The sequence below is a fragment of the Hyla sarda genome, chromosome 8, assembly GCF_029499605.1.
Source record: "Hyla sarda isolate aHylSar1 chromosome 8, aHylSar1.hap1, whole genome shotgun sequence".
Lineage (NCBI taxonomy): Eukaryota > Metazoa > Chordata > Amphibia > Anura > Hylidae > Hyla > Hyla sarda.
Genome location: NC_079196.1, coordinates 202,764,439 through 202,836,527, shown reverse-complemented (window position 1 = coordinate 202,836,527; position 72,089 = coordinate 202,764,439). Strand labels below are relative to the sequence as shown.

At 43.8% G+C, this 72,089-nt stretch overlaps 1 protein-coding gene across 5 annotated transcripts; it reads left to right on the top strand.

The window, feature by feature from the left end:
* Nucleotides 1-19,737: 19,737 nt before the first annotated feature.
* SCNN1G (sodium channel epithelial 1 subunit gamma) lies at nucleotides 19,738-59,841 on the top strand. Of its 5 annotated transcripts, none has more exons than XM_056533960.1 (13): nucleotides 19,738-20,004; nucleotides 33,621-33,950; nucleotides 44,459-44,759; nucleotides 46,858-47,051; nucleotides 49,568-49,671; nucleotides 49,766-49,929; nucleotides 51,311-51,409; nucleotides 51,496-51,613; nucleotides 52,235-52,313; nucleotides 52,983-53,040; nucleotides 54,367-54,428; nucleotides 56,551-56,626; nucleotides 57,768-59,841. In XM_056533960.1, the coding sequence occupies exons 2-13, from the start codon at nucleotides 33,628-33,630 to the stop codon at nucleotides 58,146-58,148; spliced, it is 1,959 nt and encodes a 652-aa protein (XP_056389935.1). In that variant the 5' UTR covers nucleotides 19,738-20,004; nucleotides 33,621-33,627; the 3' UTR covers nucleotides 58,149-59,841. The 5 variants fall into 5 exon arrangements, with proteins under 5 accessions (XP_056389935.1, XP_056389937.1, XP_056389934.1 ...); XM_056533962.1 differs by lacking the exon at nucleotides 19,738-20,004 and adding an exon at nucleotides 23,873-23,981; XM_056533959.1 differs by lacking the exon at nucleotides 19,738-20,004 and adding an exon at nucleotides 28,860-29,084.
* The last annotated feature ends 12,248 nt before the right edge of the window (nucleotides 59,842-72,089 follow it).

Sequence of the window (72,089 nt, the reverse complement as noted above, 5' to 3'; positions counted from 1 at the left end):
CCTCTCAACTGGCGAGAAGGTTTTACAAAAGAAGTCACAGGTTAAAGTCTTGCCCTTGGAATTTTTCTGGGTAAGAACGGCACCTGATCCTACGGACAAAGCGTCAACCCCCAAAGCAAAGGATCTCTCCGGATCAGGTCTTGAGAGCACAGGAGCTGAAGCCAAACACAGACTTTAGGCGAGAGAAAACCTCTTCGGCCTCAGGAGGCCATGAGTTGAGGTTAGAGTTCTTTTGGTGAGAGCTACAATTGGTGCGACCAAGAAAGAGAAATATGGGATGAACTGACGATAATAGTTGGCAAATCCCAGAAAACGTTGAATAGCCCGAAGGCCAGCAGGTTGAGGCCAATCCAAAACCGGAGACAAGTTTTCTGGATCCATTTGTAGACCTTGATGAGAGACAATGTAATCGAGAAATGGGAGACTAGATTTCTCAAAAAGGCATTCCTCCAGTTTGGCGTAGAGATTATTCCTCCAGAGGCGTTGAAGAACCATACGAACATGTGAACGATGCTCCTCTAAGTTGGAAGAGAAGATCAAGATGTGATCAAGATAAACGACAACACAGGTATTGAGAAGATCTCGGATGATATCATTGACGAATTCCTGAAAAACGGCTGGAGCATTGCAAAGGCCAAAAGGCATCACAAGATGCTCAAAATGTCCATCTTGGGTATTAAAGGGATACTCCGGTGGTTAATTTTTTTGATTATATGGCATCTTCTTTGTAAGTTTTGTTTTTTTACAAAATAGAGGTTCTTCTAAAAAAAATTAGCATATTGTGCTAAAGTTCATTATTTTCCATAATGTAATGAAAAAAATTAAACTTTCATATATTTTAGATTCATTGCACACCAACTGAAATATTTCAGGTCTTTTTTTGTTTTAAAACAGATGATTTTGGCATACAGCTCATGAAAACCCAAAATTCCTATCTCAAAAAATTAGCATATTTCATCCGACCAATAAAAGTGTTTTTAATACAAAAAAAGTCAACCTTCAAATAATTATGTTCAGTTATGCACTCAATACTTGGTCGGGAATCCTTTTGCAGAAATGACTGCTTCAATGCGGCGTGGCATGGAGGCAATCAGCCTGTGGCACTGCTGAGGTGTTATGGAGGCCCAAGAGGCTTCGATAGCGGCCTTAAGCTCATCCAGAGTGTTGGGTCTTGCGTCTCTCAACTTTCTCTTCACAATATCCCACAGATTCTCTATGGGGTTCAGTTCGGGAGAGTTGGCAGGCCAATTGAGCACAGTAATGCCATGGTCAGTAAACCATTTACCAGTGGTTTTGGCACTGTGAGCAGGTGCCAGGTCGTGCTGAAAAATGAAATCTTCATCTCCATGAAGCTTTTCAGCAGATGGAAGTATGAAGTGCTCCAAAATCTCCTGATAGCAGCTGCATTGACTCTGTCCTTGATAAAACACAGAGGACCAACACCAGCAGCTGACATGGCATGTTCAAAAGTGTCAGCTGACATGTTTCTGGTTCAAAAGTGGCTTGACCTGGGGAATGCGGCACCTGTAGCCCATTTCCTGCACACGCCTGGGCACGGTGGCTCTGGATGTTTCTACTCCAGACTCAGTCCACTGCTTCCGCAGGTCCCCCAAGGTCTGGAATCGGTCCTTCTCCACAATCTTCCTCAGGGTCCGGTCACCTCTTCTCGTTGTGGAGCGTTTTCTGCCACATTTTTTCCTTCCCACAGACTTCCCATTGAGGTGCCTTGATACAGCTCTCTGGGAACAGACTATTTGTTCAGAAATTTCTTTCTGGGTCTTACCCTCTTGCTTGAGGGTGTCAATGATGGCCTTCTGGACAGCAGTCAGGTCGGTAGTCTTACCCATGATTGCGGTTTTGAGTAATGAACCAGGTTGGGAGTTTTTAAAAGCCTCAGGAATCTTTTGCAGGTGTTTAGAGTTAATTAGTTGATTCCGATGATTAGGTTAATAGCTCGTTTAGAGAACCTTTTCATGATATGCTAATTTTTTGAGATAGGAATTTTGGGTTTTCATGAGCTGTATGCCAAAATCATCAGTATTAAAAGAATAAAAGGCCTGAAATATTTCAGTTGGTGTGCAATGAATCTAATATATATGAAAGTTTAATTTTTATCATTACATTATGGAAAATAATGAACTTTAGCACAATATGCTAATTTTTTTTAGAACAACCTGTACATGTGCTATATGTTTTGGCAGCATGTGTGTGTTTTTCTTACCTGTTTGTTGGGCAGGAAGTTCTGTAGTTCAGAGGGTTTTCTTTTACTGTTGTCCACAGTCGGCCATGTTCTGAGTCTGAGGTGGACAAAATGTCAGAGCTTTTTTTTTTCTCTCTCTGTCTGCATGAGAGAAATAAGCCACACCCCCTCATCTCATCCATCTGAGTACACAGCTCCTCCCCTCCCCCGCTCTGTATTATAAGGACAGAGGTCTGCACAGGAGAAGGCCCCGACATATGATCATTTCAACATATGATGGCCTCTCAGAGCCCATCGTATGTTGAAGGCAGCATCGACATATGATGCTGCTGTGTGTCGGGGCCATCGTACAAACAGCTATCTGATAGCGCTGACAACTTCAGCAACTGACAGATAGTTGTTTAATGTGCCCCGTGTGTCCCGTTCTACCTCCTGTTACTCACATGCTGTCCTGCTAACTCATACAGGCTTCCAATGTGAGCTCCATGTAAGCCCCGCCCCCCCAGTGCAGCCATAGCCAATAGCCTGCAGCATCTTGCTGCAGGCATCCAATGAGCTGCTGGCTGCCCTCCCCTTCCTTTCCTATAGAGCTGTAGTCGGCAGGATGGTAATGGAGGACATTCTGTCCCCCCTGAAGGTATTTAAAGAACTGTACAGTACTGTATGCGATGTCACACATCACATACAATACATATACACACACACAATACACCCCATACATCAATGTTTCCCTATCAGTGTGCCTCCAGCTGTTGCAAAACTATAACTCCCAGCATGCCCAGACAGTCAATGGCTGTACATGCATGCTGGGAGTTGTAGTTGTGCAACAGCTGGAGGCACCCTGGTTTGTTAAACACTCCACATACAATGGTCATTCCAGAACCAATTAGCAGTTTCCCATAGAGATATGTATTCAACATACAATGGTTCCGAGGCCCCAGAACCAATTACCATTTTTACATAGACATATGTACTCGACATATGATGGTTTCAACATATGATGGTTCTCCTGGAACCAATTAATATCATATGTTGAGGGACCACTGTATATATATATCTATCCTTGTCACGTAATGCACCAAGACTCACCCGGGTCAGGCTCTCTCTCCCTCTTCTCTCTCCACTCAGTATATTTATGCCTATAAAGAAATGGAGAAGATGTTATAAAGAAGACTCTGTACTATACAGGAACCACAGGGTCCATAATGGCCGATTCACATTACAGAGAAAAGACAACTAGAAGATATAAATGATGACAATAACTTACCAGATGTAATTCAGCACACATCCTAAAAAGAATGTCGCAAAAACTGCCGCAAGTACGATCAGCGCCAACTGAAGTTTAGTCAGCGCCATTCTCTCTCCTCCTCTCTCCTCGCCTTCTACAACCCTCAAAGGACTCAGCCGGCCGGTCAGCCTGTATATACCCGGCTTAGGACCATGTGTCGCCCTACCTACTTACCTGCTACTTGGTTATCCGATACCGTTTTTCCTTAACTTCTCCTCTTCCTCGCAGCAATCCGGTCTGAGGAAGGTCATTATTGACCGAAACGTCACATATATTTTTTGGATTGCAAGAATAAAAATTACCCCTATTTTCACCGCAAGTGGAGTTCTATGTTATTATTTCTCTGAATATTGCATGGGTTGGGACCCTAACTGTGCACCCACGCTTTGACAGAGAGTGCCATATCTTCTATCAATATACCTCTAACATACATGTCATGTGTCTTGGGAGCAGGGCTGGACCGAATGGGACCCTCTAACATACATGTTGTCACGGCCCGCTCCGTGTCCCGGTATCCTGCACGGGGCCGTCTGCGCCTCTCCCCTCGCTCCTGTGTGCCCGTGCCCCGGCATTCTTCTCCCCGCCACTTACCTTCTTCCTCCGTCTCTCCAGCTGGGCAGCATCCTCGTCCCGCTCGCACGGGAGCCGCGTCCGTGGGCTTCTCTCGGCGCGTCTCCCGTGCTTCCTCCTGCAGTGCTGGTGCGCGCGCGTCTCTCCCCCAGGGCGCGCGCGCGCCACTCTGTGAGATTTAAAGAGACAGTACCCTTTCTATTTGTCACTTGTTGGTCCCACCTTATTTAAGCACCTCACTTCCCTTGTTCCCTGCCGGATCTTTGTGCTATTGCCCTAGAGAAAGCGTACCACTACTTTGACTACCTGTGCTACCTGACCTTTAAGCTACATCCCCCACTTCGTACCTTGCCGCCTGCCCTTGACCTTCTGTTACGTTCCTGACCACGCACCCAGTCTCCAGCCTCTGACCTTAGCCCTACCTTCAGCCCGACAGCTTGCCCGCTCCCAACCTCCCAGTTACCCCTCTCTGTGCCAAGTACCACCTCGGCCGCCCGCGTGGTCGAGTCGTACCAGCGGAAGCGACCTGGACGTCGCCTGCCGCAGCAAGTCCATCCTGCTTCGCGGCGGGCTCTGGTGAAGACCAGCGGCGTCTTAGATTCCGCTCCCTGGTGCGGCTCTCTACATCTGCCACGCGGTGCTCAGCGGATCCACCTCCAGTCTTCTCCGGTGAGTGTCACAGCAAGATCCGGCCATGGATCCCGCCAAGGTGCCTCTTCCCAGCATCGCGGATCTCTCTACTGTGGTGGCTCAGCAGTCCCAGCAGTTGGCACAGCAGGCTCAACAACTGAACCAATTATCCGCCATGATGGAGCAGCTCCTCACCATGCAGCAGCAGCAGCTTCAGCAGCCGCAGCCACGGCAACCCGTTCCCGAGCCTGCTCCTGGACCTGAGCCTCCAGCTTCTGCTCTCGGTCCCAAGTTGCGACTCTCCCTGCCCAACAAGTTTGAGGGTGACTCCAAGGCGTGCAGGGGTTTTGTGTCCCAATGCTCCATGCATATAGAATTAATGGCAGATCAGTTCCGTTCGGAACGGGCCAAGGTGGCCTTCGTCCTCAGTCTTCTTTCTGGAAGAGCCTTGGCCTGGGCCACCCCTCTTTGGGACAAAGGCGACCCTATTACATCGGACCTGCAAACCTTTCTTACCGAGTTCCGGAGCGCCTTCGAGGAACCTGCCCGAGCCTCTTCCGCCGAGTCTGCCCTCTTGAACCTTTGTCAGGGAGATTCGTCAGTCGGTGATTACGCCATCCAGTTTCGCACCCTAGCGTCTGAACTGGACTGGAATGAACCGGCACTGTGTGCCACCTTCAAGAAGGGCCTGTCTAGTAGGGTCAAGGATGCCCTGGCCACTCGTGACCCCCCCTCTTCTCTTCAGGATTTAATCCATTTGGCTACCCGCATCGATGTCCGTTTTGCGGAGAGGCAAGGGGAACTCCGCCAGGAGCGTCAGCAGCCAAGACCACGTCGCTTCCCTAGGCTGGCTCCGGTATTACAACACCCACCGGAGGCCCCCTCATCTTCTGTTGTTGACGAGCCCATGCAAGTGGACCGGGCCCGTCTTACCCCTCAGGAAAGAACCCGTCGCAGGGAGGAGAATCTTTGCCTTTACTGTGCCAGCCCAGAACACTTCTTGAATCGTTGCCCTCTCCGTCCTCCTCGCCAGGGAAACGCTCACACCTAGGAGACGTAGGAGAGGCGACCCTAGGTGAGAGGAACTCCTCTCCCCGCTTGAATATCCCAGTTCAGATCACTTCTTCGGGTAATACCTTTTCTGTTTCCGCTCTTGTGGACTCTGGTTCTGCCGGCAATTTTCTTTCCGCTCACCTAGTTTCTAAGTACCGCCTTCCTGTCTCTCGGCTCACTAAACCCTTGTACATATCTTCCATCAGTGGGGAGTGCCTTAATACCGCAGTGCTTGAGGTGACTGCTCCACTCGAGATGCAGATTGGGGTCTTTCATAAGGAAAGGATCGTCTTCTACGTTCTACCTCACTGCACTTCTGATGCTCTCCTGGGTCTTCCTTGGTTGCAGCTTCATGCCCCACTCTTGGACTGGCGCTCCGGAGAGGTTACTCGTTGGGGTCCGGATTGCCACAACCGTTGCCTGAAATCGGTTCAACCTAGATTCCCTCCTCCCACTTCTGTCTTACCTGGCCTTCCTGTCCACTATCGTGAATTTGCCGACGTTTTTTCTGAGCAGCAAGCGGAGTGTCTACCTCCTCACCGTCCCTATGACTGCCCTATCGACCTCCTGCCAGGCACCTCTCCTCCTCGGGGTAGGATTTATCCACTGTCCGCGCCCGAGACCAAGGCCATGTCGGATTATATCCGGGAGAACTTACAGAGGGGATTCATCCGAAAATCTTCCTCCCCTGCGGGAGCCGGCTTCTTCTTTGTGGAAAAGAAGGACGGTTCGCTACGCCCCTGTATTGATTATCGAGGGTTGAATAAGATCACTATTAAGAATCGGTATCCTCTTCCACTAATTTCCGAGCTCTTTGATCGCTTACGCGGAGCTAAGATCTTCTCGAAGTTGGATCTTCGAGGTGCCTATAACTTGATTAGGATCAGAAAGGGGGACGAATGGAAGACTGCATTCAATACCCGAGATGGACACTATGAATATCTTGTTATGCCTTTCGGCCTGTGTAACGCACCAGCAGTTTTTCAGGAATTCGTCAACGACATTTTCCGGGATCTCCTGTACTCCTGTGTTGTCGTCTATCTCGACGACATTCTCATCTTCTCCCCCAGTTTAGAGGTTCACCGGACCCAAGTACGCCAAGTTCTTCGTCGCCTGAGAAGCAACCATCTTTATGCCAAACTCGAAAAGTGCCTCTTTGAGAAGACCAGCCTCCCATTTCTTGGTTATGTCATCTCTAGCCAAGGGCTTCGCATGGACCCAAATAAATTGTCCGCTGTTCTGAACTGGCCTCAGCCTTCTGGATTAAAAGCTATTCAGCGCTTTTTGGGCTTTGCCAACTATTATCGGCAGTTCATCTCACATTACTCTACGCTAGTAGCACCCCTTGTGGCTTTGACTAAAAAGGGAGCGGACCCCAAGTCTTGGCCTCCCCCTGCCGTGGAAGCCTTCTCCCAACTCAAGTCTGCCTTTGCTTCTGCTCCGGTCTTGACACGCCCCGACCCAGACAAATCTTTTTCCCTGGAGGTGGACGCCTCCTCCGTGGGAGCTGGAGCAGTCTTAATGCAGCAATCCACCAAGGGCAAAATGTCCACCTGCGCTTTCTTTTCTAAGACCTTTTCTCCAGCAGAAAGAAATTATACCATCGGGGACAAGGAGCTCTTGGCTATTAAATTAGCTCTGGAGGAGTGGCGTCATTGGTTGGAGGGGACAGTCCTCCCTATTGCCATTTATACTGATCACAAGAATCTCCTTTACCTGCAAACCGCGCAACGGCTGAACCCCCGACAGGCCAGGTGGTCTCTGTTCTTCTCTCGTTTTAACTTCCAGATCCACTTCCGTCCAGCCCATAAGAATATCAGAGCTGATGCTCTCTCCAGGGCCTCTGATGTTACGGGACTAGACTCGCAGCCTCAGCACATCATTCCTCCTGACCGCCTCATTCCTTCAGCACCGGCTTCCCTTCTTCAGGTACCTCCTGGGAAGACCTTTGTACCTCCTCACCTGAGAACCAAGATCTTGAACTGGGGCCACTCCTCCTTCCTAGCAGGACATTCGGGGATCCAGAACTCCATCTCCCTCATTTCCCGTCACTACTGGTGGCCCAGCCTACCCCGCGATGTCTCCGATTTTGTTCGTGCTTGTGTCATCTGTGCCCGGAATAAAACTTCTCGCCAGAGACCGGCTGGCTTACTGCAACCACTTCCCATTCCGGAATCTCCTTGGGACCATATTGCCATGGATTTTATCACGGACTTGCCACCGTCCTCCAATTGCACTGTAATCTGGGTTGTAGTGGACAGATTCTCTAAAATGGCCCACTTTATCCCGCTCCCCAGTCTACCATCCGCAACCCAACTAGCAAGTTTGTTTTTCCGTCACATCTTCCGGCTCCATGGTCTCCCTCTCCATATTGTGTCTGACAGGGGGGTGCAATTTGTCTCAAAGTTCTGGCGTGCTCTGTGTAATCGCCTCAAAGTCAAGCTGGATTTCTCCTCTGCGTACCACCCTCAAACCAATGGTCAAGCAGAAAGAGTGAACCAGACCCTTGGTACCTATCTTCGTCACTTCGTCTCTGCACGACAAGATGATTGGTCCTCTCTTCTACCCTGGGCCGAATTTTCTTATAATCACCATGACTCTGGTTCTTCTGGCAACTCCCCGTTCTTCATTGTCTATGGACACCATCCCCGCCCTCCTCTCCCACTGCCCATCTCCTCCGAGGTCCCTGCGGCTGATTCCCTGGTTCGAGATTTCCAGGCCATTTGGAAAGACACCCAACGTTCATTAACCCATGCTTCCTCCCGTATGAAACTCCAGGCTGACAAGAAGAGAAGACCTCCACCAATTTTCCATCCCGGTGACAAGGTGTGGCTTTCCGCCAAGCATGTTCGCCTTAAACAGCCCAGTTATAAACTAGGACCCCGTTTTCTAGGCCCATTCAAGGTTCTTCGTCAAATTAACCCGGTGGCCTACAAGCTGCTCCTGCCTCGTTCCCTTCGCATCCCTAACACCTTCCATGTCTCCCTCCTCAAACCATTGGTCTTGAATCGATTTTCCACCAAGTCTTGTATTCCATCTCCAATCTCTGGTGCCTCCGACATTTTTGAAGTGCAACAAATTCTTGCCTCCAAACTCTCCAGAGGTAGACGGTTCTTTTTGGTTGACTGGAAGGGATTTGGTCCTGAGGAGAGGTCGTGGGAACCCGAGGAGAATATCCTGGACAAGAACTTAATCCAGAAGTTCCTGCAACTCAAAAGGAAGAGGGGGCCAAAGGGGGGGGGTACTGTCACGGCCCGCTCCGTGTCCCGGTATCCTGCACGGGGCCGTCTGCGCCTCTCCCCTCGCTCCTGTGTGCCCGTGCCCCGGCATTCTTCTCCCCGCCACTTACCTTCTTCCTCCGTCTCTCCAGCTGGGCAGCATCCTCGTCCCGCTCGCACGGGAGCCGCGTCCGTGGGCTTCTCTCGGCGCGTCTCCCGTGCTTCCTCCTGCAGTGCTGGTGCGCGCGCGTCTCTCCCCCAGGGCGCGCGCGCGCCACTCTGTGAGATTTAAAGAGACAGTACCCTTTCTATTTGTCACTTGTTGGTCCCACCTTATTTAAGCACCTCACTTCCCTTGTTCCCTGCCGGATCTTTGTGCTATTGCCCTAGAGAAAGCGTACCACTACTTTGACTACCTGTGCTACCTGACCTTTAAGCTACATCCCCCACTTCGTACCTTGCCGCCTGCCCTTGACCTTCTGTTACGTTCCTGACCACGCACCCAGTCTCCAGCCTCTGACCTTAGCCCTACCTTCAGCCCGACAGCTTGCCCGCTCCCAACCTCCCAGTTACCCCTCTCTGTGCCAAGTACCACCTCGGCCGCCCGCGTGGTCGAGTCGTACCAGCGGAAGCGACCTGGACGTCGCCTGCCGCAGCAAGTCCATCCTGCTTCGCGGCGGGCTCTGGTGAAGACCAGCGGCGTCTTAGATTCCGCTCCCTGGTGCGGCTCTCTACATCTGCCACGCGGTGCTCAGCGGATCCACCTCCAGTCTTCTCCGGTGAGTGTCACACATGTTATGTGTCCTGGGGGGCCGGGCTGGATCGTGTGTGACCCTCTAACATACATGTCATGTGTCCTGGGGGCAGGGCTGGACCGTGTGTGACCCTCTAACATTCATGTTATGTGTCCTGGGGGGCAGGGCTGTGTGTGACCCTCTAACATACATGTCATGTGTCCTGTGGGCAGGGCTGGACCATGTGTGACCCTCTAACATACATGTCATGTGTCCTGGGGGCAGGGCTGTGTGTGACCCTCTAACATACATGTCATGTGTCCTGGGGGCAGGGCTGCACTATGTGTGACCCTCTAACATACATGTCATGTGTCCTGGGGGCAGGGCTGCACTATGTGTGACCCTCTAACATACAGTACAGACCAAAAGTTTGGACACACCTTCTCATTCAGAGTTTTCTTTATTTTCATGACTATGAATATTGTAGATTCACACTGAAGGCATCAAAACTATGAATTAACACATGTGGAATTATAGACATAACAAAAAAGTGTGAAACAACTGAAAATATGTCATATTCTAGGTTCTATCCACCTTTTACTTTGATTACTGCTTTGCACACTCTTGGCATTCTCTTGTTGAGCTGCAAGAGGTAGTCACCTGAAATGGTTTTCACTTGTGTGATGGTGTGGAGGAGGAGGTGTGCTGGTGTGGAGGAGGAGGAGGTGTGATGGTGCTTTGCTGGTGACACTGTTGGGGATTTATTAAAAATGGAAGGCATACTGAACCAGCATGTCTACCACAGCATCTTGCAGCGGCTGCTATTCCATCCGGTTTGCGTTTAGTTAGACCATCATTTATTTTTCAACAGCACAATGACCCCAAACACCTCCAGGCTGTGTAAGGGCTATTTGACCAAGAAGGAGAGTGATGGGGTGCTGGGCCAGATGACCTGGCCTCCACAATCACCGGACCTGAACCCAATAAAGGCAAAAGGGCCAACAAGTGCTAAGCATCTCTGGGAACTCCTTCAAGACTGTTGGAAAACCATTTCAGGTGACTACCTCTTGAAGCTCATCAAGAGAATGCCAAGAATGTGCAAAGCAGTAATCAAAGCAAAAGGTGGTTAGAACCTATAATATGACATATTTTCAAACTTTTTTGTTATGTCTATAATTCCACATGTGTTAATTCACAGTTTTGATGCCTTCAGTGTGAATCTACAATATTCATAGTCATGAAAATAAAGAAAACTCTGAATGAGAAGGTGTCCAAACTTTTGGTCTGTACTGTAAATGTCATGTGTCCTAGGGGCAGGGCTGCACCATGTGTGACCCTCTAACATACATGTCATGTGCAGGTAGCTAAATATATTGTACAGGTAGGTAGGCATATAAGAAGGGTAAGTATATAGTGCAAGTAGGTAAACATATTGGGGACATTTATCAATGTGGGTGTAAAGTAGTAAAGATTTTACCCCTGTTTGCTTGGTGTATTGTTTGCATAGTGGCTCAAAATTTACCAAAAGGTGCACAGGACTTAATACATTTTGCACAATTATAGAAACCAGTGAGCAGCAGGGATTGGTTTAAGCTTTGTGTTCTGACATCTGACACTTTTGTACGTGTCCTATTTGGTGGTGTAGGTTTGCACAAAAAAAACTTTAAATTTAATTTGCACAACTTAAATACAGCTTCACTGCAAAAAGTGGTGTACGGTGCACCAAACAGTAGACAACTTTGTAAGTACCGAAAATTGTGCAAAAAATGCAATTGCTCTAAATTTGCAGGGACATGTAGAACATTGAAGTGGTGTACAGCCAATGATCAATGTCCCCCATTGTGCAATTAGGTATATATAGGGCACTTATGTAAATATATAGGAAAGGTAGGTATATAGTACAGGTGGGTAGGTATGTAGGGCAGGTAGACATATATTGCAGGTAGTTATTTGGTGCCGGTAGGAAGGCATATAGTGCAGGTAGGTATTTGGTGCAGGTAGGTAGATATTGTGCAGGTAGGTAGGCATATAGGGCAGGTAAGTACATAGTGCAGGTAAATTGATATATTGTGCAATTAGGTATGTAGAGAAGGTAGATAGGTATCTAGTGCAGGTAGGTAAATAGTGCAAGTAGGTAGGTATATAGGGCATATATGTTGATGTAAAGGGAAAGTAGGTATATAGTGCAGTTAGGTAGGTAGGTATATAGAGCTGGTAGATATAAAGAGCAGGTAGGTAGGTATACAGGGCAGGCTTGGTAAGTATAAAGTGTAGGCAGGCAATACCCCCTCCCCTCCTTAACCCCTTAACGACGCAGGATGTAAATGTACGTCCTGGTGAGTTGGTACTTAACCCCTTAAGGACTCAGGGTTTTTCCGTTTTTTCACTTTCGTTTTTTCCTCCTTACCTTTAAAAAATCATAACCCTTTCAATTTTCCACCTAAAAATCCATATTATGGCTTATTTTTTGCGTCGCCAATTCTACTTTGCAGTGACATTAGTCATTTTACCCAAAAATGCACGGCGAAACAGAAAACAAAATCATTGTGCGACAAAATCGAAAAAAAAACGCCATTTTGTAACTTTTGGGGGCTTCCGTTTCTACGCAGTGCATATTTCGGTAAAAATTACACCTTATCATTATTCTGTAGGTCCATACGGTTAAAATGATCCCCTACTTATATAGGTTTGATTTTGTCGCACTTCTGGAAAAAATCATAACTACATGCAAGAAAATGTATACGTTTAAAAATGTCATCTTCTGACCCCTATAACTTTTTTATTTTTCCACGTACGGGGCGGTATGAGGACTCATTTTTTGCGCCGTGATCTGAAGTTTTTATTGGTATGATTTTTGTTTTGATCTGACTTTTTGATCACTTTTTATTCATTTTTTAATGTTATAAAAAGTTACCAAAATACGCTTTTTTGGACTTTGGAATTTTTTTGCGCGTACGCCATTGACCGTACGGCTTAATTAATGATATATTTTTATAGTTCGGACATTTACGCACGCGGCAATACCACATATGTTTATTTTTATTCTTTTTTACACTGTTTTATTTTTCTTATGGGAAAAGGGGGGTGATTCAAACTTTTATTAGGGAAGGGGTTAAATGACCTTTATTAACACTTTTTTAAAACTTTTTTTTGCAGTGTTATAGGTCCCATAGGGACCTATAACACTGCACACACTGATCTCTTATACTGATCATTATTATCCCATAGGGACCTATAACACTGCACACACTGATCTCTCATCCTGATCACAGGCGTGTATTAACACGCCTGTGATCAGCATTATCGACGCTTGACTGCTCCTGCCTGGATCTCAGGCACGGAGCAGTCATTCGTCGATCGGACACCGAGGAGGCAGGTAAGAGCCCTCCCGGTGTCCGATCAGCTGTTCGGGACGCCGCGATTTCACCGCGGCGGTCCCGAACAGCCCGACTGAGCAGCCGGGATACTTTCAGTTTCACTTTAGAAGCGGCGGTCAGCTTTGACCGCCGCTTCTAAAGGGTTAATACCGCACATCGCCGCGATCGGCGATGTGTGGTATTAGCCGCGGGTCCCGGCCGTTGATTAGCGCCGGGACCCACGCGATATGATGCGGGATCGCGGCGCGATCCCGCTTCATATCACGGGAGCCGGCGCAGGACGTAAATATACGTCCTGCGTCGTTAAGGGGTTAATGCACCAGGACGTACATTTTACGTCCTATGCATAACCGTGAGCATGGACCCGCCCATAATGGCAGACATCCGCAATCGCGCGGATGTCCGCCATTAACCCCTCAGATGCCGTGATCAATACAGATCACGGCATCTGCAGCATCACGGTACTTTGAATGGATGATCGGATCGCCCACAGCGCTGCCGTGGCAATCCGATAATCCAGCATGGCAGCCAGAGGTCCCCTCACCTGCCTCCGCTTCCTTCCACGGGTCTTCTGCTCTGGTCTGAGATCGAGCAGACCAGAGCAGAAGATGACCGATAATACTGGTCAGTGCTGTGTCCTATGCATAGCACTGAACAGTATTAGCAATTGAATGATTGCTATAAAAAGTCTCCTATGGGGACTGTGAAAGTGTTAAAATAAAAGTAAAAAAAGTTTTTAAAAAAGTTTAAAAAAAAATTTGAAACCCCCCTCCCCCAATAAAAACGGAAATTGTCCCATTTTCCCTATTTCACCCCCAAAAAGTGTAAAAAAATATTTTATACACATATTTGGTATCACCGAGTGCGTAAATATCCCAATTATTTAAATAAAATGTTAATGATACCGTACGGTGAATGGCGTAAACGTAAAAAAAAAAGTCCAAAATAGCTGCTTTTTAATAACATTTTATTCCAAACATTTTTTATAAAAAAAAAGGATTAAAAGTTTTATATAAGCAAATATGGTATCAATAAAGAGTACAGATCACGGCGCAAAAAATGAGCCCTCATACCACCGCTTATACGGAAAAAATGAAAATGTTATAGGTCTTCAAAATAGGGGGATTTTAAACTAATTTGGTTAAACAGTTTGCTATTTTTTTTAAAGCGCAACAGTAATAGAAAAGTATGTTATCATGGGTATCATCGTATTGACCCAGAGAATAAAGAACACATGCCATTTTTACCGTAACTTGTGCAGCGTGAAAACAAAACCTTCCAAAATTTGCAAAGTTGCGGTTTTATTTTTAATTTCCCCACACAAATAGTATTTTTTTGGTTGCGCCATACATTTAATGGTAAAGTGAGTGATGGCATTACAACGGACAACTGGTCGCGCAAAAAATAAGCCCTCATACTAGTCTGTGGATGAAAATATAAAAGAGTTATGATTTTTCAAAGGCGTAGAGGGAAAAAACGAAAACCTAAAAATAAAATTGTCCTTAACCCCTTGGGGACTGAGCCCATTATGACCCTAAGGACGGGAGCGTTTTTTGCAAATCTGACCACTGTCACTTTAAGCATTAATAACTCTGGGATGCTTTTACTTATAAATTTGATTCTGAGATTGTTTTTTCATGATATATTCTACTTTATGGTAGTGGTAAATACACTGAGGACAAGCAGGGCTCTGTGCACTGAGGACAAGCAGGGCTCTGTACACTGAGGACAAGCAGGGCTCTGTACACTGAGGACAAGCAGGGCTCTGTACACTGAGGACAAGCAGGGCTCTGTGCACTGAGGACAAGCAGGGCTCTGTGCACTGAGGACAAGCAGGGCTCTGTACACTGAGGACAAGCAGGGCTCTGTACACTGAAAACAAGCAGGGCTCTGTTCACTGAGGACAAGCAGGGCTCTGTACACTGAGGACAAGCAGGGCTCTGTACACTGAGGACAAGCAGGGCTCTGTACACTGAGGACAAGCAGGGTTTTGTACACTGAGGACAAGCAGGGCTCTGTACACCGAGGACAAGCAGGGCTATGTGCACTGAGGACAAGCAGGGCTCTGTGCACTGAGGACAAGCAGGGCTCTGTGCACTGAGGTCAAGCAGGGCTCTGTGCACTGAGGACAAGCAGGGCTCTGTACACTGAGGACAAACAGGGCTCTGTACACTGAGGACAAGCAGGGCTCTGTACACTGAAGACAAGCAGGGCTCTGTACACTGAGGACAAGCAGGGCTCTGTACACTGAGGACAAGCAGGGCTCTGTATGCTGAGGACAAGCAGGGCTCTGTACACTGAGGACAAGCAGGGCTCTGTATGCTGAGGACAAGCAGGGCTCTATACACTGAGGACAAGCAGAGTTTTGTACACTGAGGACAAGCAGGGCTCTGTACATTGAGGACAAGCAGGGCTCTGTATACTGAGGACAAGCAGGGCTCTGTACACTGAGGACAAGCAGGGCTCTGTACACTGAGGACAAGCAGGGATCTGTCGCTTTGTCAAACATCAGGATGATTGACAAGCCAGGAGCCTGGACAGAGCCCAATTTGCTCCACCCACACCTGTATTTGGTCTCCTCATAGAGACACACAGGCAATAGCTGCAGAGTCATTTTATTACCCAAAAATATTCAAATAGTCAACCACAGTGCTTGTGATTTTGCTATTTAAATGCCGCAATCTCTTTTGATTATCGGTATACCCCTAGAGAGAAATTGTTGCTATCAAAAAAACAGGGGGGAAGTGATAAAAAAAGACCAGAATCAGACATGATTCATAACCAATTTTAACTGTCAATGGGACATGATGAGAAGTGTAATACAAAAACACTGGAATGTGTTGCAGGTTGACCCAATTGTGTCAAAATACATTCCTGATCGGGGCCAAATGACAGCAAAAAGGGCCAGAAATTTAAAAGATCACTTAGTGAAGAGCCATTACGTGGCAAAAACAAAAAATCCATTTGGGTTTGGACCACCCCAGACATGATTTTTTCCTTGTGGAGACTGTAAGGGTTGTGAAAATATGGTGAGAGCTAAAACCTTTAATTCCATGGATGGTAGCAGAACCTTTGAAATTCAGCAATATTTAACATGTTCAAGCACACATGTGGTGTATCACTCCACATATGGATGCAAAAAGATATACGTGGGCCTTACATCAAGGGAGCTTAAAATCCGTACTAGGGAACATGTTAGAGAAATAGTGGCAGCTAACAATATTGAAGAGATGTCCTTAAAACTTTACCTCGTCATTTTAAACAGGTCCATAAATGTGATCCCAAGTCATTGAGAATTAAAAAAAAAATACAAAGCGGCATCAGAGGGGGCAATGTGAAGCAAATTTTGGCAAGAAAGGAGTGCCGTTGGATCGTTACCTTAGGTACGATGGCCCCAGAGGGCCTAAATGAACAATTGAGCTTCACACCATTTTTGTAATTATGCATCCATTTTGATTTTTTACTTGTTCTTTCTTTTGAATATGTTTTTTTAGATTTAGTAGCTGTTCTCGTTAGATATTCTAGTAAAAATCAGCGCTGAAATGTTCCGGAAGAACTATTGGCACCAATGCCCTAATTTCGATGTGCAAGAAAAAGAAATAAGATCTACACTGAAACAAGAGTTTAATATAATTTAGGAGGGAACAACAAATAAACCAATGCAATTGTCCCTTATTCACTGCATGGGTATTGGTAATCTCTTACTGTTTTCACATTGTCACTTGGTGGTCACTTTTCTCCTTTTTTCCTTTTTATTGTATTTTTTCGTTGTATCACCATTTTAAGTTTTTTCTCCACTATATGGCACTAAAGAAAAAGAATGAATATAATTATTATGTGAAAAAAGTTATATGCACTTTAAGAATAATTATGTAATATGCTAATTTTGTTCATTTACATGAGGTTTATGGCATTCACAATGTCTCAAATACATTCATGGAAAGAGATGCAGGAAAAAAACGGAATGATAGCGCAATCCACTCAGATGTTGGTTTAAATAATAATCTTCTTTATTAAAGCTAAATCACAACGCGTTTTGTGGCTTACACATGCCTCTTCCTCAGGTAAAAACAGGCTTGCCTGTTTTTAACTGAGGAAGAGGCATGTGTAAGCCTCGAAACGCGTTGTGATTTGGCTTTAATAAAGAAGATTATTATTTAAATCAACATCTGAGTGGATTGTGCTATCATTCCGTTTTTTTTCCCTGCATCTCTTTCCATTATAACCATCGGCCTGGAATCTCTCCACACTGACCCCGGAAAAGTGGCACCACTTCCTTGGATACCTACGGACACAGTAGTTTTGCTAGTTTTTGTTCCTACATGAACACACCTAGAATCCAGCAATACCATCCCATGGGAAGCTCTGCCTCTTTCTGTTTTATAGTATATTCAAATACATTCATGGTATATACCATGTCTTAAATGGTTTTCACATAATACACTGTTTTATAGGTTTTTTCTTTTTTAAATGTGGGTTCATAAGTGAAAGGGTTAAAGGCTGGTATTTTTTGAAAAATAATCCCCTTGTCTTAGTTCCTTTTCTTTATTTACCTTTATAATATAAGTATTTTACTAAAAAAAAAAACATATGCCGTTAGGTATAGAGCAAGTATTAACTCTATATATATATATATATATATATATATATATATATATATATATATATATATGATTTGCCAACATAACAATACATTATTGAGTGGCTTGCATTACTTACCAGCATCTGTTTGAACGCGCATGCGCAGTAATATAGGTATGAAGTGTGTTTACACTCTAAACGCCCTGACGTTTCCACGTCACAGAGCACGTCACTAAGACACGCCTGTGACATGCAAACGCAGTGTTAGGGCAAAGCAGCCTGAGCACGGCAAGGGACTATGGGCATTCACATCACCGGATATCCGGAATCGCAAGTAGCGTTCCCGTTACCGGATATCCGGAATCGCAAGTAGCATTCCGGAACATGTGGCTGGAGAATATGTATATAAGGGAACAGTTAACAAAGGTAAAGCAAGCCCCCTGAGGAAGGAGCGAAACAGTGACTGTAGGGGTCCAGTGACATACAGGCGTTCTACCACGATCTGTGATATCCTGTATTAGCCGCGGGTCCTGGCCGTTGATGGCCACAGGGACCGCCCCGATAGGTGTGTATTCGCCGTATAAGACGCACCAACTTCCCCCCCCCCCCCCACCCCCAGTTTTGGGGAAGAAAAAGTGTGTCTTATACGGCGAAAAATACGGTAAGTGTATTGTCAGTATAGAGGGAATCTAAAGGAAGCACCTCGTGCTCCTTCCAAAATTGGGGTCGAGATCCTGGGTCAGGTGGGGAAAGGCTACATTATCCCCACTGCTTCAGTTGAAATAGCTATGCCAGATCTATTCTTTATATGGATATTGACACGCCTTATATGTAGATGATGTTTTGACACGCCTTATATGTAGATGATGTTTTGACACGCCTTATATGTAGATGATGTTTTGACACGCCTTATATGTAGATGATGTTTTGACATGCCTTATATGTAGATGATGTTTTGACATGCCTTATATGTAGATGATGTTTTGACATGCCTTATATGTAGATGATGTTTTTACACGCCTTATATGTAGATGATGTTTTGACACGCCTTATATGTAGATGATGTTTTGACACGCCTTATATGTAGATGATGTTTTGACACGCCTTATATGTAGATGATGTTTTGACACGCCTTATATGTAGATGATGTTTTACAGCTATTGTGTAATGATCTATCCATCATTTATGTTTTCGAGTGGACAAGCCATAGTACACTAGAGCTATCTGTCTGTACTAGAGTTTTAGTTATGGGATCAGGCTGACTTAAAAATAAAAAAAGTTATACTCACCTGCCTTGTCTCCCACCACTGCTTTCTTGATGGTGATCAATTCATAGATATGAATAGGTCATTCTCATATTACCAGTACCGCTCTGACCTGTGGAGGCCTGGACTCTACAAGACCTCTGAAGGTGTCCTCTGGTATCTTGGTCAGGCAATCACTGGCCAAGAATAGACCATAAGGAGGGCTGTGCATGCAAGACATCCCAGAAATATTGAGGGGCGGATACATTTTCAGAGAGGAATGGTTCAAAATTCTTCCTCAAAATTGTGCAAACATTGCTGCTTCAGAAAATATTTGGTGGGAGTGCTGCCAAAGGGGATACATAGATTATTAAAGTCATGAGTTCCCTTTTTCTCCCTGCACTGTGGATGTTTACCCAATGTGCCCAATTAAAGATGTGGCACTGCTGTTTGTGTGTTAATAATTTAGATTGTGTTTGTTTATAATTGGGATTTTGAAAACAGTCAGAATATATTTTATTAGTAATGAATGTAGAAATCTAGGTGATGGAACTAAAATGTATATCAGGTGTCATTAGAAAAGATGTGACAGAGACACAAAAAGTTTTGATCAGACAGGATCTCAGCACTGATTAGTAGAAGGAGTGGGGAGAGGTGCCTGACTTCACTCCCTTACAGAGAACGCTGCTGCGGGAGAGTGAAGTGCATGACCCTGCACTTCTCCCCACTCCTTCTACTGATCACTGGGGGTCTCAGCACTAAAACTCCAGCTGATGAAAACTCTGTGGCATGTCAATAGTTTATTTTTATTTTTATGACAGACATTTTAATTTGTTCATTCTTCTATTAGCCACTAGAAGGCGCCGCAGGACTAAGATCAGCACTGTCCTATACATATGAGTGATATGTACTCAGGATACAAGAAACAGCAGTGATTGCAGAGATGGGATCAGCAGGTAGGCAGTACTAGCACCTGGAGCTGCCAAGAAAGAAGCCCAGTGATGCACAGCCGGAGCACATGGAAAATTCCCAGCACTGAGGATTAAATAAACCAAGCAGCCTCCACATCCCCTGTGCCTCCCGAAACACTAAGATCCTGGATTATACAGGTGAGACACATATAATGTATTCTCTATATACCACTGAGACAATGGATTATACAGGTGAGACACATATAATGTATTCTCTATATACCACTGACACTGGGACTATGGATTATACAGGTGAGACACATATAATGTATTCTCTATATACCACTGACACTGGGACTATGGATTATACAGGTGAGACACATATAATGTATTCTCTATATACCACTGACACTAAGACTATGGATTATACAGGTGAGACACATATAATGTATTCTCTATATACCACTGACACTGACACTATGGATTATACAGGTGAGACACATATAATGTATTCTCTATATACCACTGACACTGGGACTATGGATTATACAGGTGAGACACATATAATGTATTCTCTATATACCACTGACACTGACACTATGGATTATACAGGTGAGACACATATAATGTATTCTCTATATACCACTGACACTGACACTATGGATTATACAGGTGAGACACATATAATGTATTCTCTATATACCACTGACACTATGGATTATACAGATGAGACACATATAATGTATTCTCTATATACCACTGACACTGACACTATGGATTATACAGGTGAGACACATATAATGTATTCTCTATATACCACTGACACTGGGACTATGGATTATACAGGTGAGACACATATAATGTATTCTCTATATACCACTGACCCTGGGACTATGGATTATACAGGTGAGACACATATAATGTATTCTCTATGTACCACTGACACTGGGACTATGGATTATACAGGTGAGACACATATAATGTATTCTCTATATACCACTAACCCTGAGATCCCGGATTATACAGGTGAGACACATATAATGTATTCTCTATATACCACTTACACTGGGACTATGGATTATACAGGTGAGACACATATAATGTATTCTCTATATACCACTGACACTGAGACTATGGATTATACAGGTGAGACACATATAATGTATTCTCTATATACCACTGACACTGAGACTATGGATTATACAGGTGAGACACATATAATGTATTCTCTATATACCACTGACACAGAGACTATGGATTATACAGGTGAGACACATATAATGTATTCTCTATATACCACTGACACTGAGACTATGGATTATACAGGTGAGACACATATAATGTATTCTCTATATACCACTGACTCTGGGACTATGGATTATACAGGTGAGACACATATAATGTATTCTCTATATACCACTGACACTATGGATTATACAGGTGAGACACATATAATGTATTCTCTATATACCACTGACACTATGGCTTATACAGGTGAGACACATATAATGTATTCTCTATATACCACTGACACTGGGACTATGGATTATACAGGTGAGACACACATATAATGTATTCTCTATATACCACTGACACTGGGACTATGGATTATACAGGTGAGACACATATAATGTATTCTCTATATACCACTGACACTGACACTATGGATTATACAGGTGAGACACATATAATGTATTCTCTATATACCACTGACACTATGGATTATACAGATGAGACACATATAATGTATTCTCTATATACCACTGACACTGACACTATGGATTATACAGGTGAGATACATATAATGTATTCTCTATATACCACTGACACTGGGACTATGGATTATACAGGTGAGACACATATAATGTATTCTCTATATACCACTCACACTGACACTATGGATTATACAGGTGAGACACATATAATGTATTCTCTATATACCACTGACACTGGGACTATGGATTATACAGATGAGACACATATAATGTATTCTCTATATACCACTAACACTGGGACTATAGATTATACAGGTGAGACACATATAATGTATTCTCTATATACCACTGACACAGAGACTATGGATTATACAGGTGAGACACATATAATGTATTCTCTATATACCACTGACACTGACACTATGGATTATACAGGTGAGACACATATAATGGATTCTCTATATACCACTGACACTGGGACTATGGATTATACAGGTGAGACACATATAATGTATTCTCTATATACCACTGACACTGACACTATGGATTATACAGGTGAGACACATATAATGTATTCTCTATATACCACTGACACTGACACTATGGATTATACAGGTGAGACACATATAATGGATTCTCTATATACCACTGACACTGGGACTATGGATTATACAGGTGAGACACATATAATGTATTCTCTATATACCACTGACACTGACACTATGGATTATACAGGTGAGACACATATAATGTATTCTCTATATACCACTGACACTATGGATTATACAGGTGAGACACATATAATGTATTCTCTATATACCACTGACACTATGGATTATACAGGTGAGACACATATAATGTATTCTCTATATACCACTGACACTGGGACTATGGATTATACAGGTGAGACACATATAATATATTCTCTATATACCACTGACACTATGGATTATACAGATGAGACACATATAATGTATTCTCTATATACCACTGACACTGGGACTATGGATTATACAGGTGAGACACATATAATGTATTCTCTATATACCACTGACACTGGGACTATGGATTATACAGGTGAGACACATATAATGTATTCTCTATATACCACTGACACAGGGACTATGGATTATACAGGGGAGACACATATAATGTATTCTCTATATACCACTGACACTGGGACTATGGATTATACAGGTGAGACACATATAATGTATTCTCTATATACCACTGACACTGAGACTATGGATTATACAGGTGAGACACATATAATGTATTCTCTATATACCACTGACACTATGGCTTATACAGGTGAGACACATATAATGTATTCTCTATATACCACTGACACAGGGACTATGGATTATACAGGTGAGACACATATAATGTATTCTCTATATACCACTGACACTGACACTATGGATTATACAGGTGAGACACATATAATGTATTCTCTATATACCACTGACACTGAGACTATGGATTATACAGGTGAGACACATATAATGTATTCTCTATATACCACTGACACTGAGACTATGGATTATACAGGTGAGACACATATAATGTATTCTCTATATACCACTGACACTGAGACTATGGATTATACAGGTGAGACACATATAATGTATTCTCTATATACCACTGACACTGGGACTATGGATAATATCTATCTAGACAAAAACCAAAAATGATTTGCAGCACTATTTTCCAATCCCTTGATAAAGAAGCTGAAACATCGCTGCCTTGATACATGACACAAGAAATGTCGCACGTTTGTTTAGGAATCTGGAGCGCTGCACCATTCATTTTTGTGGATATCGATCTATTCAATCTATCTGTTTCATATTTATGTTTCTATCTATCTCATATCTATCATATATATATATATATATACATATATATATACATATATATATATATATATATACATATATATATATATATATATATATATATATATATATATCCTGTCTATCTATCTCATATCTATCTATCTCATCTCTCTATCTTTCTGTCTATCTCATATATATCTATCTACCGTATCTATCTTATATCTATGGGGAAGATTTATCAAAACCTGTGCAGAAGTAAAGTTGTCCAGTTGCCCATAGCAACCAATCAGATCGCTCCTTTAATTTTTCACAGGCCTTCCTAAAAATGAAAGAAGCGAGCTGATTGGTTGCTATAGGCAACTGGGCAAGTTTTACTTTGCACAGGTTTTGATAAATCTCCCCCTATGTATATATCATCTCCCAGGGAGCACTTGGTAGGTGTTCACACTGGTGGGGCTCTCTGTGGCGGCCATTGTTGCTGTGTTGCTTTGTCTGTGGGGTGGTGCGGCCCGGAGCTTGTGGCTTGGTCGGGCAGCAGTGGGGCTGCCTGGCCACTGGGTCATTCCCCCATTGGGCATGGGGTCTCGGAGGCAGTGGTCGCCACCCGGCGCTACCCCAGTGTCAGGTTAGGGACCCACTCTGACTAGGTGACCTTGACATGGCGAGTGGGCTTGTACTTTTTGATCAAAATGTATAATAACAACCTGTTAGTTTTTGAATTTATGCTGAGAAGCAAGTAGATCAAATTACAAATGGTGGATGTGCGGCTGTGTTTCTGTTTCTCTATTTTTGGTTTTCATCTATATCTCTATCGGGGGCTGTAACTAGAATTCATAGGGCCCTATACCAAAATAAGATAGGCCCCACCACCAGCAAGAGTAGCAAATAACTAAATGTATGAATAATAGGGCCATATATATGAGAACTCATATAGTAGTAGAATATAGAAGAGCAATGGAGCAGTTGCCCATAGCAACCAATCAGATTGTTTTTGAAGGCCTCTAAAAAATGAAAGCTGGAAACTGACTAGTTGCTATGGGCAACTACACCACTATCCCTCTGCACAAATTCTGAGCAATTCTGATCTATCTATCTATACCATATCTATCTCATATCTATCTATATATCTCATATCTATCTATCTCATATCTATCTATCTCATATCTATCTCATATCTATCTATCTCATATCTATCTATCTCATATCTATCTATCTCATATCTATCTATCTATCTCATATCTATCTCATATCTATCTCATATCTATCTATCTCATATCTATCTATCTCATATCTATCTCATATCTATCTATCTATCTCATATCTATCTATCTATCTCATATCTATCTATCTCATATCTATCTATCTCATATCTATCTATCTATCTATCTATCTATCTCATATCTATCTATTTATCTATCTAATATCTATCTATCTCATATCTATCGATCTCATATCTATCTCATATCTACTCATATCTATCTATCTCATATCTATCTCATATCTATCTATCTATCTCATATCTATCTATCTCATATCTATCTATCTATTTATCTATCTATCTATTTATCTATCTAATATCTATCTATCTCATATCTATCTATCTCATATCTATCTATCTCATATCTATCTATCTCATATCTATCTATCTCATATCTGTCTATCTATCTCATATCTATCTATCTCATATCTGTCTATCTCATATCTATCTATCTCATATCTATCTATCTCATATCTATCTATTTATCTATCTAATATCTATCTATCTCATATCTATCTATCTATCTATCTATCTAATATCTATCTATCTCATATTTATCTATCTATCTCATATCTATCTATCTATACCATATCTATCTCATATCTATCTATCTATCTCATATCTATCTATCTCATATCTACTCATATCTATCTATCTATCTCATATCTATCTCATATCTATCTATCTCATATCTATCTCATATCTATCTCATATCTATCTATCTATCTACCTATCTCATATCTATCTATCTCTTATCTATCTAATATCTATCTATCTCATATCTATCTATCTATCTATCTATCTATCTATCTCATATCTATCTAATATCTATCTATCTCATATCTATCTATCTCATATCTATCTATCTATCTATCTATCTATATATCTCATATCTATCTAATATCTATCTATCTCATATCTATCTATCTATCTATCTAATATCTATCTTTCTCTCTATCTAACATCTATCTCCTATCTATACTTATATCTATCTATCTATCTCATATCTATCTATCTCATATCTATCTAATATCTATCTATCTCATATCTATCTCATATCTATCTATCTATCTATCTATCTAATATCTATCTTTCTCTCTATCTAACATCTATCTCCTATCTATACTTATATCTATCTATCTATCTATCTATCTATCTCATATATATCTATCTATCTCATATCTATCTATTATCTATCTCAGATCTATCTATCTATCTATCTCATATCTATCTATATATGCAGAAAAGCAGCGGCACACCAATATCCAAGTGAAAAAAATGAGTGGCTTTTATTTCAACCAAACATCTACAGGAGCGACGTTTCGCCTGTCTCACACAGGCATTGTCAAGCTTGACAATGCCTGTGTGAGACAGGCGAAACGTCGCTCCTGTAGATGTTTGGTTGAAATAAAAGCCACTCATTTTTTTCACTTGGATATTGGTGTGCCGCTGCTTTTCTGCATAACTACTTTGGACCTGGGACCGGGTTACCCAGTGTGCACCCCTTTTCGCCATATGTGTGCTGCCTAAATTTTTTTTATTATTATCTATCTATCTATTTCATATCTACCTATCTATCTAATATCTATATTTATCCATCTATCTCATATCTATCTATCTATCTCATATCTATCTATCTATCTCATATCTATCTAATATCTATATCTATCCATCTATCTCATATCTATCTATCTATCTCATGTCTATCTCATATCTATCTATCTATCTCATATCTATCTATCTAATATCTATATCTATCTATCCATCTATCTCATATCTATCTATCTATCTATCTATCTCATGTCTATCTCATATCTATCTATTTCATATCTATCTATCTCATATCTATCTCATATCTATCTCATATCTATCTATCTCATATCTATCTCATATCTATCTATCTCCTATCTATCTATCTATCCCATATCTATCTATCTATCTCCTATCTATCTATCTATCTCCTATCTATCTATCTATCTATCCCATATCTATCTATCTATCTCATATCTATCTATCTATCCCATATCTATCTATCTATCTCATATCTATCTATCTATCCCATATCTATCTATCTCATATCTATTTATCTATCCCATATCTATCTACCTATCTATCTATCTCATATCTATCTATCTATCTATCTATCTCATATCTATCTACCTATCTCATACACTGCTCAAAAAAATAAAGGGAACACTTAAACAACACAATGTAACTCCAAGTCAATGACACTTCTGTGAAATCCCACTGTCCACTCAGGAAGAACACTGATTGACAATCAATTTCACATGCTGTTGTGCAAATGGAACAGACAACATATGGAAATTATAGGCAATGAGCAAGACACCACCAATAAAGGATTGATTCTGCAGGTGGTGACCACAGACCACTTCTCAGTTCCTATGCTTCCTGGCTAATGTTTTGGTCACTTTTGAATGCTGGCGGTGCTTTAACTCTAGTGGTAGCATGAGATGGAGTCTACAACCCACACAAGTGGCTCGGGTAGTGCAGCTCATCCAGGATGGCCCATCAATGTGAGCTGTGACAAGAAGGTTTGCTGTGTCTGTCAGCGTAGTGTCCAGAGCATGGAGGCGCTACCAGGAGACAGGCCAGTACATCAGGAGACATGGAGGAGGCCGTAGGAGGGCAACAACCCAGCAGCTCGACCGCTACCTCTGCCTTTGTGCAAGGAGGAGCAGGAGGAGCACTGCCAGAGCCCTGCAAAATGACCTCCAGCAGGCCCCAAATGTGCATGTGTCCATGAGGGTGGTATGAGGGCCCGACATCCACAGGTGGGGGTTGTGCTTACAGCCCAACACCGTGTAGGATGTTTTGCATTTGCCAGAGAACACCAAGATTGGCAAATTCGCCACTAGCGCCCTGTTCTCTTCACAGATGAAAGCAGGTTCACACTGATCACATGTGACAGACATGACAGAGTCTGGAGAACGTTCTGCTGCCTGCAACATCCTCCAGCATGACCGGTTTGGCAGTGGGTCAGTAATGGTGTGGGGTGGCATTTCTTTGGGGGGCCGCACAGCCCTCCATGTGCTTGCCAGAGGTAGCCTGACTGCCATTAGGTACCGAGATGAGATCCTCAGACCCCTTGTGAGACCATATGCTGGTGCGATTGGCCCTGGGTTCCTCCTATGCAAGATAATGCTAGACCTCATGTGGCTGGAGTGTGTCAGCAGTTCCTGCAAGAGGAAGGCATTGATGCTATGGACTGGCCGCCCTGTTCCCCAGACCTGAATCCGATTGAGCACATCTGGGACATCATGTCTCGCTCCATCCACCACAGACTGTCCAGGAGTTGGCGGATGCTTTAGTCCAGGTCTGGGAGGACATCCCTCAGGAGACCATCCACCACCTCATCAGGAGCATGCCCAGGCATTGTAGGGAGGTCATACGGGCACGTGGAGGCCACAACCACTACTGAGCCTCATTGTGACTTGTATTAAGGACATTACATAAAGTTGGATCAGCCTGTAGTGGGGTTTTCCACTGTGATTTTGAGTGTGACTCCATATCCAGACCTCCATGGGTTGATACATTTGATTTCCATTGATAATTTTTGTGTGATTTTGTTGTCAGCGCATTCAACTATGTAAAGAGGAAAGTATTTCATACGATTAGTTCATTCATTCAGATCTAGGATGTGTTATCTTAGAGTTCCCTTTATTTTTTTGAGCAGTGTATCTATCTATCTCTTATCTATCTATCTATCTATCTATCTCTTATCTATCTATCTATCTCATATCTATTTATCTATCTCATATCCATCTATCTATCTCATATCTATCTATCTCATATCTATCAACAGATAAGCAGCAGCAACACCGTTTTAAATTGCAAATAGTGTCCTTTATTCACACAACGTGAGGCGACGTTTCGGTTTGCTCACCAAACCATTGGTTTGGTGAGCAAACCGAAACGTCGCCTCACGTTGTGTGAATAAAGGACACTATTTGCACTTTAAAACGGTGTTGCTTCTGCTTATCTGTTTGTATCTATGTGGACCCCTGGACCTGGGATCTGGCTGACGGCACCCGTGCACTTTATTTGAGATGTGTGGCTTTCCTTGTGGTTTTTGTATCTATCTATCTATCTATCTATCTATCTATCTATCTATCCATCCATGTATATTGAGCACTTAGTGGATCTAATGTCATTTTGGGTGTCTAATTACATAATATAGAGTGCATTATATGGTTTTGTGTCATTTGTTGGGTCACGCAGTGTCACCTCAGATCTGATCTAGGGGTATGTTCACACTATTCGTCATCAGTGCGGTGTTCTTACACATGTTCATCCTATGAAATATCCTGGGGGATAATAGTGAGATCTTCCCAGGTCCTCCCCAATGTTCCCTCCTGTCCGGTATCATCACCGTCCTGGAATCTGGAGTCTCTTCTATATACAGGGATCTGATTTTATGGAGTTCACATCTGCAGCTCCATCAGTCTATGGGTAAGAATAGCTCCCATAGGCCAAACTGGCTCTACCTGTCAGGGAATCTAGAGCGTACTGCTTCAGACCAGACTTGGCTGGGTGCATAGACAAGAACATTCAGTTCATATTTGGACAATCTTTATGAGTGCAAAAGGTGAGATAGAGATCCGGCTCCAGTCAACATCCAGATCCCTCAGACAGGTGAGGTCTTCTATGCTTGGTGACCGTGACTACCCAACGTGTCCCCCAGGTACCCCTAAATAGAGCAGCTGGGGGTCTTATTAGCAAACTACTGAAGTGGTCTCCTATTGGTGTGTAATACAAATTGTGTATATTATATGCTTTTTGTAATATTTATCTTTGATTTGTAATTCTCAATTCGATCCCGGAATCTGGGATATGTGGAGCTATTTGGCAGAGCTCTATTAATGGTGGCTACAAGTTCTTTTCATTTCTCCATATGGTTATTGTTGGATCCCAGCATAATGGATAGAGAGTGATCACCAGCTCTACTGTGAGGGCTGCCAAACAACTCTGCACAACTCCGCGTATAGTTTATAAGTATGGCATGTTATGTACTGCAGGGGGGTGATTATTTAATTTGCCATTAATGTTTATCTAGATAGATATGAGATAGATAGATAGATAGATAGATATGAGAGAGAGATAGATATGAGATAGATAAATAGATATGAGATAGATAAATATGAGATAGATATGATAAAGATATATAGATATGAGATAGATAAATATGAGATATAGATAGCTATGAGATAGATAGATAGATAGATATGAGATAGATGGATATGAGATAGATAGATATGAGATAGATAGATATGAGATAGATAGATAGATATGAGATAGATAGATAGATATGAGATAGATAGATAGATATGAGATAGATGGATATGAGATAGATAGATATGAGATAGATAGATATGAGATAGATGGATATGAGATAGATGGATATGAGATAGATAGATATGAGATAGATGGATATGAGATAGATATGAGATAGATAGATATGAAATAGATAGATATGAGATATAGATAGATAGATTATTGGCAAATAGCGACATGGGCTAATAAAGCTCTGTTTTTTCTCTATATACCGTCCGCTGCTATTTGCCAAGTATTTCATTGTTCGAAGCGGTCTGCGACTGGGACCTCATTTCTAGCCTGCACCCTGGTTTACTCCATGCTACTCACTGAGGTTGTGCTGCCTACCTTGTGTGCTTTAGATAGATAGATAGATATGAGATAGATAGATAAATAAATAGATATGAGGGATAGATATGAAAGATATATATGAGAGATAGATAGATATGAGATATATAGATAGATATGAGATAGATAGATAGATATGAGATAGATAGATATGAGAGATAGATATGAAATATAGATATGAGAGAGATAGATAGATAGATATGAGATAGAAAGATAGATATGAGAGATAGATAGGTATGAGATAGATTGATATGAGATAGATAAATAGATATGAGATAGATAGATAGATAGATATGAGATAGATAGATATGAGAGAGATAGATAGATATGAGATATAGATAGATATGAGATAGATAAATAGATATGAGATAGAAAGATAGATAAAAATTGGAAATATCCGCAGCACACTGAATGATAAAATCCAAAAAAAGTTTGATTCCATCACAGTGAGGGTGTCCCTCCCTGGTCTTTTTCAAGCTCCTTTTTTTTTTTAGATAGATAGATATGGTAGATAGGTATGAGATAGATAGATTGATATGAGATAGATAAATAGATATGAGATATATAAATATATATATATATATATATATATATAAGAGATAGATAGATGTGAGATAGATAGATATGAGATAGATAGATAGATAGATATGAGATAGATAGATATGAGATAGATAGATAGAATTTATTATTATGATGGTAGTGTTGTTTTTCCAGAACCCCAAGCTGTTCTTGTAAATATAAATTGCCCATACTGTAGTCATGGACGGCTCACCCAGGCTTAGACTAGGACACTATCCTACAGCTTAGAGTATCTCTCGGACACTATCCTACAGCTTAGAGTATCTCTCGGACACTATCCTACAGCTTAGAGTATCTCTCGGACACTATCCTACAGCTTAGAGTATCTCTCGGACACTATCCTACAGCTTAGAGTATCTCTCGGACACTATCCTACAGCTTAGAGTATCTCTCGGACACTATCCTACAGCTTAGAGTATCTCTCGGACACTATCCTACAGCTTAGAGTATCTCTCGGACACTATCCTACAGCTTAGAGTATCTCTCGGACACTATCCTACAGCTTAGAGTATCTCTCGGACACTATCCTACAGCTTAGAGTATCTCTCGGACACTATCCTACAGCTTAGAGTATCTCTCGGGCACTATCCTACAGCTTAGAGTATCTCTCGGGCACTATCCTACAGCTTAGAGTATCTCTCGGACACTATCCTACAGCTTAGAGTATCTCTCGGACACTATCCTACAGCTTAGAGTATCTCTCGGACACTATCCTACAGCTTAGAGTATCTCTCGGACACTATCCTACAGCTTAGAGTATCTCTCGGACACTATCCTACAGCTTAGAGTATCTCTCGGACACTATCCTACAGCTTAGAGTATCTCTCGGACACTATCCTACAGCTTAGAGTATCTCTCGGACACTATCCTACAGCTTAGAGTATCTCTCGGACACTATCCTACAGCTTAGAGTATCTCTCGGACACTATCCTACAGCTTAGAGTATCTCTCGGACACTATCCTACAGCTTAGAGTATCTCTCGGACACTATCCTACAGCTTAGAGTATCTCTCGGACACTATCCTACAGCTTAGAGTATCTCTCGGACACTATCCTACAGCTTAGAGTATCTCTCGGACACTATCCTACAGCTTAGAGTATCTCTCGGACACTATCCTACAGCTTAGAGTATCTCTCGGACACTATCCTACAGCTTAGAGTATCTCTCGGACACTATCCTACAGCTTAGAGTATCTCTCGGACACTATCCTACAGCTTAGAGTATCTCTCGGACACTATCCTACAGCTTAGAGTATCTCTCGGACACTATCCTACAGCTTAGAGTATCTCTCGGACACTATCCTACAGCTTAGAGTATCTCTCGGACACTATCCTACAGCTTAGAGTATCTCTCGGGCACTATCCTACAGCTTAGAGTATCTCTCGGACACTATCCTACAGCTTAGAGTATCTCTCGGACACTATCCTACAGCTTAGAGTATCTCTCGGACACTATCCTACAGCTTAGAGTATCTCTCGGACACTATCCTACAGCTTAGAGTATCTCTCGGACACTATCCTACAGCTTAGAGTATCTCTCGGGCACTATCCTACAGCTTAGAGTATCTCTCGGACACTATCCTACAGCTTAGAGTATCTCTCGGACACTATCCTACAGCTTAGAGTATCTCTCGGACACTATCCTACAGCTTAGAGTATCTCTCGGACACTATCCTACAGCTTAGAGTATCTCTCGGACACTATCCTACAGCTTAGAGTATCTCTCGGACACTATCCTACAGCTTAGAGTATCTCTCGGACACTATCCTACAGCTTAGAGTATCTCTCGGACACTATCCTACAGCTTAGAGTATCTCTCGGACACTATCCTACAGCTTAGAGTATCTCTCGGACACTATCCTACAGCTTAGAGTATCTCTCGGACACTATCCTACAGCTTAGAGTATCTCTCGGACACTATCCTACAGCTTAGAGTATCTCTCGGACACTATCCTACAGCTTAGAGTATCTCTCGGACACTATCCTACCGCTTATGATAACTGTGGGCACCATCCTACAACATACATAGCCTAATGTGTATACCAACAGATAACCCGACATCTTAGACATCTTGTGGGGATTCTATTGCACCATTCAGGCAATATAACTAACATTGAGCCAGGTTACATTGAATGATATTCTGTTCAGTATGTATGATACGCCTTGCACATATTTGTATTGGGAATAAAATAGTTTCCTGTAAAAGTATGTTGTAGAAGTATGCGCTATCAATTTCTAAGAACGATAAGCTTGTGTGCTACAATGTTACATCATGTTAGGAAGATGAAGTCATTCCAATCATCTACAATCCACAAAGCTGGCACATTCCTCAGACACAATGTAACTCTCCAATATAAACAGTTATGTTGTGTGTGAATGGTGCTCAATGACCAAATCTAATATGTATCACTGGTTGATTTGATCCTGTTGCGTTGCGTTGCAGGCTTATGTATGATAACTGATCCTAATACAGTATTAAAGTGGACTGTACCCAATGGTAAACTGGGCTCTGCTGTATCTATTCCAGCCCGTACCGATTACGGCTATTGTCTGTGCCAGCCTTGCTTAAGCTTGATGATTGAAATAGGAACTATGTGTATTTAGCTATGCACTTATACAAGCGAATGCCTGAAATCCTGCCAGATATGACCTATGAAGAGACCCGACTAGGTGCCAACTAGGCACAGCAAATAGTCATAAAACACTAGAAGCCGCCTTCTACTGAACTATGTATCTCGTATGTTTCAGAGTCATCATGTCTAACGGTCCAAAAAAGAAAATTACTCAGAAGCTGAAGAAGACCCTTCCTGTGACGGGTCCCCAAGCTCCAACCTTGTATGAGTTGATGCAATGGTACTGCCTGACCACCAACACACACGGCTGCCGGAGGATAGTGGTGTCCAAGGGTCGTATACGGAAATGGATCTGGATTGTCCTGACGTTGATTGCGGTGGCTCTGATCTTCTGGCAGTGCGCCTTATTGCTTATGTCCTATTACACCGTGAGCGTGTCCATCACTGTGAACTTTCAGAAGTTGACATTTCCAGCTGTCACCGTCTGCAACATGAACCCCTACAGGTAAGAAACGTGGGGATTCCGGTTTGGGAAAGGGTGGTTGGCTTTGCCGAATTCATTCGTTGACTCCAATGTCCCAATCTGTGAATTATATAGGAGAGAGAACCCCATAATGACCATAGCAGATCACAATGGGCTCCCTCTAAGGTGCCACGTTTTATTAGACACACTAGAAGGGTCTGGTGTTGGATTCCCCCTCCACACCAGTTTATCGAGTCCTGTACATAATAAGACCAACAAGGGCTGGACTTCTTCTCTGTCGCATGGTCTTCCTCTCTGATATGCATGTTCTTGCCCCCAATGTTAAACTCAAAATGGTCCAAGATGCTAAGTTAGGAGGAACAGTTTGGTGGTGTCGTCACACAAATGGTAAGTCAGACTAAGCAACTGGGCAACTATATAGTGTCTGCAGGTCACCCCTCAGAAATGGCACGTTCCAGTGTATGAAGTCTAAAGTCATAAACTTTTTAAATATCATTTGACAGCGGAAATTATTTTCCTGTTTGAAACACAGAGCTCTCTGCTGACATCTCTGTCCATTTTAGGAATTGTCCAGAACAGCATATGTTTGCTATGGGGATTTCCTTTTACTCTGGACAGTTCCTAAAATGGACAGAGATGTCAGCAGAGAGCACTGTGCGCGTGACTCAGCAGACAGCTCTGTGTTTCAAACGGAAAATAATTTCCACTGTAGTATTCAGCAGCTAATAAGTACAGGAAGGATTAATATCTTTTAATATAAGTAATTTACAAATCTGTTTAACTTTCTGCCACCAGTTGACTTAAAAAAAAAGAAAGTTTTTCACCGGAGTACCCCTTTAAAGGGGTACTCCGCATCTGGCATCTGCTGCTGGGGACCCCGGGGATCGCCGCTGCGGCACCCCGCCATCATTACTGCGCAGAGCGAGTTCGCTCTGTGCGTAATGACGGGCGGTACAGGGGCCGGAGCAGCGTGACGTCATGGCTCCGCCCTTCATGACATCACGGCCCGTCCCCTTAATGCAAGTCTATGGCAGGGGGTGTGACGACCGCCAAGCCCCCTCCCATAAACTTGTATTGACGGGGGCGGGCTGTGACATCACGAGGGGAGGAGCCGTGACGTAACGATGCTCCGGCCCCTGTATTGCCCGTCATTATGTGCAAAACGAACTCGCTCTGCGCAGTAATGATAGCGGGGTGCTGCAGCGGCGATCCCCGGGGTCCCCAGCAGCGGGACCGCGGCGATCTAACATCTTATCCCCTATCCTTTGGATAGGGGATAAGATGTCTAGGGGCGGAGTACCCCTTTAAAGAGGTACTGTTCCGAATGCTGGAGCAGTGCCGGGACCTCGTAATGTCATAGCCCCACCCCCTCATTTCGTCACGCCCCCTTCCCATAGACTTGTATTGAAGGGGACGGGCTGTGATGTCACGAGGGGAGGAGCCGTGACGTAACGATGCTCCGGCCCCTGTATTGCCCGTCATTACGCACAGAGCGATCTCGCTCTACGCAGTAATGATAGCGGGGTGCTGCAGCGGCGATCCCCGGGGTCCCCAGCAGTGCGACCCCGGCGATCTGACATCTTATCCCCTATCCTTTAGGGGCGGAGTACCCCTTTAAGCCCTTCCATGTATATGGCAGAATAATATCAATAATAGCAAACAGCGATTTATCTGTTGAACAAACATTTTTATATGTAGAAGAGTCCCAGGATAATTCACTATTCTGCAGTAAGTTTGGAATATATATATATATATATATATATATATATATATCTGTGTGTGTGTATATATATATATATATATATATATGTATTAAAATATATTTGTGTATGTGTGTTTATATTAAAGGGGTAGTCCAGTGGTGAAAAACGTATCCCCTATCCTAAGGATAGGGGATAAGTTTGAGATCGCGGGGGGGGGGGGGGGTCCGACCGCTGAGGCCCCCTGCGATCTCTCTGTACGGGGGCCAGGCTCTCCGCCGAGATAGCGGGTGTCGACCCCCGCACGAGGCGGCGGCCGACACGCCCCCTCAATACATCTCAATGGCAGAGCCGGAGATTGCCGAAGGTAGCGCTTCAGCTCTGCCATAGAGTTGCGGAGGTCGACACGCCCCCTTCCCGCGGGCTGTCGGGGCTCCGTACAGGAGATCGCAGGGGGCCCCAGCGGTCGGACCCCCCGCGATCTGCAACTTATCCCCTATCCTTAGGATAGGGGATAAGTTGCTTACCACTAAGTCACCACTGGACGACTCCTTTAAATATATATATATATATATATATATATATATATATATATATATATATATGCATGTATATGTATGTATGTAGATGGAGTTCTCTATTCTCGCCCTTTTCCTCTTGCACAAAGGAGTTTGAGCCTTTTTGAAGACGCCCCTGGAGTGAACTTCATATATGTGAAATATGTGTTTATCCTTAACACATAATGTAATAGATTCTTAAACTGGACACTTAAAAACTGCAAGTGAACAGGTTTTATAGTATGTTAGGTAAATACACACACATAAAAGCTATTAGTGCAGTGCTTATATAAGGTAGACATTAGACTGTGCTGTGTTTGTACATACAACAAAGTTGTAAAAGAATGTAAAAAACCTGTAAAAACCAAACAGGTGGTTATTATATCCAAATAGTGCTGCAGAAAAATGTTACATGACAGCTACATATGAATACCTCTGACCAGATCCCTAAATTATCAAAAACCCATAAATTATCAGACAAGACCCCTAAATTCTCAGACCTCAGACAAGACCTCTAAATTATCAGGCTTTAGACCAGTGGTCTTCAACCTGCGGACCTCCAGATGTTGCAAAACTACAACTCCCAGCATGCCCGGACAGCCAACGGCTGTCCGGGCATGCTGGGAGTTGTAGTTTTGCAACATCTGGGGGTCCGCAGGTGTAAGACCACTGCTTTAGACCATACCTTTACATTTTTTAGACCTCAGACCAGACCCTTAAAGGGGTATTCCAGGAAGAAGAAAAAAAATTATATCAACTGGTTCCAGAAAGTTAAACAGATTTGTAAATTACTTCTATTAAAAAAAATCTTAATCCTTCCAATAATTATCAGCTGCTGAAGTTGAGTTGTTGTTTTCTGTCTGGCAACAGTGCTCTCTGCTGACATCTCTGTTTGTCTCGGGAACTGCACAGAGTAGAAGAGGTTTGCTGTGGGGATTTTCTTCTACTCTGGACAGTTCCCGAGACAGGTGTCACCAGAGAGCACTTAGACAGAAAAGAACAACTCAACTTCAGCAGCTCATAAGTACTGAAAGGATTAAGATTTTTTTAAATAGAAGTAATTTACAAATCTGTTTAACTTTCTGGAGCCAGTTGATATAGAAAGTTTTTTTCCTTTAATACCCCTTTAATTATCAGACCTCAGACAAGACTCCTAAATTATTAGATCTCAGCCTAGACCCCCTTAAAGAGTACCAGTCACCAAACTAAACTTTTAATATATTATTCCTTATGTAATTATAAGACACTATATACTTGCTGTTAAAATTCTCAACCTTTATATGTTTTTAATGTGTAAAAAACAGACACTAGGTGGCTCTGTTCTGTTCCCTGTGCAAGTCAAACAGTTAGTTTGGTCTCCTCCCAGCCTGGCAGGAGACCAAACTCAGGAAGTGCGTGCGGATCATGGGGAGGCCCAGCTCTCGCAGGCTTCAGTGACATCACGCCTGCTGGGGAACGCCCACTTCATCCTGTCGGGAGCTCACATAATGTGAGCAAGGGGAAAGGTATCATACTCAGCTTTTTAAAGCTCAGAATTTTTTTTTCTAATGTGATTGAAAAAACAGACACTAGGTGGCTCTGTTCTGTTTCCTGTGCAAGTCAAACAGTTAGTTTGGTCTCCTCCCAGCCTGGCAGTAGACCGAACTCAGGAAGTGCGTGCGGGGCATGGTGAGGCACAGCTCTTGCAGGCTTCAGTGACATCACACCTGCTGGGGAACGCCCACTTCATCATGTCGGGAGCTCACATAATGTGAGCAAGAGGAAAGGTACCATACAGAGCTTTTTAAAGCTCAGAAAAAATGTTAAGGGCAGGAGGGGTGTTAGGAGTAGTTAGGGAATATAATTAGTTAGTATATAGTTAATTTAAAATATTTGGTTTGATGACAGGTTCTCTCTAATTATCTGACCTTACACCAGACCCCTTAATTATCAAACTTTAGACCACACCCCTAAATTATTAGTCTTCAGACCATACTTCTAAAGTATCAGACCTCAGACAAGAACCATGAATTATCTGACCTCAAAACAGACTCATCATTTTGTACACTTTAGACCAAACCCCCTTATTATAAGATCTCTGACCAGAACCCTAAATTGTCAAACTAAAAATAAGACCTGATTCCAGTCTGAGAAAGTGGAGCAAACAAGTTTGGAAAATCTCCCTTGCTGTATGGAAATTAGACATCGGGTGTGTGGCTTTTGAAGTAGTCACAGAGCCCCGGGCGGTAATCATGCCTAGTCAGCCTCATGTCTGCATGTCTAGGCGTGATTGAGAGCCCGGGAACGGCCAATGTCATCGCTCTTTAATCTCTGGGCCTGCAAGAGACTTTGCAGAGAAGAGCGGTGAAGTCGTCTATGTCCGGGCTGTTGATCACACCTAATGTCTGACCAGAAGAATGCCCATATGTAGCACTACCGAAAAGAAAAAAGATCATACTTACCTCATTCCTTCCCCACACTAAGTTGGGGCCTTTTCTTATCTCTGCTGTCCGTAGTGACACAGTTACACCTCACTTGTAGCTTAGAGACCCAAACCAGCTTAAACCCGTACATGGCAGAGCAGGGAGCAAACAACTCTCTACTCTTGCATAGTTTTCAACTGTATCCACGTCCTGAGGATGTCGGTACAGTGTAAAGCAGCACTCGCCTTCCAAGAAATCTTAGGCATGTGCTCCTGGTGCCAAAGATAAGCCCCAGTAAGACCATAAGCATCATAGCCATAAGAGTAAATACAACACTGGCTAGATAGCCTCTTCCTGTTCCTGCACCTGAAGAAGTCAGCTGGACTCTTATATGAAGATCGGCTCAGTTACTAGGAGTCAGGACTCAATCGGTTCTTTATTTTTGACCAGAGATGCGGTTTGGACAGATCCTATGGTATAAATATAGATCTAGAAGAAGGCATGGATAAATAATTGTTATCTCATGTAGAGTCATTATAACCTGGGAGTATAACAGTGCGCTTGTGAACGCCATGAATCATCAGCATGGAAGCATTTTGTGACCTTATGGGATGCCAAGACACGTTTGTTGATCATACTTTCCGGAAGCATCGGAACTTAACTTATTAAAGAGACATACACATGATTCCATTATCGAGCTTATAGATTAAAGCAGAGTACCTGCTATTATGAAAAACCTTTGACATGTCCTAGCGAATTTGTAATATATCTTATCAGACAAAAAAATGCTTCTTTCTCCTTTTATCACATTTTTTTCCTCCTCTGTCCTGCTACTCAAATCATTTTCTTGAAAAATCACTCAGCTTTGTCTTGTGTCTTCAAGACAAGCAAAACAAGTCTATGGAAGAGGAGGTGGGGGCTTTCCCCACTAGCTCTGGGAGAACTGTAAATTATAATTGAAGCCTGCAGAGCAGAAATCTGATAAAAAAAAAAATACCATAGACAAGCTATGTCTATGGTATTTTTTGCACAGAAATAGAGCTTATCCTGAAATGACATCTGTGCATTTAGGCCTTGTTCACATGGCGGAAATTTTGCAGAAAAACACATCCGTATATTATGCAAGTAGCAGAGTGCTGTCCGAATATGACTGCATTAGTACCCCGCTCGGAAATGCACCATCTCCATAGATGGCAATGCATTTCCAAGTGGATTCTGCCAAAAGGATGAACATATTCATTCTTTCGGCAGAGTGTGAAATCGGAATCTCCGTAGTGGAAACATCTGCTGCGAATTGTAGTTTTGCCACATCTGGAGGTCCACAGTTTGGAGCCCACTGGTGGGTAAAGTAGGAAGAGAAACTTATCACCTATCCACCCTGTACAGGGGATACGTTTTGTTTTCTGGAGTACCCCTTCAAAGGGAGTTCTCCAGAAAAAAAAAAAAAAACAGCAGATTTTACCTAAAAACAGCTCCACACCTGTTCTCAGGTTGTGTGTGGTATCACACCTTGACTCCATTCACATTAATGAATGAGCTGCAATACCGCACACAACCTGAGGACAGGTGCATGCCAGTTTTTTGGCTTTAATATTGCTGTTGCCATAACCATTATAGTACCTTAAGTATGACCTTTCAGTGAGTACTATCAGTTTTATAGATATGTAAATGAGGTCATTAGGTGCACTGGGGGCGTTCCTTTACCCTTCTTGCACCGATACAGCTGCCTGTCCGCTTCTCTAACAATGCCCTTTTCATGAATACTGATCTGCCCTTCAGCAGTGGCCAGAGCAGGGGATTTGTTCTTGCTCCAGACAGTTCCTGACACAGACAGAGGTGGCAGCAGAGAACACTGTGTCTGAATGTAAAGACTACATGACTTCCTCCAGGGCATACAGCAGCTGATAAGTCCCGGAAGGCTTGTGATTTTGAGATAGATGTCATTTACAAACCTTTAGAACTTTTTGGCACCAGTTGATTTAATATTCTTTTTCTCTAGAGTACCCCTTTAAGTTACATCACTGCAGAGGGTAAGCTCAGAATTCCTGAGTTGGCATTGTTAGAGGAGAGGACGGGCCTCCTTATTTGTGCGTCGAGGGTTAAAGGAACGCCTCTAGTGCACCGAATGGCCTAATTTGCATATCAATAAGACGTATATTACAGATTAGCTGTGCACCAGAGCACCATATTAAAGGTCCTATAATGTTCATGGTAACGTCCCCAAGAAGGGTCTATTAGAGAGGCGCATGCTGGAAGTTGTAGTTCTGCCACATCTGGAGGTCCACACTGTTCTACACTCTCAATAAAACACCCATTCACACAGTACATGTGTAGTAAGCATTGCATAATGCTAAATGCCTCTCTGTTCTATTCATCCCTCATATAAGAAATGCGGCATGTCATCGGTAAGTGCTGTCTGTTTCCCGCAGGCACAGGACATCACAATATTGTAGCTGCCATAGATATATATAAATGGGAAGGAATGCATTGTTCATGTTTTCTATGGCCTGGGGCTAAAGTACAAAGTGATACATTGTAAGAACTTCCTCTGACCTTTAAGCACCTATTATACATTTTGGCTAATAAACATTGGGGTTTCAAACATGTATCTGATAAACCGTCTTTTTTAATGTTTTATCTGTATTTTTTACTCTCGTATCGTAGACGACAAACTTTTGAACAAACATTGCGTAGATGAATAGTACAAGCGAATATAAGTCACTTTGCAATATATCTTATTAGACAAAAAATGCTTCTTTCTCCCGTCGTCAAACATTTTCTCTAAAAATAAGCTCAACTTTGTCTTATATCTGCAAGACAAGCAATATAAGTCTATGGAGGGGGGAGGAGGGAGCTCTGCTGCTAGCTCTGGGAGAACTCCAGATTATAGATGGAGCCTGCAGAGCAGAAATCTACTGGAAAATACCTTATACAAGATATGTAATGGGCAGAAATAGTGCTGCTCTTTATGTAAACACACGGGGCAGCTTATCCTGAAAAGTCACCTGAAATGACAGGTACCGTATTTTTCGTCTTATACGGTGAATACCATCAATGGCCGGGACCTGCGTAAAATACAGGACATCACCGATCGCGGTGATGCCCTGTATTAACCCTTCAGATGCGGCGATCAAAGCTGACCGCCACGTCTGAAGGGAAAGTGACACTAACCCGGCTGCTCAGTCGGGCTGTTCAGGACCGCCGCGGTGAAATCGTGGCGGTCCCGAACAGCTTACAGGACCTTACCTGCCTCCTCGGTGTCTGCTCCGTGCCGGGATCCCCTGCTTGGCCGGCGCTCTCCTTCGACGTCATCACGCCGTCCCGTCATCCAATAGGAGCGGCGTGCGTAGCGACGTGATGACGGCGACGGAGAGCGTGGATCCAGGGGAAGAAGACGTCCGGAGAGTCGGGGATGCGGCGACAGCGATGGAGCGACATCCAAGGCAGCGGTGACGTTTTCGGAGCAGCGGGGACACGCGAGTACTACCTCCTATCCAGTGGTCTTCAACCTGCGGACCTCCAGATGTTGCAAAACTACAACTCCCAGCATGCCCGGACAGCCAACGGCTGTCCGGACATGCTGGGAGTTGTAGTTTTGCAACATCTGGAGGTCCGCAGGTTGAAGACCACTGTTGGGTTCAGAATCTTTATTTTTTTTGATTTTGCACCTATAAATTGGGTGTGTCTTATACGCCGGTGCGTCCTATAGGGAGAAAAATACAGTATTCTTCATGTTAACAACCTCAGGTAAAGCTGATACATTGGCCATCATTTACTAACAGTGTAGGGTATTTGTCGTGGGTCTAATAATTCATGTGTGTGTTTTTTTTTTTTGCCTCATTTATTATTATGTGGGAAAATTTTAATTCCACATTACACTTAAAATGAATGAATTGTAACCAGGGAACCCAGTGCCAAGCAAAACCACTCAAAAAAGCAAACCTACACATTCTTTTTTGAGTGGTTTTGCTTGGCACTGGGTTCCCTAGTTACATGTGGTTAGAGATGAGCGAACTTACAGTAAATTCGATTCGTCACGAACTTCTCGGCTCGGCAGTTGATGACTTTTCCTGCATAAATTAGTTCAGCTTTCCGGTGCTCCGGTGGGCTGGAAAAGGTGGATACAGTCCTAGGAGACTCTTTCCTAGGACTGTATCCACCTTTTCCAGCCCACCGGAGCACCTGAAGGCTGAACTAATTTACGCAGGAAAAGTCATCAACTGCCGAGCCGAGAAGTTCGTGACAAATCGAATTTACTGTAAGTTCGCTCATCTCTACATGTGGTGTTGTAGGGTTATCTTTTTTATGATCAGCAAATTTCCCTTAAAAAGTATGTAGGTTTATATTGCAAATCTGTTGCCGCATCCCTTTTGTGAAGCTTTATTTGATTTTGGTTGGTTTTGGGGATTTTACCCATTATATCGTGTGTTAGCGCACACTGGTACAAACCTGCTGGAAAAATTCCCCCAAAAAGAGCTTAATAAGTGAGGGCCATTGCGTTGTACTAAGTGCAGGGTTTAAAGGGGTACTCCACTCCAAACGATAGGGGATAAGCTGTTTGATCGCAGGGGTGGCGTCCGGGACAGGGAAGCTTGGAGCTTACATGTTTGTGATGTCACACCACACCGCCTCCATTCATGTCTCTAGGAGGGGGCATGATGGCTATGTACTACACCTAGGCATGTACTCCTCACATGAATGGAGGGGGGGGGGGGGCGTGGCGGCTTTGGTTGCCAGTCATACGGCATGGAGTGGAGTTCGCTCTGTGCACCAGATGACTGGGGTGCCGCAGCGGAGATCGCTGGGGGGTCCCAGCGGCGGGACCCCCGTGATCAAACTTCTTAGCCCCAATCCTTTGGATGGGGGAAAAGATGTTTAGCAGTGGAGTACCCCTTTAAGGGGATGGAGCATGACACAGGAAGTCAAAAATATTTCTGTGTCATGCCCCACCTCATCTGATATACTATGGGGGGGCACATGTTTTTTTTATATTATTATGACCAGTTTTGTAAAGCTTCCCAGAGTTTTGCCTGGAGTGGTAACATAAAAGGGAATCTTTCAGGTTGAGAAAGCAGTCTGATAAGAGTGGAGCAGGATTATACACACACACATATATATATATATATATATATATATATATATATATGTTTACAAACTTGTGATTTATTGGTCTAAACTTCTCATTCTGGGCTAAGGAGTCCAATGGGCAGTCCTACTCAGTGATTTACAGTTATCTCATAACAAAAGGCTGCCAATCACTGATTAGCACCGCCCACTTGACTCCTGAGCCCTGAATGAGCAGATGTTTAGAACAATGTTTGTTTTTTGACAAAGAATTGACAAATGATACCGTCTTTTTGCACATCACTATATACAGTATTATTCTACTCAGCTCCTCTATAACACGATATAGAACATCAGGACTGTTTTTTCTATGTGACGGGATCCAGCTATACAATATTTCCAACATTTTGTGCTGATACATTTCTTCACATTTCACATATGGTATTTTGATCAATATTTTAACCAAAACCAGGAGTGGAACCGAAACTACAATGGAAAGATTTGAAACTTTTTCAGTGTCAGTTCCACTCCTGGTTTTGGTGAAAAATTCGGACCAAAATACTAGGTGTGAACCCAACCTGATCGTGGTTATACAAATACAATACAAAGCTTCAAATCTCCTGCATATACAAAGCTCTAAATGATAAAATCTAGTATTCAAGAATCCCGCAGTTGTCAAGTCATGCCGAAAGCTGTACCTTGCTGGAGAATGTCCGGTTGTAGAACACTGGTCTAGACCCCTTGACTTCTATTGCATGTATGGATATTTATTAGTTTATTTACTGTATTTTTTATGTGTTTCGCAGGTATAGTTCAATGAACAAATATCTGTCCGGGTTGGAGGCAGAAACTATAAAAGCACTCAGGGAGATATATGGATATACAAAACCCCCAAGTCGCAGGCGCAGAGATGCGGAAATGCCACAAGAAGTCACAGAAGAGCAGTTCAATTACCTCAATAAGATTCAATTGTTTGAGGTTAAAAGCATACGCGGCAATGAGATCGACATGGAAGAGATTCCCACACGGAAAAGGAGCAGAATGAACGCCAGAGTGGTTCACAGGACTCCCGAGACCACTGCCGGAAACATTGTTGGCTACAAATTGGTAAGTCGTTCCGAAACATCTAACTAAGGGTTCAAATACTTAGCTGAATGACAGGCTTGTGTCGTGCAGATCCAAAACACGGACCGATAGATTGCTATGGAAAGATAGATTGCAAAAGAATGGCTTCTAGAGTAGTTAATGGAGGGGCAAGTGCACGGAGTGGTTACAGGTCTACAATATGGACCCTTGGGCTGGGTTCACACTGCGGAATCTCTGGGCAGAATTTCGCACAGACCGGCACCAGGACCGCACAGACTGGATTGCCATCCCCATAGATGGCAATGCATTTCTGAGCAGATCTCTCAAAAGATCCACTCAGAAATGCATTGCCGTCTATGGGGATGGCAATGCAGTCCGCACGGTCCTAGTACCGCCGGCTCTATCTCCGGAAGAAATTCTGCCCAGAGATTCTGCAGTGTGAACCCAGCCTAAGGGTCCATATTGTAGACCTGTAACCACTCCATGCGCTTGCCCCTCCAGCCATTCTTTCCGAATTGCTCTATTCACGTGGCAGAATTTCCGCTTGCAGAATTCCTCCTCAAATTAAAGCACATAGACTTCTATAGGATCCCCCATTCACACTTCTGAATTTCCGCCTGCGGAATTCCGCTAGCGGAATTCCGCAGGCGGAAATTCAGAAGTGTGAATGGGGAGTGCGGAATCCCATAGAAGTCTATGGGCTTTAATTTGAGGCGGAAATTCTGCTGTGTGAATAGACCCTAAGGCTAGGTTCAGACTACGGAATCTCCGGGCAGAAAATTTCCGCCCGGAGATTCCGAGTTCCGCCTGCACCGACTGAATTAATTAGCGCTAGGACCACGCGGACACTGCAACCTCATATAGACTGCTATGTGTTCCGCTAGGATTTCCGCCTGAAGAAAGAGCAACCCCTTTCTTCAGGCGGAAATTTTCTAGCGGATTTTTCATCCGGATTTTCCACTTCACAAATTCCGAAGTGTGAATTTGTGAACGGAAAACCATTCACTACACTATGCATTATAGTAAGCGGAATTTCTGCCGGAAATTTCAAAGCGAAAATTCCGGCGGAAATTCTGTAATCTGAACCTAGCCTAAGGCTAGATTCACACTACGGAATTTCCGCACTGCAATTCCGCTTTGAAATTGCAGGCAGAAATTCCGCTTACTAAAATGTACCGTATAGCGAATGGGTTTCCGTTCACAAATTTACGCTTCGGAATTTGTGAAGCGGATTTTGTGGGCAGTCAATGCTGGCCGCACTCGGAATCTCCAGGCGGAAATTTTCTGCCCGGAGATTCCGCAGTGTGAACCTAACCTTAGAGATTCTGTACTCTGTGCATGGCTTGGCTTTGTACATGAGACCTAAATGCAATAGTCGTCCCTGAGGTCAAGATGAATCTTGACCTCAAGGTTCTTCTTTAAAGGGGTACTCCGGTGAAAACCTTTTTTCTTTTAAATCAACTGGTGGCAGAAAGTTAAACATATTTGTAAATGACTTCTATTAAAAAAATCTTAATCCTTCCTGTTCTTATTTGCTGCTGAATACTACAGAGGAAATTCTTTTCTTTTTGGAATGCTCTCTGATGACATCACAAGCACAGTTCTCTCTGCTGACGTTATTATAATAATAATAACACTTTATTTATTGTTGTCCTTAGTGGGATTTGAACCCAAGTCCCCAGCACTGCAAGGCAGCAGTGCTAACCACTGAGCCACCATGCTGCCCTTAGCATACATCTGCTATGCACAATTACTAAAATGGACAGAAATGTCAGCAGAGAGCACTGTGCTCGTGATGTCATCAGTGTTCCAAAAAGAAAGGAATTTCCTCTGTAGCATTCAGCTCTAATAAGTCCTGGAAGGATTAAGATTTTTTAATAGAAGTAATTTACAAATATGTTTAACTTTCTGCCACCAGTTGATTTAAAAGAAAAAGGTTTTCACCGGAGTACCCCTTTAAAAGCCATACAGATAGTACAATAAAACTACTTGGTAATGCATACCCAAAGCCGCATTCTGAATTCTTTTAGCTGTTACTTATAATATTTGCTAAATAATGGATAGTATGTTCTTGGTTTTTTAGTTTATAGAAATGTTCCCAATTCTTGTCTCATAATAGTGCGACCTTAACAACAGCAGCGACTGCACTATATTCACCTTCAGCTCGGCCATCAATGCCATCCAGGAGTGGTATCGGCTGCACTATATGAACATCCTGGCCAAGATACCTATGGAAGAGAAGATTTTGATGGGTTACTCAGCCGATGAACTATTGATTAACTGTTTTTTTGATGGCAAAACTTGTGACGCTAGGTAAGTGCTTCTTTAAATTATTATTTTTTTCGATTAAATTACACTCCCGTACCATTTTGTGGTTGCTTTATGTCTCCCTTCAAGCAATAGGACAAGTTTGTATTCCATGTTTTCTTTATAAGGGAGGGTGCACACCACGATTTTACTATACGGTTTCGGCATACGGTTAAAAAAACAAAAACGTATGCAACCGTACAGAAAACCGTGCCCATAGACTTCCCATTCAAAACCGTATGCACCATAATGTATACGGTTGTCTACGTTTTTCAAACCATACGGTTTTTTACTTGTTTTTCCCGGAGAGAAAACTGTAGTCTACCACGGTTTTTGGTCTGGGTGAAAAACTGTATTAAGCCGTATACGTTTTTTTTTAAAACATGGGAGTCAATGCGAACTGTACAGAACCGTATGTGCGTACGGTTCCATCCTGTTTTCACCATATGGTTTTTTACTTTGCTCAGTTTTTTTTCTTGGAATTTCAATCAAACAAGTAAAACTTTATTCATAATGGAGTGAAAAGTTAAAAACGTATACTTTTTTTTTCTTAAAAAAAACGGATGCAACCGGACATCATTTTTCAAACCGCATATGGTTTTCAACTGTATACAGCTAAAAATTTGTACACACGTTTTCATACAGTTTAGTCAGGTTTTGAGGAATCCATTTTTTTTTAAATCAAAAACCTGATACAAAACTGTATTGCAAAAATGTGATGTGAACCCACCCTAAATATGGTTTGTCATGTGGACATGGCTACTTCGGTGTTGTTGCGTAATTTCCTGGTGCATTATTCCAAGTAACCAGTGAATGCACCACAGTATAAGGGATTAACAAACACAGGATAGATGGACGGGAGAGCAGGAAATTCCTGTTGTGTAGTTATTTAGAGTTGACTGCTTAAAGGGGTACTCCGGTGAAAAACTTTTTTTTTTTTTAGATCAACTTTTGTAAACAAGATTTGTAAATGACTTCTATTTAAAAAATATTTACCCTTTCAGTACTTATGAGCTGCTGTATGCTGCTGTGTGTCAGCAGAGAGCATTGTGGTCAGACTGAAAATAACTAGACAACTTCCTCTGTATTATACAGTAGCTGATAAGTACTGGAAGGATTAAGATTTTTAAATAGAAGCAATTTACCAATCTGTTTAACTTTCTGGCACCAGTTGATTTAAAAAAAAAAAATTTTCACCGAAGTACCCCTTTAAACAGTCAACTCTAAATAACTACACAACAGGAATTTCCTGCTCTCCCGTCCATCTATCCTGTGTTTGTTAATCCCTTATACTGTGGTGCATTCACTTACTTGGAATAATGGACCAGGAAATTACGCAACAACACCGAAGTAGCCATGTCCACATGACAAATGAATTTACTGAAAACTACGTAATGTTGGTGGGCCTTGAGGACTGGGTTAGGGACCATTGTACTGTATCATGTACACAATGCAAAGAGAGAGAATGTTCCATTGCACATGACTATAAGTTGGGTTATTTTTACCATCTACATGGACGTCAGTCACTGACTGGACCAGCTTAGCATTTTTACAATTTACTTGGACATTAGTCACTGACCAGCCCAGCATTAAGATATTTTACATAGTGGCATCATGCTAATTTCCAGATAATGCGGCTGTGTTGTCATCCAGACAATGCCGGATATGATATTCCTCTGAAGTTATGAGTTACTAATTGTAATGACATAAAAATATACAAATTAATTAATTTTACTTATATTTGTAATAATAGTTGCAATGTGTAGGAGACCTAATAATAATCTCCATGTCAAGTGACCATGTCAGGAGATAGGCATCCAGACCAGAAGGCACCTTGGATCTTAAAATATATTTAATAACAGAGATACAGTAATGGTAGCTATATGCTGCCTAGTTATTTGTGTAGGGGCCTATGGAATGGGGAGTAGACCCATCCCCACTGACAATATTAGCATAGGTAGTAACACACAAATGGCCTTCACAAATGGGGGGGGGTAAAAGTCTAATGATGGGGTGTGCTCCAGAAGGTGCAATATTTTTGGTCTCTGGGCAAGGGCATATAAGGGGCTCCATATAAACCCCACTTCAGGACCTAAAGGAACTTTATCTAGTTTGGAAAACCCATTGGCATATACCCTGTTAGGAAATTTTGAGTTAATAAAAGAGGGTCCCATGCTATGGAGTGTTCACAAAGAGCATCCGTCCCCCTGGAGGACCTGTCCTGTTCTGTATAACATAGACAATGTACATAGACAACAGTGATTTTGATGGACAATGTGTAATGCTTAATTTCACCTGTGGTGGCGCTGCAACAACATTTACTGCCAAGATTACTAATAAATTACAGCTGATCTCTAGGGGGAGGGATCCCAGCAGGAAGTCATGTGATCAGCTTTTGATTATTCAAATTGAACAATACTTTTAAGTTTCCACACTAGTTCGTCTTATCACAAGATGTCTGCCTCTGCTTTATGTCGATCATGGTCCCTGTTAACAGAAAACTGTGTTTATTCCTATTGCAGGAACTTTACTCTATTCCAACACCCACTATATGGCAACTGCTACACTTTCAATGATGCCCAACGGAAAAATTTGTTGGATTCCTCTATGGGTGGTGCCGAGGCTGGTAAGACCCCTATAGTTGTTGCATACATTTTCTACCATAGACACAAGCAGTAACGTGTTTGTATGCTGACAGTGTTGGCACTCTTTGTCCTTAGGGCTGAAATTAGTCATCTACATGGATGAAGAAGAGTACAACCCATTCTTGGTCACAGCAGCAGGTGCCAAGATCTTAGTGCATGATCAGAATGATTTTCCATTTATTGAAGAATCGGGGACGGAACTTGAGACGGGTACAGAAACCTCAATCGGGATGCAACTGGTAGGTGAAGGAAAAAGTGTTTTATGTAACTTCTCATTTTAAGGCATTAGCTATAGAGGATGCAGAGGTAGCAGTCTCATCTTTGCCTTGGTATTTGAGGGGCCCAATGGTCCAACTAGTACATGGAAAGATTCATGTATTATAAAGTTACATCTTTGGTTAAACTTTATAATTACTTACACCTTTATAAGGTTCTACTAGAGAAGTATACAGGAGTTATCCAGGATTAGAAAAACATGCCTGATTTCTTCCAGAAACAGCGCCACTCCTGTCCAAGGGTCATGTCTTCATTGAAGGACTTGCCTGCAGTAGCAGATATAGGTCAAAGAGCTGGTGCTCTACCCATGTCAAGATTGAATAGGTCCTCTTATCTACTAAAACTAATAAAAGTCATGATGACCTAGGACTATCATCCCTTCTGTAGGTCCAACCTGACCCTAACCACAACATAGCGGCTTTTTTTTCTTTCTAACCTTCCATATATTGGTTCCTTATGCGGTTCTAGTGGATGTGGATCTAGATAACAATTCATGAAATAACTACATTAGAAAAATGTACAAGCAGATAGGGGAATATTTCAATTCTGGTAAAACATATAGGGCATCCAGTCTGTTGGAATAAATGGAATATATCTCTCTAGGAATCCCACTCAATCTTATGCTTTAGCCAGTCGGGCAAGAGTGTACTTGTAAGGTGGTGCATACCTGATGTAAGGTGGTGCATACCCAGTGCATACCCAGTGTAAGGTGGTGCATACCCCATGTAATGTGGTGCATACCCGATGTAAGGTGGTGCATACCTGATGTAAGGTGGTGCATACCCAGTGCATACCCAGTGTAAGGTGGTGCATACCCAGTGTAAGGTGGTGCATACCCGATGTAAGGTGGTGCATACCCGATGTAAGGTGGTGCATACCTGATGTAAGGTGGTGCATACCCAGTGCATACCCAATGTAAGTTGGTGCATACCCGATGTAAGGGGGTGCATACCCAATGTAAGGCAGTGCATACCCGATGTAAGGTGGTGCATACCCAGTGTAAGGCGGTGCATACCCAGTGTAAGGCGGTGCATACCCGATGTAAGGTGGTGCATACCCGATGTAAGGTGGTGCATACCCGATGTAAGGGGGTGCATACCCGATGTAAGGTGGTGCATACCCAATGTAAGGTGATGCAAACCGGATGTTATTGTGACCTAATACCTATCAGGTGAAATAACTTTGAAGTTAGCATAAGTTAGATATGAGATGGGAAACTGGAGCCTATCAGGTCTGTCAGGTAGTTCTGGATTATAGAGATGACATGATTATACATGAGTGGGAGGAAATAGTGAAGAGCGATGAAAGAAAATGTATTTTGATATTAATTTATTCTTATTCTAGACGGAATCTTCCAAGTTGAGTAGTCCATACAGTGACTGCACCATCGATGGGAATGATGTCCCTGTCGAAAACTTGTACAACAAGAAATACACCTATCAGGTAAATGCCAGGTTATTACAATATGTATACATAAGATAGACACACAGATACAGATAGATATTAACTGTTGGCTATCTTTCTCGTAGATCTGCCTGTACTCATGTTTCCAGAATGAGATGGTGAAAACCTGCGGATGTGCCCACTATGACCAGCCATTGCCTAAGGGGGCAAAGTACTGCAATTATGATGAATTCCCCAGTTGGAGTAAGTTGTGTCATTTGTTTTGATGTAATGGTAAATTATTCCTATTATTTGCACGTAGGCTCTTATTTGTTAAAGAGGTACTCCACCCGCCGGGAGCTCGTGATGTCATATCCCCGCCCCTTATGATGTCACGGCCCGCCCCCTCAATGCAAGTCTATGGGAGGGGGCGTGACGCCCCCTCCCATAGACTTGCATTGAGGGGGAGGGGCGAGACATCACAAGGGGACGGGCCATGACGTCACAAGCTCCTGGTGCCGGCTCCAGCATTCGGAACAGTTTGTTCCAAACGCTGAGCAGCGGAGTACCCCTTTAACAGGCGTATAGTTGACAGGAACAAGTGTGACCACTAAGGCAGGAAGAAATCAGGTCTCGGAGCTACTAATAGTAGTGTGAGCATGAGAACTATAGTCATTAGAACATCTAAAACATCAAACATCATTCCCAATGAGTTGAGTTACTAGAGATTAAAAAAATTGAACAATTTTTTTAAATTATTTATAAATATCATATAATCTACAATATTTGATGATCCAGCACCAATTTTCATGATGATCTCTTTTCTGAACCCGAACGATTTATTGATCATTTATTTTTTGCATTCTCTTCCTTGTGTTTTCCCAGTTTATTGTTACTTTAAGCTGCATAAACAATTTGTCCAGGAAGAGCTGGGATGTCAGTCTACGTGTCGTGAGTCCTGCAGGTGAGAATAACAGGGAACGTAAACATTCTTTACCTTTACTTCCAGATAGCGGCCATGTTAGTTCCCATGGAGGTTCCTAAAGAGCTTTGCCAGGCTCTTTCTTATTTTAAAGTTTAGTTCGGAACGCTGGGTGCGGGGGTCGTGATGTCACACCCCCTCAATGCAAGTCTATGACGTCTGTCACGCCCCCTCCCATAGACTTGCATTGAGGGGGCGTGGTGTGATGTCACGACCCCCCCGGTAGCCCGTACCCAGCATTCGGAACTAAATGTCCCGGACACTGGGGCAGTGGAGTACCCCTTTAAGGAACACTCCAGACAAAACTGATGCACTAATGTTATACCTAATGGGGAGCCTGATGAGGTACTAGGCATATGGTATAGGTCTATGCAGGTAACAGAGTGTTCCTTTAAGCAGCCATAAATTTTAATTATAACAACATCTCAATTCTGAGACTTCTTGACTCTTAGCAATTATACTTACATAACAGGGAGTGAGAACAATCGGCAGGCTCCAGCTGACCTTGCCAGATCGGTTCCTGATCCCTTCCCAGGACTTCTCTAGTTACTTCTCCTCTTTTGTTCTCCTCATGCCGTCTCTTGTGTGGTACTTTAGGAAATTACGTGTTAGACGCTCATATAAACAGAATACACATTTTTGTCTTTTCAGTTTTAAAGAGTGGACATTTACAAGAAGTGTGGCGAAATGGCCGTCATTGAATTCTGAGGTAAGATGATCGGTGCTCCTTCAAGCTCAGCGCTGTTCTTCGGAAAGCTAACCATACAGTAGATGCTTACCCTTGCTTCTCAAAAAATTTCCATTGCATATGTCCTACATGGGTGTGTGTTTACCTGCATTAGGAATAGAATCCTATTCTGTGTACAGATATGGACTGAATAGCATAGCAAGCATTAAAGGAGTAGTCCAGTCCGGAAAAACGTATCCCCTATCCTAAGGATAGGGGATAAGTTTCAGATCGCGGGGGGGTCCCCCGCGATCTCCTGTTCGGGGCCACGGCAGCCGGCAGAAAGGGGGTGTGTTGACCACCGCACCGCACTCCAGCTCTCCCATAGAGTGGTCAACACACCCCCTACCCGCGGGCTGCCATGGCCCCGTACAGGAGATCGCCGGGGGCCCCGCGATCTGAAACTTCGTTTTTAAGTACTGGGCTACTCCTTTAAAGGGGCGCTAAGACATCTTATCCCCTATCCAAAGGATCCAGTCACGTCACGGCCCACCCCCATGTGATCACACGCGCCGCCCCCTCAATCCAAGCCTATGTGAGGGGGCGTGACAGCGATCACGGGGGCCGGAGCATTGTGACGTCACGGCTCCGCCCCCCGTGTGATGACACGCTCCAGCCCCCGTGATCGCCAGTAATCAGACTCGGAGCGAACGTGCCCTGGGGACTGATTCTAACGAGGTGCTGCGTGCAAGATCATGGGGGCCCCCGGCGGCAGGAGCCCCGCGATCAGGCATCTTATCCCCTATCCTTTGGATAGGGGATAAGATGTCTTAGCGTCAGAGTACTCCTTTAATAGAATCTAAAGTTTAGTGAGGGTATCCTTATCACAGAATAGTACTTCCTTATAGTGCACACAAATTCTGCAGCACTGTACACTCAAATTGGTCCCTGTCCCCATTGGGGCTCACAATCTAAATTCACCTGTCATTATTTTTTGGAGCATGAAGGAACATATAAACTTTTTGCAAATTCTGTCTTTAGGGGGGGGGGGGGGGTAGAACCAAGGACTCCAGCACTGCAAGGCAACAGCCCTAACCACTGAGCCAATGTGCTACAATGTGCTGGTGTATTATTGGTAATTCAACTTTTTGGGATCTGTGGGGGTCCCAGCAGTCAGACTCCGACTGATCAGAAAGTGATGGAATAGCATAAAATTTTTTGTCATCCGGTGGCCTTCACAGATACGTATTACGGACTTATAGGCATTCCACGTGCCGCTATAGTCATACTTACTACTTTCAAATATTTTAATAATTAATTATTAAAAGGGTATTCCAGGAAAAAACTTACTATTGTTTCTCAAAACAGGAGTGGACATTGCGGGTTCTGTCCTGGGAGCTGGGGAGCAGATTACACAAGAACTTGACCAAGTAAGTCACTGCAGATGGCTGAAGAGACAACCTAAGATGAATAGATCTCACCAGGCTTAGTACAATTCTGCCATGATTCATCTGAGTTCAACTACTGCTTTAATATTCATTGTCCTGCTAGAGCCATTCACAGCTATGATACAGAGTCAAAGAAAGGGCCTTAAAGGGGTACACCACTGGAAAACATTTTTTTTTCTTAATCAACTGGTGCCAGAAAGTTAAACAGATTTGTAAATTACTTCTATTTAAAAATCTTAATCCTTCCAGTACTCATCAGCTGCTAGATGCTCTACAGGCAGTTCTTTTATGTTTGAATTTCCTTTCTGTCTGACCACAGTGCTCTCTGCTGACACCTCTGCCCATGTAAGGAACTGTCCAGAGCAGGAACAAACTACCATAGCAAACCTATCCTGCTGCAGGCAGTTCCTAAAATGGACAGAGGTGTCAGCAGAGAGCACTGTGGTCAGACAGAAAGGAAATTCAAAGAGAAAAGAACTTCCTGTGGAGCATATAGCCGCTGATAAGTACTGGAAGGGTTAAGATTTTTAAATAGAAGTAATTTACAAATCTGTTTAACTTTCTAGTACCAGTGGTTAAACAATGGTTTCCAGTGGAGTACCCCTTTAAGGGCATACAAAGGTCACTTCTAATTTTGGAGGACCGAGTACTTCCAAGTATTTCGAAAGGCAATGTGTAATGCTTCTTTTCCCCTGTGGCGGCACTGCAGGGAATTTAAATATTCGCTGCCAGTCTTGAGATTGGCCTAAAATGGGTGAACCCTTGTAACAAAAAGGAAATTTCCAAGGTGGACAACCCATTGATTGTATAAATTACTTAATTAATGCATATATATATATATATATATATATATATACACACTATTATGTAATGTGGTAACATCAGTGTTACCCCATCTGTATTGCTTTATCTTTGTGCAATCCATATTATAAGGCTGCTCACATTGTTGGCTCCATATGGAATAGCTATCCCTATAAACACCATGTTCATAATAATTACTCCAGTTATGACCTGGAAATGTCATTCTATGATTATGAATTTATCTTTATTCAAGAGGCCAAAAACAGAGATATGTGCCAGAGAATTACTATATCTACGCAAACAGGGAGTTTCCTAATATGTGGGCAATCTACATAAATGAAGAAACCTTATGATGACTTCATGCTTTTCCTTTTTTACATTTTACATATTCTGAATAAGCCTGCTTAAAAGCAGAGAAGCGATCTACTATGTATTCGCTTACTACACCTAGAAATAATTAGGAAGCTAGTGTTGACCTTTAGGGGGTTTCCCGCTTTGGACAGTCCCTACTTACTAGAGGGCACCCTCGACATCAGGCTGATCTAAAAGTTCTCCCCTGTTCATGATTTCTTTTTCACTTTGTACATATTCTGCATGAGCCCCCTTAAGAACAGAGAAGCGGTGGACTCTGTATTCACTTACTACACCTGGTATGAATTAGGAAGCTAGTGTTGACCTTTAGGGGGTTTCCCGCTTTGGACAGTCCCTACTTACTAGAGGGCACCCTCGACATCAGGCTGATCTAAAAGTTCTCCCCTGTTCATGATTTCTTTTTCACTTTGTACATATTCTGCATGAGCTCACTTAAGAACAGAGAAGCGGTGGACTCTGTATTCACTTACTACACCTGGTATGAATTAGGAAGCTAGTGTTGACCTTCAAGGGGTTTCCCGCTTTGGGCAGTCTCTACTTACTAGAGGGCACCCTTGACAATTAGCTGACCAAAAAAGGGTTCCCCTGTTAGGACATTAAGCGATCAGCTGTTATCTGTGAATAAAACTGGAAGTGTTCAATTTCCCTGCAGCGCCACCACAGGAGAAATGGATCATTACACAATGTCCATGTATTGTCTGTAAATGAGGGCAGGATGGGTCCTCCAGAATGAGAGACCTGTACTCAGGGATTTCCTACTCCCTGCTCATGAACTCAGAATTCTCCTAATAACATACATATGAAAATTGCTTTATTGATCTAGACAACTTTTTTAAGTCAACCAATATTGGCCAGAATGAACTTAGCATTTAAGTTAATAGCACATGATTCTCCACATACTTAGTCTTCCCCTTCTTTTTTAATTTTTCAGAAATGATCTGGCAAATCTGGACATCTTCTACCAAGATCTGAACCTCAGAACTATTGCTGAAAGTCCTGCCTCCAGCGTAAGTCCTTTCTGCCACCTTACCTTAGACTATTTAAAGGGGTATTCCAGGAAAAAACTTTATATATATATATATATATATATATATATATATATATATCTATCAACTGGCTCCAGAAAGTTAAACAGATTTGTAAATTACTTCTATTAAAAAATCTTAATCCTTCCAATAATTATCAGCTGCTGAAGTGGAGTTGTTCTTTTCTGTCCGGCAACAGTGCTCTCTGCTGACATCTCTGCTTGTCTCGGGAACTGCACAGAGTAGAAGAGGTTGGCTATGGGGATTTGCTTCTACTCTGGACAGTTCCCGAGACAGGTGTCATCAGAGAGCACTTAGACAGAAAAGAACGACTCAACTTCAGCAGCTCATAAGCACTGAAAGGCTTAAGATTTTTTTTAATAGAAGTAATTTACAAATCTGTTTAACTTTCTGGAGCCAGTTGATCTATATATATATATATATATATATATATATATATATATATATATATATCCCCTTTAAAAAAAAATTTCACTGACCGTTGGGTATCGGTATATAACCACGTCAACCTCGGACATTTTAGCTGTGAGATGCACACATTTGTTGCTCTTTATTGTAGAACGTCCATACATAAAAAAAAAGCAGATTTCACCCGGTGCAGGGAGGGAGAACAGCTCTGAGCAGCGGAGCGGGGGTGTATCACTAGAACAGCAGCACCGTTTCGCGTCACGTGAAACAGTGCTACTGTTCTAGTGATACGCCCCCGCTCCGCTGCTCGGAGCTGCTCGGAGCTGCTCTCCCTCCCTGCACCGGGTGAAGTCTTCTTTTTTATGTATGGACGTTCTACAATAAAGTCCGACACTGTTTGCAATTTATGGTGAGTTCTAGTATCTGGCACCCCATATAGCGATTACTCCACCTGGACTTTGTCTACGGCTATAATCAGGAGTGTTGCAGTGCCCATCCCCCACAGTTGCTTCTTTTGATATATAATACTAGTGTCTTCCCATATGGTAGAGGGAACTTTGGACCTCCTCAATACCGAGACCTGGTGCAGCTCAGGTCCTGTTGCTTTGGGTCCTTCGATATATAACCATTTCAAGTTAAATGTTTCTTGGTTATAATAGAAGATGCACTTACTGACCTTCCTCTCTTTCCATAGCTTTCGAATCTTCTTGCAAACTTTGGGGGTCAACTGGGCCTTTGGATGAGCTGTTCTATGGTCTGCGTGCTTGAGATTGTAGAGATATTCCTCGTTGACTCTCTTTGGGTGGTTTTACGTCAGAAGTGGCACAAGTTCATGAGATGGTGGAGAAGCCGTAAAGAAGGAAAAGACATTGAGCAACATCGCGACACTGGCCACGACAACCCATGCCTATCGGATGAAGATCCACCAACATTCAACACAGCTCTACAGCTACCTCACGCGGAGCACTGCCAAGTGCCAAGAACACCGCCTCCCTTGTACAGATCTCTTCAGATACAATCAGACATTGAGCATTCTAGGGAAGATGAAAATGACATAGAAATAGAACAAATGTAAAATGATCCTTCTTTTCGAGCAAACATTTTCGAAAGGGAAGACATTATTGTCCAGACTTTTATTTAGAAGCCATAGTTCAAAAAGGGATAAAAAAAAGAAAGACTGTGTGAGAGCTGGTTGTATTTAAAACCTGTCCAAAGACATTCAATGGTTTTGAAGACTCCATGTTTGTACTGTATATAACATTCTGTAGCTAAAGGTAAAAATATGGGAGGAATATTTCAATGCTGACACCAGAAAACTGGAGTGAAAAAGTCACAAGTTTTTGCACAACGCTCTCAATTATTGCACGAAACACTGAAAAAGTCCCATTTTTGAGCAACACAAGGCTTGTGCGACAATTTGCAACTTTTTTACACCCGAAAATTGGCATCAAAGCCTTGATAATTTTCCCCTATGGTGCTAGTTTCATATTATACTTCTTGAAGATCCTCTATCCCTCACAATGAGCCACAACTGTGTAGGCGGAAAATCAATGTTTGTTACTGTAGCTCGGTCCTCTGACCACGAGTTCTTAAATTATTGTATATTACCGTGATTTATTTTGCACATCTTGGTCCTCTGAAGGGTTATATCCAGGCGGTACATACCATCTGGAACACTAGTACTAAAATATTGCTAACTATACCAGTAAATTGGCCATTTAAAGTCAAAGTCACTGTCCTAAAAATAGTATCAAAGCAATTCTAATCTATGTAATGGTAGGAGATATTATAGGAATTATGTTGGAATTATTTTGTTTTTTAATCAGGTGTGGTGATTTAGTCACAATGACCAGATGCCACCCATTGTCTATGCTGATAACTGAAGAATTTGTATTATAGCGTCACCTGGTAGACGTCACCATTAGGCTTAAAAAAAAAAATGCTGGTTAAAAACATTGTATGGATCAAAAGTGAACACCAAGGACATGTGCCCCAGGTCTATTATTGGTGTTCTGAACCTAAGTCTTCCTAGCGTCCCCTAGTGCCCCATGCTTGCTGCACAGTCTTCCAACACCACTGGCATGGATGGCTGAAAAACAAAAAGTCGTGACGAGATGGACTATCTGGACCACAATGTTGACTTTATGAATGTATCAAGCTTTCTCAGGTTTATAATGGGAAACAAAAGTCACCACCATCTTACCGGGTTTATTTGTTGACTTTTCTGACTGCAGACTGTGTACTGAAAAACCACAACATACGGCACCAATGAATTGTTAGTTCATGTAAAATCAGAAATAGCCGTACGTCTCTACATCAAGCTTTGCCAACGTGAGGAACCAAAGAACTTCTAATGTCTCTCATGTTTGTTCCATCTACTGGAGTCTTCAGTTTCAAATGTTCCATACATCTTTTAGTGACTACCGATTAAGTCTTGTTTTATATTTTACTGTTGTCAATATGCTATAGGACAATTGTGCTGTGCACAAAATGCTGCTATATACAATATTTATTGGCCTGTTCTATGGCCACAGAAGAAGGGGTCAATCAATACAACAAAGTATGTGCCTTCAGGTTAACAAAAAAAAGGTTGAATGTATTCCATGTTTTCACAGTTGCGTGGTTCAACTTGAGCATGAAAGTTGGTATACGCACATAACATTTGACGATAGATTGTAGATCTCATACAAGTGTATGAGACATATATGTATATGATGTTATATTTAAGATAGATCAATGTGAATATTTTTTTTTTTAATAAAGTTGTGAACAAGCGTGATGTGTAATAATGGATCATCCCTACTGTGGTCTATCATCCTCATTGGGTTGAGCTAAAATGTTTCTGGAAATTTTCAGGGTTCCGATGGGTGGAAATATGGTGGTCTACAATGACAATGCTATTGAAACCCCTTTTATTACCTTATATAATTTTCTTATGGTACAAAGGGAACTCCATCTGCTTATATTTTTGAAATGTACTCAATTTTGCCCAGATTCTATCTTTGGTGGTTAGTCTGCAATGTTTTGAAGGCCTCAAACATTGTCTTCAAAGGGATATCCCAATATTACAGCTCATCTAAATATGGGATCTGACTGCTGGGACCCCCACTAATCACAAGAATGAGGGTTGCTGGTACTCCCTCCACGTCTGATGCATTTAAACGGGGTAGGGGTGGGAACAAGATGTTCTCGTGATTATTGGGGATGCCAACAACATCACCAATTGGACACATCACTTATCCTATAAAAGTTGTTCACTTATCCTACAAATTTTAGTATGACCCTTTGCTAAAATGGAACAATGGATATGCATAGATACACAGCTGTAAAGTTGTTTGTCTGACTTTCCTGGCTCTGAGAAAACTGCAAACAAAAAAGTGCCTGGTGTTGCCACTGGACCACTTGTTGGGCATCATTGGTTTCTATAATCAATATTTCTGCTTCAGTAACTGAACTGACAAGCTGAAGAAGGAGGGATTAAATTGCAGCACTGTGGACATAAAGTAGTAGGTACACTATTATTTACACAAGAAACAGCTGCTCTGTGCTTAAAGAGGTCCTCTGGGGTAGAAAGAAAAAAAAAATGCCCCAAAGCCACCACAATACCTGTTCTGTGTCCCTTATAGTTATCCTTGTGATTTTGCCAGCTTCTGTGGCCCCTTCTGTGTCTCCTGAATATCATTTTTCCTTGCTTGCAGTCCAGACTCCAACTCCCAGCAGTCAGTGCTGCTCTGTGTAATGGCTGCCAGCCAATTGCTTTTACTATCTGTGTGCATGCTGTGTTTTTGTAAACACAGTGAGCAGCACACACTGTACATGACTTTTCTTTCAAAATATCGTTCCACAAGCAATAAATCATGATATGCTCTGAATGACAGCAGTCAGGGATTAGATCTGCAGCAGGCATAGAGTAGCATTATGTGCTTAGGAGACACTGGGCTGGTTTTCTAGGTGTAGCTGTAGCTGTGAAGCCAGACAAGACAGAAATCACGTGGTGTTTGTCTTACAGGAGGGTGGGGGCTAGTCTCAGTGAGGGCTTTGCACAAAGACAAGGTGGATCTGATGATGACGTCTTTCCCTCACTCCTTGCATGTAAATGACAGCTGAAAGAGGGAAACTGCTCTATATAGCTAATGAATGATATTTAGACAAATAAATAGGTTGGTGAGAGGGAAAGGATGGTATATGGTTTTAGTTCACTGGAGTACCCCTTTAATGGATAGAGAGATTAGAGTAAAGCTTTTCTTTACCTTTCTGGATCATCTTCAGCAGTCAGACTGACTCAGCTAGCTGGTACACAGCCCAGGCGTTTTCTGTCTCGCTCATTCTCCTCCACATAGTATATGCTAAGCCCCACCCCTTCTTTCTATAATTTGTCCTGATGCAGCTGTTTCCCCTGACATCAGGCCATGGACTGAAGAGAAGGGAGACACGTAATGGCCAAGACTTTGGGTCTGTTTTTCTATGATAAGGAGTCATTTTTGGTCAATGAATTCATTAAATAATATCTTAACCCCTTAGCGACGCCGGACATAAATGTACGTCCTGGAGAGCTGGTACTTAACCCACCAGGATGTACATTTACGTCCTAAGCATAACCGTGTGCATCGGAGCGATGCCCGGATCATGCACGGCAGGTCCCGGCTGCTGATCGCAGCCAGGGACCCACCGGTAATGGCAGACATCCGCAATCCCGCGGATGTCCGCCATTAACCCCTTAGATGCCATGATCAACACAGATCACGGCATCTGCAGCATCGCGCTCCCTGACAGGGAGCAGTGCTGAGCTTGTCTGTGTCCTGGATTCAGTCTGAGATTTAGGACTCCAGCATGAGTCTGAAATCTATAAAAAAAAAAAAAAAAGGCTTGCAGCCAGGTCTGGTTGGGAGACCACTAGTGGTCATTTTTTCAAAGTGGAAAATTAAATAGAAAGAAGCATATTTTTTTTAAAACATGCTATTGGAAAGTTATTCTGCATACAGTAATCTATAATAAATCAAGTTTTTGTCACCATTCGGCTTACGGGTTGTGGATCCGCTGTGTCAGCGAGGGATTGGCGTGGACCGTGCTAGTGGACCGGTTCTAAGAGGCTACTGGTTTTCACCAGAGCCCGCCGCAAAGCGGGATGGTCTTGCTGCGGCAGTAGCAACCAGGTCGTATCCACTAGCAATGGCTCAACCTCACTGACTGCTGAGAAGGCGTGGGACAGAAGGACAAGGCAGAGGCAAGGTCAGACGTAGCAGAAGGTCGGGGGCAGGCGGCAAGGTTCGTAGTCAGGATGGATAGCAGAAGTTCAGGTACACAGGCTTTGGACACACTAAACGCTTTCACTGGCACAAGGCAACAAGATCCGGCCAGGGAGTGCATGGGAGGAGATCAGATATAGCCAGGGAGCAGGTGGAAGCCAATTAAGCTAATTGGGCCAGGCACCAATCATTGGTGCACTGGCCCTTTAAGTCTCAGAGAGCTGGCGCGCGCGCGCCCTAGAGAGCGGAGCCGCGCGCGCAAGCACATGACAGCAGGGGACCGGGACGGGTAAGTGACCTGGGATGCGATTCGCGAGCGGGCGCGTCCCGCTGTGCGAATCGCATCCCCGACGGCCATGACAGTGCAGCGCTCCCGGTCAGCGGGACTGACCGGGGAGCTGCAGGGAGAAAGACGCCGTGAGCGCTCCGGGGAGGAGCGGGGACCCAGAGCGCTAGGCGTAACAGTACCCCCCCCCTTAGGTCTCCCCTTTTTTTTGTCCGGTGACTGCCTCCCCTGGGATGAGGACACCGGGAAAGAATGGATGGTTTCCTCAATGGCAGGCAGTACAGCAGGAGTAGGAATGGGGAGGGAGGGCAGAGGGTGAAGCTTGGCACGGGGCAGGGAGACACAAGGACGGGAGCCATGAGGAGGCACAGAGGCTTGCCTGACGGGACTGGGAGGGGGGGAGAGGCACTTCCTGTGGCAGGCAGAGTCCCAGTACTTGATCTCCCCGGTGGTCCAATCAAGGGTGGGCGAATGAAGCCGGAGCCATGGCAGACCGAGGAGGACCTCAGAGGTACAGCCGGGGAGAACGAAGAGCTCAATCCTCTCGAGGTGGGGTCCAATAGACATGAGGAGGGGTTCTGTGCGGTAACGCACGGTGCAGTCCAATCTGGCTCCGTTGACCGCGGAAATGTAGAGCGGCTTGACGAGACGGGTCACCGGGATGCTGAATTTATTCACAAAGGACTCCAATATAAAATTTCCAGAGGCACCAGAGTCCAAGCAGGCCACGGCTGAGAGGGAGGAGTTCGCTGAAGAAGAGATCCGCACGGGCACCGTGAGACGTGGAGAAGCAGACTTAGAGCCAAGAGACGCCACACCCACGTGAGCTGGGTGCGTGCGTGCGTTTCCCAGGCGTGGAGGACGGATAGGGCAATCCACCAAGAAATGCTCGGTACTGGCACAGTACAGACAGAGATTTTCTTCTCTACGGCGATTCCTTTCTTCCTGGGTCAGGCGAGACCGATCCACTTGCATGGCCTCCTCGGCGGGAGGCCCAGGCGTAGACTGCAAAGGATGCTGTGGGAGAGGTGCCCAGAGATCTAAGTCTTTTTCCTGGCGGAGCTCTTGGTGTCGCTCAGAAAAACGCATGTCAATGCGGGTAGCCAAATGGATGAGTTCTTGGAGGTTGGCAGGAATCTCTCGTGCGGCCAGCACATCCTTGATGCGACTGGATAGGCCTTTTTTAAAGGTCGCGCAGAGAGCCTCGTTATTCCATGATAACTCGGAAGCAAGAGTACGAAATTGGATGGCGTACTCGCCCACTGAAGAATTACCCTGGACCAGGTTCAACAGGGCAGTCTCGGCAGAAGAAGCTCGGGCTGGCTCCTCGAAGACACTCCGGAGTTCAGCGAAGAAGGCCTGGACTGTGGCTGTGGCAGGATCATTGCGGTCCCAGAGCGGTGTGGCCCAAGACAAGGCCTTTCCTGAAAGAAGGCTTACTACGAACGCCACCTTAGACCGTTCTGAAGGAAACAAGTCCGACAACATCTCCATATGCAGGGAACACTGAGACAAAAATCCACGGCAGAGTTTAGAGTCCCCATCAAATTTGTCCGGCAGGGACAAGCGGAGGCTAGGAGCGGCCACTCGCTGCGGAGGAGGTGCAGGAGCTGGCGGAGGAGATGGTTGCTGCTGTAGCAGAGGCAGAAGTTGCTGTAACATGGCGGTCAACTGCGACAGCTGCTGTCCTTGTTGGGCAATCTGCTGTGATTGCTGAGCGACCACCGTGGGAAGATCAGCGAGACTTGGCAGCGGCACCTCAGCGGGATCCATGGCCGGATCTACTGTCACGATTCGGCTTACGGGTTGTGGATCCGCTGTGTCAGCGAGGGATTGGCGTGGACCGTGCTAGTGGACCGGTTCTAAGAGGCTACTGGTTTTCACCAGAGCCCGCCGCAAAGCGGGATGGTCTTGCTGCGGCAGTAGCAACCAGGTCGTATCCACTAGCAACGGCTCAACCTCACTGACTGCTGAGAAGGCGTGGGACAGAAGGACAAGGCAGAGGCAAGGTCAGACGTAGCAGAAGGTCGGGGGCAGGCGGCAAGGTTCGTAGTCAGGATGGATAGCAGAAGTTCAGGTACACAGGCTTTGGACACACTAAACGCTTTCACTGGCACAAGGCAACAAGATCCGGCCAGGGAGTGCATGGGAGGAGATCAGATATAGCCAGGGAGCAGGTGGAAGCCAATTAAGCTAATTGGGCCAGGCACCAATCATTGGTGCACTGGCCCTTTAAGTCTCAGAGAGCTGGCGCGCGCGCACCCTAGAGAGCGGAGCCGCGCGCGCAAGCACATGACAGCAGGGGACCGGGACGGGTAAGTGACCTGGGATGCGATTCGCGAGCGGGCGCGTCCCGCTGTGCGAATCGCATCCCCGACGGCCATGACAGTGCAGCGCTCCCGGTCAGCGGGACTGACCGGGGAGCTGCAGGGAGAAAGACGCCGTGAGCGCTCCGGGGAGGAGCGGGGACCCAGAGCGCTAGGCGTAACAGTTTTTTTTTTTTAGTTTTTTTATGAAAGGTACCCTTTGAGAATTAAATAGGCTAATAACAGAGGAAAGTTATATAAAACAATGACCATTTAAGTAACAGAGTATGTCAAGTGCTCTGCTCTTTTAATATACAGTATACTTACTGAAAGCATTATTCCTGAGCAATGACATGAGAGGCCTTGGCAGCAGCCAGAATGTCGCTTGCTTGCTTAACCTAAAAGATTGCTCAAGAATAGCATTTCTCAACCAGGACAGCCATTGGAAATAGGACCCAGGTATGACTGCACCCTCTGCATCACCTTTTTTAGCTTATGGTACAGACATGTAGAGTTCTGACAAGGATTTTTTTTTCACCCATGAAAAAGATTCAATGTATGACAGTGTATAATTATTTGGGAATACAAGTCAAAGATGGCAAATTTAAAAGGTGGCCATTATAATGTGATAAAAAACATCTAATACAGTATAATTTTGGGTCATATTCTGCAACCATCAATGGTTATCTAAAAGTGTCCTGTGTGACATAAAATGGTAAAATGTCTTTAATCTCTGAGTGCTGAACCATCTGTAACCACATGGAATATTTGCTCGTAGGCTAATAAGTTTGGTTGACTAGTTCTTGTGGTAACCTATGATTTTTTCTAGACCATCCCATGCTGGGTTTGAAATTGTAGAATGGGAGATGAAAGTAAACAGAAACAGGATCACAGCAAGGAAAAAAATACATCACAAAAGCAGCCCTGATTTAAGCAGTGAACTGCTGATGATGATAATAATGACTAAAAGGATGGAGGGTTACTTTTTTTTTTTACATATATAACTGTTTATTTATTGTTTTCAGTTTTTCAAAAACAAAATCAATAAATTTAAAGAGCAGAAATAAAAGCAACAATAGGTAACATAAGGTCATACATACAGATAAGTCCAGACATTTGATACCATACAAAAACAAGAGTATAAAGGCACATTTTGACGCTAAGAATATATAGCAATTTCTCCAGTTACATTATGAAGTATGGTCTAGTCAGTGAGGTGTCTTCAATAAACCATAATTCAGGCATATCTAGTATGGAGAAAGTTAAAGAGGCATATAAAACATTTATGAGCGATTACTTTCTCTCCAGTATGACCAAGGTCTATGGAAGATAGGGGAAGTAATGAGGGATTAGAAGGGGGAAGGGAAGAAAAGAACAAATAGAGAAAAAGAGAAAAGATGGTAGTCCAAAAGTGTTAAGTCAGCATGATCCTCTACATCACTCCTCCGCCGCAGATCAGGATAGTTAGCCATTGTCATATGTGTCCCATTCTCTCCAAATTTTATAGAATTTAACCAGGCCGTCGTCAAATGACGCCGTAAGGTATACCATTCTACGTATTTCTCGCATTCTATGAAAAAGCGCATTAAAGGGCGGGGGCTCAGTTTCTTTCCACCAAGTGGCAATCATACATTTGGCAACAGTGAGCATATGCAATAGAAGTTTGGTCTTAATTTTAGGTATATCCCTAGGGAATAAGTTCAGAATATATGTAGAAGGGTCAAAGGGAAGTGTGATTCCCAGGACCTGTCTAACAAGGTCCTTAAAGGGGTACTCCGGTGCTTAGACATCTTATCCCCTATACAAAGGATAGGGGATAAGATGCCTGATCGCGGGAGTCCCGCAGCTGGGGACCCCCGTGATCTTGCACGCGGCACCCCGTTTGTAATCAGTCCCCGGAGCGTGTTCGCTCCGGGACTGATTACCGGCAACTACAGGGCGGTCGGCGTGTGACATCACGCCCCCGCCCCCGTGTGATGTCACGCTCAGCCCCTCAATGCAAGCCTACGGGAGGGGGCGTGACATCACGGGGGGTCCCCAGCAGCGGGACTCCCTCGATCAGGCATCTTATCCCCTATCCTTTGGATAGGGGATAAGATGTCTAAGCACCGGAGAACCCCTTTAAATGCGGACCAGTAGGAAGTCAGGAGTGGGCATTCCCAAAAGATATGTGGGAGGGAGCCCTCAGATAATTGGCACCTCCAACATTGTGAGGAAACCTGTGGGTACATACGATGTAGCAAATCTGGCGTATGGTACCAAAAGGTTACTATTTTATATTGGTTCTATTGGTTCTCTTTGTAGTTAGAACAAGAGGAGGATTTCCTCGCATTTATCCAAATAGATTGCCATTGTTGGAAAGTCAATTTCTGGCCAATGTAAGCTTCCCATTTGTTCATGTAAGGGTGTTGAATGCCAGAAGACACTGGTGTTATCAATATCGAGTATATATTAGAGATGAGTCCCCTAGTTGTGTGGCGGTTTTTACAGATTTTTTCAAAGGGTTTCAAAGGGTCATTTTGGGAAAGGTTGTTTACTTTTAGTAGGCAGCACTGTGTACATAGTAATAACAAATGTATTTAAACAAGGGACAGCTGCCCACAACTTAAATGGGCACTCTCATTAAAACACATTTTTGTTAATCTTTCTAATGTTTTTTGTTTTAAAAAAGAAAAATAAAGTATGTTTTGTATTTAAAAAAAATAAAAAATAAAAATATTAAAAATAAAAGGCAGGGGGTGGTTTATCATGATGGGGGCAGTGATCTTGGAGGATTATAAAATTTAACAAGATCATGACAGGTACTCTTTAAGAGAACATAAAATAGGGAAGCCTTGATTTATCCTTAACTCTTTGGAGGAGGCAGACAGACTCAGCTTGCATGCCTACAGTCCATGCTCTCTCCTGCAACCCCCCAACACACACACACACACACACACACACACTTCTATTCTGTCCTGGTATTTCTGCTGCTAGAGAGGGAATTCCCCTAACAACAGTCAGTGGATGGGGGTTTGCAGTTAAATGAGACACCTAGTGGCCCAGAAATATAGGCTTTTTTTTGGCATAGGGGTCATTTTGCTAAATAAAGTGATTTACAGACGTGTTAGAAATCACATAGACTATGAAATGAAGGAAAATTGTTTATAATGAAAGTAACCATTTTACTTGACCATACACATTAGATGTATGCAGAATTGAACTAAAAAGGTCCTCTCTTAGGTTCTGCCAGTAAATTTTCCCAGGACTCCAGATGAATCTCCATCAACAGTAGGTTTATTTAGTAATATAATACATAGTATAAACAATAGAAGTAATAACACATTTTGGGGGCTGCACCCCTTCTTCCGATTTAGTATAACACGTGTGTTACGCCGAGCGCTCCGGGTCCCCGCTCCTCCCCGGAGAGCTCGCAACATCCTCGCATTTGCAGCGCCCCGGTCAGACCTGCTGACCGGGTGCGCTGCAATACCTCTCTCAGCCGGTATGCGATTCGCGATGCGGGAGGCGCCCGCTGGCGATGCGCATCCCGGCTCCCGTACCTGACTCGCTCTCCGTCGGTCTTGTCCCGGCGCGCGCGGCCCCGCTCCTTAGGGCGCGCGCGCGCCGGGTCTCTGCAATTTAAAGGGCCACTGCGCCACTGATTGGCGCAGCAGGCTTAATTAGTGTGTTCACCTGTGCACTCCCTATTTATACCTCACTTCCCCTGCACTCCCTCGCCGGATCTTGTTGCCATTGTGCCAGTGAAAGCGTTTCCTTGTATGTTCCTAGCCTGTGTTCCAGACCTTCTGCCGTTGCCCCTGACTACGATCCTTGCTGCCTGCCCTGACCTTCTGCTACGTCCGACCTTGCTCTTGTCTACTCCCTTGTACCGCGCCTATCTTCAGCAGTCAGAGAGGTTGAGCCGTTGCTGGTGGATACGACCTGGTTGCTACCGCCGCTGCAAGACCATCCCGCTTTGCGGCGGGCTCTGGTGAATACCAGTAGCAACTTAGAACCGGTCCACCAACACGGTCCACGCCAATCCCTCTCTGGCACAGAGGATCCACCTCCAGCCAGCCGAATCGTGACAGTAGATCCGGCCATGGATCCCGCTGAAGTCCCACTGCCAGTTGTCGCCGACCTCACCACGGTGGTCGCCCAGCAGTCGCAACAGATAGCGCAACAAGGCCACCAGCTGTCTCAACTGACCGTGATGCTACAGCAGCTACTACCACAGCTTCAGCAACAATCTCCTCCGCCAGCTCCTGCACCTCCTCCGCAGCGAGTGGCCACTTCCGGCTTACGATTATCCTTGCCGGATAAGTTTGATGGGGACTCTAAGTTTTGCCGTGGCTTTCTTTCGCAATGTTCCCTGCACTTGGAGATGATGTCGGACCAGTTTCCTACTGAAAGGTCTAAGGTGGCTTTCGTAGTCAGCCTTCTGTCTGGGAAAGCTCTGTCATGGGCCACACCGCTCTGGGACCGCAATGACCCTGTCACTGCCTCTGTACACTCCTTCTTCACGGAGATTCGAAGTGTCTTCGAGGAACCTGCCCGAGCCTCTTCTGCTGAGACTGCCCTGCTGAACCTGGTCCAGGGTAATTCTTCTGTTGGCGAGTACGCCATCCAATTCCGTACTCTTGCCTCCGAATTATCCTGGAATAATGAGGCCCTCTGCGCGACCTTTAAAAAAGGCCTATCCAGCAACATTAAAGATGTGCTGGCCGCACGAGAAATTCCTGCTAACCTGCATGAACTTATTCATCTTGCCACCCGCATTGACATGCGTTTTTCCGAAAGGCGTCAGGAGCTCCGCCAGGATATGGACTTTGTTCGCACGAGGCGGTTTCTCTCCCCGGCTCCTCTCTCCACTGGTCCTCTGCAATCCGTCCCTGTGCCTCCCGCCGTGGAGGCTATGCAAGTTGACCGGTCTCGCTTGACACCTCAAGAGAGGACACGACGCCGCATGGAGAATCTGTGCCTGTACTGTGCCAGTACCGAACACTTCCTGAAGGATTGTCCTATCCGTCCTCCCCGCCTGGAAAGACGTACGCTGACTCCGCACGAAGGTGAGACAGTTCTTGATGTCAACTCTGCTTCTCCACGCCTTACTGTGCCTGTGCGGATATCTTCCTCTACCTTCTCCTTCTCTGCTATGGCCTTCTTGGATTCCGGATCTGCAGGAAATTTTATTTTGGCCTCTCTCATCAACAGGTTCAACATCCCGGTGACCAGTCTCGCCAGACCCCTCTACATCAATTCTGTTAACAATGAAAGATTGGACTGCACCGTGCGTTACCGCACGAAACCTCTCCTAATGTGCATCGGACCTCATCATGAAAAAATTGAATTTTTGGTCCTCTCCAACTGCACTTCTGAAATTCTTCTTGGATTACCGTGGCTTCAACGCCATTCCCCAACCCTTGATTGGTCCACAGGAGAAATCAAGAACTGGGGTACTTCTTGTCTCAAGGACTGTCTTAAACCGGTTCCCAGTACTCCCTGCCGTGACCCTGTGGTTCCCCCCTGTATCCGGTCTTCCTAAGGCTTATATGGACTATGCTGACGTCTTTTGCAAGAAGCAAGCTGAGACTTTACCTCCTCACAGGCCTTATGACTGTCCTATTGACCTCCTCCCGGGTACTACTCCACCCCGGGGCAGAATCTATCCTCTGTCTGCTCCAGAGACTCTAGCCATGTCGGAGTACATCCAGGAAAATTTAAAAAAGGGGTTTATCCGTAAATCCTCCTCTCCTGCCGGAGCTGGATTTTTTTTTGTGTCCAAAAAAGATGGCTCCCTACGTCCTTGCATTGATTACCGCGGACTTAATAAAATCACGGTAAAAAACCACTACCCCTTACCTCTTATCTCGGAACTCTTTAATCGCCTACAAGGTGCCCACATCTTTACCAAACTGGACTTAAGAGGGGCTTATAATCTCATCCGCATCAGGGAGGGGGACAAATGGAAGACTGCATTTAACACCAGAGATGGACACTTTGAGTATCTGGTCATGCCCTTTGGCCTATGGAAATTTTTTGTGATCTCTTATATTCCTGTGTTGTGGTTTATCTGGACGATATTCTGATTTTTTCTGCCAACTTAGAAGAACACCGCCAGCATGTCCGCATGGTTCTTCAGAGACTTCGGGACAATCAACTTTATGCCAAAATGGAGAAATGTCTCTTTGAATGTCAATCTCTTCCTTTCCTAGGATACTTGGTCTCTGGCCAGGGACTACAAATGGACCCAGATAAACTCTCTGCCGTCTTAGATTGGCCACGCCCCTCCGGACTCCGTGCTATCCAACGTTTTTTGGGGTTCGCCAATTATTACAGACAATTTATTCCACACTTTTCCACTATTGTGGCTCCTATCGTGGCTTTAACAAAAAAAAATGCCAATCCCAAGTCCTGGTCTCCCCAAGCGGAAGACGCATTTAAACATCTCAAGTCTGCCTTTTCTTCTGCCCCCGTGCTCTCCAGACCTGACCCATCTAAACCCTTCTTATTGGAGGTAGATGCCTCCTCAGTGGGAGCTGGAGCTGTCCTTCTACAAAAAAATTCTTCCAAGCATGCTGTTACTTGTGGGGTTTTTTCTAGGACCTTCTCTCCAGCGGAGAGAAATTACTCCATCGGGGATCGAGAACTACTGGCCATTAAATTGGCGCTTGAGGAATGGAGGCATCTGCTGGAGGGATCAAAATTTCCAGTTATCATATACACTGATCACAAGAATCTCTCCTATCTCCAGTCTGCCCAACGACTGAACCCTCGCCAGGCCAGGTGATCGTTGTTCTTTGCCCGTTTTAACTTTGAAATTCATTTTCGCCCTCCTGACAAGAACATTAGGGCCGATGCCCTCTCTCGTTCTTCTGATGCCTCTGAAGTAGAGGTCTCTGCACAACACATCATTCCTCCGGACTGTCTGATCTCCACTTCTCCAGCCTCCATCAGACAAACTCCTCCAGGGAAGACCTTCGTTTCTCCACGCCAGCGTCTCGGGGTTCTCAAATGGGGACACTCCTCCCACCTCGCAGGCCATGCGGGCATCAAAAAATCCTTGCAACTCATCTCTCGTTTTTATTGGTGGCCGACTCTGGAGACGGATGTTGTTGATTTTGTGCGGGCCTGTACTGTCTGTGCCCGGGATAAGACTCCTCGCCAGAAGCCTGCTGGCCTCCTTCACCCTCTGC

Bases quoted from the DNA above. Each gene is read 5' to 3' on its own strand.
- SCNN1G (XM_056533959.1), top strand. From the start codon at position 28,978: ATGTTCCCTCCTGTCCGGTATCATCACCGTCCTGGAATCTGGAGTCTC. The intron at 49,930-51,310 runs GTAGGTGAAGGA...TTCTTATTCTAG, and splicing joins CCTCAATCGGGATGCAACTG to ACGGAATCTTCCAAGTTGAG. The intron at 56,627-57,767 runs GTAAGTCCTTTC...CTCTTTCCATAG, and splicing joins CTGAAAGTCCTGCCTCCAGC to CTTTCGAATCTTCTTGCAAA.